The following is a 72,089-nucleotide window of genomic DNA, read 5'->3' on the forward strand; positions in this document are numbered from 1 at the left end:
TGAGGCATATGTCAGAGTAGCTATGAACCATGAGTATACATATAAATGAGCCAGAACAACAATAGTGTAGTGGTTACAGCATCCGCCCAACGTAAAGGCATTCCCAGTTCAAGTACGACTATAGCACATATTAATTCTGTAATGAATCCCTCTGTGCTGTAAAGCCAACATTTATACATGTAAAGGTGACCGCGTTCACATGGGTCCATTAACCGGATTCCATCAAAGTGGTACTTTCATAAGGAATAAGGCACATGTAATCCCAAAGAAGTGCCTGTAAACATATGTAACTCAGAATAAGGAGATACAAGTGCGCCTGCGTGGGTGTACGCAGCTATTAGCATAGCAAATGTATATTGTCTTGTACAGCTGTAACTTTTATATATATAGATAGATAGATGTGTGTATAGATAAATATCCACAGACATAACAGAAATATGCAATTATATATCTACATATATATCTATATGCACACACATATATATATATATATATATATATATATATATATATATATATATATATATAGATATATATATATACATATACACACAGATATATATATATATATATATATATATATACATATATATATATGTATATATATATATATATATACATATATATATATATATATATATATATATATATATATATATATATATATATATATACACATATACATATATACATATACATATATATATATATATATATATATATATATATATATATATATATATATGTAAGGAACGCCGAAATACGAAAGCAAACATAAGGGTTGTGAAGGGAATCCAGAGGAAGTAAGGAATTATAAAGTGCTCGCAGCGTATGTCACATAAAGCTGCACAAGTGTGAGTAGAGCACCGCTCTTTACACCAGAGGCAGGGTTATACCAGTGGCCATAGCATCGTTGAAGTTCCACATCAACATTGTAAACAGATGGAATGTAGTACATGTTGCGACCACCTACACTTGTAACCTGCAAATCGTTCATAATCCATAACACCAGGAAAGGCACGTATGTGCAAATATGAATGGATGGTGAGCCTGTGAATACACGAGGTGGTACAAAATGTGTGTAGGGTCCCAACGCTCATGAGAAGGCAATGTGTAAAGGTGTGTCATGGCTGTGATATCAGGTGTATAACAGCTGTTATGCTTGGAAACTCAACACGGGTGTGCAGGAGAAACTATGGATATGCAATTATGGACACAGGAGTGCTAGGGTATGTTGCGCTGGGTGCAATGGAGCGGCCCCTGGAGGTCAGCTAGTATGTAGGTGCGATTCCCAGATAGAGCGTCATTCATGTGGAGACATGCGTGAATGGGCGTATCATTGTCGGACGTTGTGTGTCAGGGCTGGCATCCCGGCACATAAAACCTATACGCCACCCATGAGTGGAACGGAGTTCTGCTGTGACAACCCCAAACTGGGAAAAGCAGAAAGACAAAACTACATGAAGACAACAATATGTTGTCGTACAGTCACAGTAACACAAACACTCATCCTATCAACAGTAATAATATGAACGTGCACAGAAACAAACACAGTAGCAGTAATAATAGGCTGCTCATATGGGTAATAGGACGAATGACACTGTATGACATCCCAGTTAGCAGCGGCACCTCAGACATCAAAAATGTGCGACATCTGTCTGCTGTATAACGTGCAATATACTGATCACAAGTTCACCAGAGTGAAGTGTCGGTATCATAATGACTCAGGCAATAGTATGCTGTTGAAGCAGAGATAAAACTCAATACGCATGTGTAAGTGTCCATGTCCGGGAAATGTATAGGTTAACGGACACACAGATGTATATATAGATAAAAATGTATATATACATATATCTATATTAATTTACATACACATATATATTCATACAGATATATAGATATATATATATATATAAATATATATATATATATATATATATATATATATACACACAAGGATATACTACGGACATATATAGATAGATAGATATACACAAACAGGTATTGATATATACACATACACACAAAACAAAATATATATGTCAATGTAGATATACACATGTACATAAATAGGTTACTTCACAGCAATTAGGGGTAACATATTTACAGCCCGGGCATATGTGACTAGGAGGCCCAATAAATAAACGCTGTTCCCCCCACATCACCCAGCGAAGGCTGGACAGACATACAGACAGGCAATACAGATCACTACACTGCCGCTGTCCAAAACATCGGTAGGAAAGTACCAGTGGGAGAGATCTGCAAGGTCTACACTTTAAACATGGATAACAGTGTCCTTTGTGGGACCCCAAAAATTCAGGGTATGTGTGAATCTGCTGACATTGATATGAGCAGGATGTAGGTGTACATGGAACAGTAGGTTGTGCAAGTGTGATAATACATGGGTTGACAAAACGTACGACATGTCTCCCGAGATGGGGAGAGTGAGCAATGTGTAGGGGTGTGCTCATACCCCAGCTGCATTCGCTGTAAGTATTTGTCACGACTGCTGTAGAGGGGTGCCAGGTAGGTTGACCATGGGTATGCAATAATGGGCTTAAGTGTGCAGGTGCTGGTTGGCAGAGATGTAGTAGGCCCGCCCAGTGGAAGTCATTAATATTCTTATGTGGGCATAGCATACACCTACACCTCCCAAACCTGAAGAGCACATCTACCGGATAGTCTGTAAACCATCGGGGGAATACATAGAGACCAAATCAGTGCCATGTACCCGATTTAGCATGGACGTCCATAGTTATGTATCGGAATGTAACAAAGTCCAACTAAACACTTCCAGAACTAGTGATATTAGGTGAACAGGTGGCAGAATATAGGTAATGACAGATGACAACATGTATGAGTCAGAAAACAGCATGTACCTCGACAAACGTGAATGAATACATATGCTCTGTGACTATAAATGTGTCTGGTTAATAGAACCAATCATCTAAGTGTGTCCCACAGGGTGTTATGCATTGTTCCTGATACAGTGTTCATTCACACCCATTGGTATGTGAGTTCTGCTACTGATGGAAAGTGCATAATTTGCTGATCACCTTAGGTAGATGATAGCATAATAGAAGTGGTTCAACACCCGTATGCCTGTGAGGGACACACCTGTCTGGGCAGTTGTGTCCTGCAAAATGACAGTTATGGCGCATGGCCTGTGAGTTCGGGAATGGAGGCTATATAGTGTGTGTAGTGGTGTCAGACATTCATTTGTTGTATCAGAAACAGCTACATGTAATAGGAAACAGTATTATCAATTATAATGCTACATGAATAACCTTAATGTATGCAAACCGTGGAAGTCGTCCGTTTACTACTGGCTGTGGGTATGTGTTGCCTTGACACATGTGATAGCTCTACATATAGGGTCTATAGGGCTGCCACCATTCTAAATGGCCAAACTGGAACCTGCTCTGTAGAAATGTCAGACGTACCAGGGCAGAACATACCTACGGCCATGCATAGTACAGAATACATATCGGCACAAATCAAAGCGTAGTCTAGCAGCAGTAAAGTTGCTTATGCTACTACATATGACATATCGACATGTCAGGTATACAAGACCTGTAACAAGCAACCAGTACAGACATGTACAACATGAGAATGTCCCCTAATCAGGGCAGTTGCAATGGCTAGAGTATTGTCCATACCTCTCAACTGTCCCTGCATTTCAGGTACGTCTCTGAGTTTGACTGAAAGTTTAACTCTGTCCCTCTTAATTCCTCCTAAAATTAGTGACTGTTGAAGGAAAGGTGGTGAATCACACTTACTGATTAATGACAATAAGTAAGAGTTATAAACTACTTTTACTTCAGAATATGTGTATTGAGTCATATGCTCTGATTCTGTCAATGTTTCAAGTTAATAGCACTACTTTTGTAAAAGTGTCCCTGATGTTTTCTTGACCTGTCCCTGATTCTGTAGAAATGTGTCCCCGATTTGTAGAGAGGTCTGGTATTGTCACATGAGATATGGCTAATAAGGGACTGTCCCATGCAAAGAGGGAAAGGTGTCACTCCTACAGTCTCCCGTCGTGCAATCTGAAAGGTGGACAACGTACAGCAGGTATGCGGTAGCATGACTCGGCGGACAGCTGAGTTAACAAATTCAAGTCACATATCAGCATTGCAGAGTATCGGTTCCCATGTATCAGGCAGATGGGAGCAGATCATATGAGGAACACGCATATAATATGATTACGTCACTGGACAGGCCGCCGAGTCCGTACAGTCAAACGCCTGCTGTTGCAAAATGGTTACACATACCCGATACTGTAGTCATGTAGTCCAATGTAATATGCATCACAAGGGATCGTACACACCCAGCGTGAGTGACAAATGTAAGCGGAAATGTCGGTGAGTGAGCAGCTGTAAGCGTGTTTGTCTACCAGTATGCCAGTAGTGCACTGTCAAAGAAATGTGGAGTCTAAACGTGTATAAAGTGCTGTGACCAGAGGTCAGCAGTGCTTAACACTGTGCAAACCCACGCACAACTGCTCCCACCTGCTGGAATGTGCCTTACCCAGTCCGTATCCAAAGGCGTTGGTCTGTCCGCAAACAAAGAACCGCCCTATTCACGTGTTGGTATCAGTACCCTGTGCACATAGCTTATGTGAATTAACAATAGACCATGGCATATGTACAGACAATAGACCACACACACACCATACAGCGCAGTCATCCAACAGTATAGCAATGTACTGGCAGATATGTCTGGACCACTGGTGTATGCATGCCTGGCCGTCCTGTGTTTCAGTGTGTGAGCATGCCCAGTATGACTGTTACGCATGTTGTCGACCGACATTACCGTCATACCGTCATGTGTGTGAGCATGCCAAGTATGGTCAACTGTATCGCATGTGTCACATGTCCAAATAATTAGTACTTTGTTGCTGACCCCTCCGTTCTACACAGACAGGTGTCATGCTGTGTCTGCAGGGTAGCTAATGGTCATGTGGCATTGACAGTTGCTACATGTCTGCATAGAGTGGGGGGACATCCAACCACAACCACAGTCCTACACAGCACCGTGGGTGGTGCACTTGACTCTCACATCTGTAGGTTTGATGGGGGGCACAGCCAACAGTTGTACACATCTGCTGCTACTGTACTGGTATGCCGGGTACTCCATGTCAGTGTGTGTACCTACCTAAATTGCCGGTTGGAGGGATACCAGTGTACGTCAGTTCCCAGCTTTAAATACCAGCACAGTGGTGTTGGACGTCCTAGCTTACACAACCTACATCAAACTGCCTGGCCTGCTGTAGTCTGTGGGTGTCTTAGGGGGTTGGGGTCATTCATTGGGCATATCCATATGCCATCGTATATCATTTGTCTGTATTGGTCCACATCTGTCCAGCTGCATGGAACGTGTGTGGGCTGTACGGACACACATGATGGTCAGCCCATAATCTGCAGTGGGTTAGGACACCCTGTGTACTACAGGCTACCATTGTGACCCCCGTATGTGCTACAGAGGTCATGGTGCCACTGTGGATGTGTACTGTCTGCTGCCCTAACATTTGGCCACCACAGTCACTTGTATGCTCACATACATACCATAGCAATGGGTAAATACACATTCTAATACAACTGCCACTTGTTAGGTCAATAGACATACCCTGGGTGTGTTCTGGACTTGAGGACGGTGCTGGAGGGCTGCCTATGCCGGATGCACACAGTGCACCTCCTATACATGGCCAAGCACAGGTAGTGTCATGTTTGGCATCCATTGTACTGTGTGTGGGTCAGAGAGGGTAAATCTGTTGGTACCTACTGTGTCAGTGCATATGCCTTGTGTTGCCTCTTTGCCAAGGGCAGGTCATACTGTGCAAGGGCTTTCGCCGACTGTACCCTGCTCAGGTAGTTCCTTCACCAAGTCACACTGTGCCTGTACAGGCCTTGGCAGCAATGTTGGGCTGTGTGGCCCTGCCCCATGCTGTTCCTGCTGCAACTGTTACTGCAGGATAAGATTGTGTAGCATAGCAAATACCATAACAACTTGTATGCATGTAGCTTATGAATACTGCAGAGCTCCAATGGATGTGTCCGGATACCAGAACTGAGCATCCCAAACACATGCACAAGTATATGACTTGCCTGTGCATCCGCCTCAGTATGGTGTGAGTGTTCATGTGTGTGTGTGCATTGCTGATGGGTGTCATCAGCCACGACACCAGTGTTTACCCAGCATCCCCCACTAGGACCCTGTAGGGGATGTCCATATTGGCATTGGTGTGCTACAGCTGTGTCAGAAGCCATATATCGGAATCATCATAGCTTCCAGGGCAGACAGCACACACATGCAATCTCATGTCCTGGCCATCGCATATGGCCTAGCTGTTGGAGGGTATGCCCCTGCAGTGACTGTAGGCCCTACCCCACTCACCGGGTGGTGCTACGATGTGTATGTGTGTGCAGGCTATAGCACCCAGTACCCCAGGGTAGTCATCCATGTGGTTGAACAGATGCATATTGCTGGTCTACTAATCACGTGTGTTGAGGACATGTACGTGCTCACGAGCATGTTTTGACATGGCGTCTGTGAACTGGTGCAGTACTCTGGATGCAGATGCCTGTGAGATAACCATGATATCCCCAGTTGTGCTGTGTGAGGTACATGTGGCTAGTACACCTAGGCCAACACATACCGTGGTATCCACTGTGATGTGTTTTCCTCGGCCTGTTTGATGTGTCAGGTGTGGCAGGCACAGGTCAACAAGCTGCTGTAGGAGGTCTCTGTCCACCCCGTAGTGCTCCACCATCCCCAGCCCATGTAGCCCCTGGTAAGTCACCCTGGGTCTATAAAGTCTTATGTCACCCCAGTAAGGGTTGTTCGGCAGCATACACATCCTCACTGCCCCAGCCTCCTGCACATGTTGGTATATGTTGCCTGCTGCAGCGCGTCTCATTTGGTTGGACTGCGTCGTGAAATGTCCCTGCAGGTATACACTGGTTTTGTAGAGAGCGGACAAAACCTGTGTGTGTGCTGCTTGCTCGCATTACTGTACTGTTCAGGTGCAGGCTGGCCATGTCATCTGCTGATTGTGCTGATCAACACCTGTTTGTGCAGCCTGTACACCCTGACTACCCCACCACTGCTGTCATCCCTCCCAATGTCACCAGGCAGGTATAGACACACCCCTAGCTTAGATGTTCTAAGGCAGGAGCACTCACGAGGCTTACAGTATGCCTGACCCTCCTCGCATGCTGTCAACTATATTCGAGACCTGCACCCGGCTGACTACACACATGCACTCCAGGGACCAGCATCACACCCTGGTGATAAATGGGATACACTATTGTCAACCTCATCTGCATAGTATAGTCTTCTAATGAACAGTTATATGACCCATACTGAACCACCAAATTAGTAACCACTGCTCAGTGTCGCTCAGATCCATACACAACTGGCAACAGGTGCCTTGCTATCACCATATTCGATGTCCCATGGTCTTCCCAGCAGTAAAATAACCGGTGTCTACACGACTACAACCCGTGACCCTGCACACTAAAGACGATGTGCATTACCACCACGCCATGGTAGATATACATAGATCCCAGGTTATCATGTACAGATCATCCGGCACAAACATTCAATAGTGCTGATGTCCCCAGACATATATGTCCACATCTATGTCCACCTCTATATCTACATATATCATATATATTATTTGAATACATATATACATGTATATATATATATATATATATATATATATATATATATATATATATATATATATATATATATATATGAACTTCCTCACCTCCTTCAGTGGTATCAACTCTCACTCGCCCACAAACTAGTAAATCATCCACTAAATGTCCCATCCCTCCAGAATCTACTCCAACCCTATCGCACCACCAGACCACTAAGATCCAGCAACAAAAATCACTTGCAGATCACTAAAGCCAATAACTCTGCTGGTGAAGCACTATTCTCTTGCGCCATAGCCAAATTATGGAACTCACTCCCACCCACAATTACCTCCGTACCATCATGCACCAACTTCAAAACTTTATTAAAAGCACCTAAAACATGCTGGCTATGCCCTTGCAACTCCCACTCTAATATCATCCACCCCATCCAACTACTACCTTTCTTTCACCTCCACTAACTACCTTGATGATAGCAAGCTCAGATGCTCATAAGCCTAGTACTTATTATACAGCAGGAACTTCTCATTGTTACATTTGTTAAAGCCTGTTATGTACTTCACAGATAAAGATTCTAGTTGTCTACTGATGTACTATGTTCTTCATCTGTAAATATGTTGTAAGTAATTTCTATGTTAAATTGTTAATTGCTATGTAATCCAATGTAACTACTGTCTGTTTATTTTACTATGGAGCTTTTCTCCCCGGGCCTCCGCTGAAAATGGACCCACGTCCAGTCGGACACTCCCGGTCAATAAATTTAAATAAATAAATAAATATATATACATACACACATATACATGTACACAGATATGTAGATATGGCATTTATATCACAACAGCGGACCACATGACAGCAATGCATTAGACAGGAATGAAAAGGAAACTACATGTGCCACCTGCATCATGTAGTGTTGTTACTATCAAGGCACGTGTGTTTTGTTGTGTCACACGGGTCAGACCGTATCATGGGTAAGAGTAGGGCTGCTGACAATTACTCACCAGACCTATTGGCGAATGTATGTGTTGACCCCCCAGTGAATTGGCAGAATATGCGGCTGTGGACACTATATAGGTTAGCAACAAAACACACTGAATACATCCCGCAGCTAGCCACCCACAGATACCAACACATACAGTATAACTGCCAAACACACACACCTACTATGATTTGGAATCGAGCATCTACTTGTCTAGTCTACCACACTACAGCATTATGCAGTAACAGAACGTGCTACTGAGTTCCAGCATCACTGCACTCCCACAGGCATACATCTAGGTGGATGACATCATCCGCAAAGGCAAAGACGCAGATAGGGAATGTATGAGGAGTGAGCCATCTAAAAGCATTACTCGGTCCCAGGCAGCTGGAAACACACACAGACTTGGCAGGGGTGAGGGTCAAACATACACCTAACTACCTTATCATACTACAGCATTACGCAGTTACAGAACATGCTACCGAGATTAGTGGAACACAGCACTCCCAGAGGCATACTTCTAGGTGGATGACATCATCCGCAAAGGCAAAGATGCCGATAGGGAATGTGTGGGGAGTGAGCCATCTAAAAGCATTACACTGTCCCCAGGCAGCTGGAAACAGACACACAGACTCGGCAGGGGTGAGAATTGAACATACACCTAGCTACCTTATCACACTACAACATTACACAGTTATAGGACACGCTACCGAGATTATTGGAACACAGCATTCCCAGAAGCATACTTCTAGGTGGATGACATCATCTGCAAAGGCAAAGACACCGATAGGGAATGTATGGGGAGTGAGCCGTCTAAAAGCATTACTCTGTCCCCAGACAGCTGGAAACACACACACACTAGGCAGGGCTGGGAGTTGAGCATACACCTAATTACCTTATCACACTACAGCATTACGTAGCTACAGAATGTGCTACTGAGATTACTGGAACACAGCACTCCCAGAAGCATACTTCTAGGTGGATGACATCATCCGCAAAGGCAAAGATGCCGATAGGGAATGTATAGAGAGTGAGCAGTCTAAAAGCATATTACTGTCCCAAGGTAGACATAGACAAACACACGGCAGTGGTGTGAGCGGGACAACTGCCTATCTACCGAGCACTATTACAACACTACATAGATACAAGATGTGCCACAGACAGTACACCCTTCAAGACAGTCAACCAGTGTGTTCAATGTAGGAATCCAACCTGACGTGGGGTATGGACATCTGTTGCCTGGATGACAACCATCGCTATACAGGATGTCAATGGCCATGCCCATACACAGAGGCACATCACCGACACAAGGTGTCACAGGGCATGCTCACACACTTAGTATCACACACCCATTTGGAATGTACTGTGTATCCTTCTATACAACGGCTTCCTGAGCATGCTCACACACTTAGTAGTAGTGAAGAGCTGTCTTGCATGCACACGGATTCTAAACATGGAAGGGCACAGTTTGGAATGCACTGTGTGTCCATCTACACAACGGCGTACTGGGCATGCTCACACACTTAGTAGTAGCAAATGGCTGTCTTGCATGCTCACGGATTCTAAACATGGAATGGCACATAAACATAGAAGGGGACAGTATGGTGTTACTGTCCCCACGTACATGAAGGCCACTCACATGTACAGTACTGACCAGTACACACTCAAGAGCCATCACAGATGTCTCAGGTGCAGATCACAGAGATAAATGCCGCATTCTACTATGTAGCCCTCAGACATCACCATGTCCTTGGACCAGCAACACACATCCATACATTATCACAACACCAACAGACTCATGACCAGTGGACTGTACATAGGTCTACAGCAACTGTGCAGACTACACATGTACTGACAGGGTTCCATCATGTGTTATGCAATGCAATGATACCACTGTTCATAACCAGGTCGGCTCTACACATAACAGAGGCCCTGGGTCTTACACAGCTGTAACAGATGACCGTCGCTGTACACCAAAGAACACACATGTTTGGATATGACATACATGTAATCGCAGTGGATATGTACATTGACCACACACACACTCAACACATATGTACATAGCATAGCTTTTGCTGTCCTCCGTGCAGACAAGTGGCTACAGCAATCACATGCATGCACATGGAAGGTAGGTCCATGGCTGTTGAATGCTAACAGTACATAAGGTAGCAATGTTGACCAAGGTAACATTCCCTCTGTACTAGCTACCCATGACAACCATCATATCATACAACAGTCCATGTGTTATGTATGTCATCACACATGTCCACCAATTGCAATGCATACAAACATGGCTACATGACAGGCATGTAGGACCAACACACATGTACATGTAGTGGTGTGCATGCAGCTACCATGCATGTGCAGTAGCTGGTGTATGTAATTCATCTGCACCTAACTACAACATGCAGTTGCAATGCAGCACCATCACTGACACCTGTATATGGTGACATACTGACATTACGGTAGGATGTACATCAGGTATGGATGGATGTGTGTACATAAAGTGGTGATCCAACTTTGCAGATGGATGTTTGCTGAAGACGGCTCACAGGTGTGTCACAAGCCATCCTACCATTACATGTGCAAACAGTACGCTATGTTACTGTTACTTGACGGTGAAGACATACAACCTACCCAGCAGCCAGGGTGTTACTGACTGTAAGTCACTTGACACCTGTAACACTTACATCCTCCCGTGTGCGTATAGCAGCACAATTGCCGAAGGTAGCGTTGGTACACATAATGCGGCCAATACTGCTGCGTGTCTGTCAGACGTATTATCATACAGCAGGTGTATCATTCACAGTACTGCCATGTGTGTTTGCTTGTGTGACCATTTATGCCACATATGGTGGGGAATATATCCCAATTGTTACACACCCCTGTACACTGTTGTTGAGATCTGTACATACCGCAGTGTGGAAAGCATGACGTAGGCAGGGTTGGTGTGTGTATCACACACATGTCAGCTATCTGTATGTGAATGACATTTGTGGAGTAGAGATCTGTACATACTGCAGTGTGGGAAGCATGACATAGGCAGGGGTGGTGTGTGTATCACACACATGTTAGCTATCTGTATGTGAATGACATTTGTGGACTCCACAGTGTGTGTGTGCATGTATGTATGGCTGTCTGGTGCATGGAGTGAGGGTGTATGCTACCATACAGAACAGACAGGATCCCTAACCCCTCATGGTGATGCAGTCTACTACCCTGTTGATGCCATCGGTCTCAGCCTTACTGGCTACCTGTACATGTTCATTCTCTGTGTCACGTCGTGTGGGTGCACAGTACTGTGAGGGTGATTACCACATAGGCAGGGGTCCTCACCTCAACACTATCGAGTGTGCGTTATAGTGTTGTTGACCCCGTGAGTGTGGGCATGTTACTGTGTGTTTCACTGTATGTCTGTGTGTGTTCTCATCCTGTAATGTGACAGGGTATTACTGCTACACAGTGAAGCCTCATGCTATCAAGTGGCCTCTAATGTTATCTTCGGCCAGACCACTGTGTAAACCCCCTGCACCATGTCAACATACCTGTGATGTGACCTGGTATGGATGTCACGTCTCTAGCCACTGTAGCCTATTAAACAGCCCACATGCTTCTGGATCAGTAGATGTGTGGACATCTGTGGAATGGTAGCCTAACAGTGAGGCTGAGGCTACGTATAGCATGCTGGTATTGCCATACATGCCTGTGAGTACTCCACATTTACACATGTGAAACTGCAAAAACTGCTACTTATTGGCACATGCAAGTAGATCTTAAGGGGGGAAGCAGGGCATCATTATCAACATGCTGTTACTGTTGTTACCAAGACACATACTGTGAACATACAACAATGCACTCCAACTGCAAACACTGTAACATAATGGCACATGCAATTGGACCTTAAGGAGGGAAGCAGGGCATAATTACCAACATGCTGTTACCATTGCTACCAAGACACATACTGTGAACATATAACAATGCATTATAAACCTTACTACATGGTATGTCTGGTGCATGTCAACAGTACACAACTAATGTCATATACACTTATCTCACTATTCTGTTCACCCTGTGCATCAGACCATATGAGCATGTCCCTGCACCAATGGTGTGGATGACAGGGATACGGCACAGGCATCATCATATGCACAGGGTGATAATGTTTGCCAGGGGCATAGGCTGCACCAGTGGATGACATCATGTGTGTGGGTAAGGTCCGGTGATCTCATTGGACATGTGTGGTCGATATGCATGTGGGTGTTGCGGTGCCCTACAGATGTTTCTGCTGTGTGCGTGTATGTGTGCACACAGTTCTGCCTTTGGTCAGTCCTACACAGGGGTATTATTGACAGCTCCAGATTGTACAGACCAGGATGTACAGCTCACTGTGTTTGGCCACGGCCACGTGACCTGTGCCTACCAGGGGTTGCACAGGCACTACCAGGCAGATGTACAGATTGGCTACTGTCCAATGACACTTGTCCACTAGAACTGTGTCCCCACTGGGAATGTCCAGTGCCACGTCCCCTTCGCCTGCTGTGTCCTGGTGTGGACAGCGCAGCACCAGCTGCACTGCTACTGCTACCGGCACTATGGGAGCGGGCATATGAGGTGGCTCCTTCATGTTGACCTGCACTAGGTGGTGTAGCTGGCCTATGTCCACATGGCCTACGCCTCACTCCTACCAGATGTTCCAGCACAGACAGCTCATGCTCATGGATTGCCATGCCACGGTCAAGGATTCCAACCATGTCACCCAATCGCCTGTCCAGAACATCAGCAATCTGTTGTTGAGCATTTGCCAATGCCTGGATGTTGTCGTTTAGAGTATGGATAGCAACCCTCTGAAGCCTCTGCCCTTCACTGTTCTGCCGTTCAGCACGTGCCTGTGCCGCCATTACAGTCTGCAACATGTGTCTGGTGACACCAGCTGCTGCACTCTGTCCTGCAGGTGCAAGTCTGCCAGAGGTCCTCCTACGAGCAGCACTGGCCACATGCCTGTGTGGCACATCTGCAGTCATTACACTGACACCATGGTGTGGAGACACACCTCCAGTAGCCACCACACGTTTCTGTTCCGAGCTAACACACGCTGACTGTCCTTCTACTATGGCCACTGGTGATGGGGTATGTGTTGGCATGAGAACTGTGTGCGGGGAAGAGGGGGACATAGCTGGGATGGCAACCACTGGCACAGATTTAGCCCCTGACAACCCTGCCTGTACCTCATGCATATGTTCATCACTGCTAGTATCTGTGGGGACGCTAACATCAGATGGACCGCAGGAGGGTAACGCACCTACATCACCTGTGAATGCAAAGAAAGACTCTACATTACAATAGACACACAGACACACAGACACATAGACACATCATGCATGTGATTTGACAGACGGCATGCAGCATGCATGTGATACTGCAGACGGTATGCAGCTCAGACATTAATAGTGGTAGTTAGCATACCTCCCTGGGTTGCACACAACAGCAAGCAGGTGTCATATCAGTAGCCATGCAGTTCACACAATCATGGTAGTAAGCATGCATCCCTGTGATACACCATGTGGACCGGCACAGGTTAACAGTACACACGGCTGAAGTGACCTTGACATGTAATTTGCTGATGTGTGCATTGACATACATACATGTCTGACACAATGGTGTCCTGACACATGTACAGCGTTATAATGGGTATCACATTGCAGTATTGTCTGTATGCCCTACAGATAGAATGCACTTTTAGCAAATGTGCATGAGCATTGAAGGGTAGAGTGAGGTGTCTACATTGCTATACAGTGTGAAGTACAGACACTGTGCCATTGCATGGCATCATGAGGCGTCTATAGTGCTATACAGTGTGTAATATGCACACAGTGCATAGCCATAACTGCGTGCATACACATTACATAACTGTGGATTGTTACCCACGTCGCTGAGGTGTATACACACCAAACCATGCTGTGTCATGTGACAAGTCACTGGAAGACCTACGGATGACACCCCTGCACAACTACTACAAAGTCGTAGCTGCCTGGCAACCATGTCCACACGTCAGACTTGTCAACAAACCATGTCCCACATGACGTTAATGTACCACACACGAGGTGCACGGCTGACAGTGATGTCCTATAGCAGCAAGGGAAATGTATGGTATCTGTGGCCTGATGTGGTGTTAATGTCTGTGAAAGCTGTACAGATGACTAATGTCATGCTATGACACAGTCGTGATGTTCAACACATCTTATATGGTCGAATTAAGTGACACCTCCACTAGCTGTACACAGGCGTTTAGGATGTCCAGTGTTCCACATCAACTATATAATCAGTAAACTAAGGCTATAGTTGGACCATGTGTGGACAATGTGCAGCAGGGTGCATACACATCACAACTACTGTGTGGCTACATGTCTCTGGCCATCCTTCATGGCCATGTGTGAACATGTGTTGGTCAAATATTTGTGATGGCCATCTATCTCACATGTCTATGTTGTCCCATATGACATACACCCATAGATGTCAGATATGTCACTGTCCACAGGGCTATGCAGACAACGGGTTGTATGTTTGGTATGTGGGGTATGTACTATGGGATAGTGAGACAATATTGCAGCCAGAACACTACATGTCTGGGACATGTCAGAAGGCACATCACAATGTGTGCACCCATTGCAGGGGCATATTACACAATGGTGACTCCTGTGGGCTTCCCATATCCCAGCTCACTGTGTGGTACTGTTTGCGTACCACACATGTGTTGCTCCAATGTATAGTACATATGCCTAAATTGAACACCTCCACCATTGTATGCACAGCTGTCCACACATCTAGCAATGACAGGTACTGTGGTTTCATGTCGGTGTTTCATTTAGTTTGTATATATTGCACATGGGTAGCCAGCATGAATGATGAAAGATGCGACCTGTATATCGTGACTGGACCATACATTATGTGTACATGTGTTAACTGGCCACATGGCGTATAGATATATGCATTAACATGCCTGATACTGATAACTGTCTCACCTGCAATGGACTGATGTCTGTGCGGCACGCCAGAGGTACCTGTATAGGGGTGACACAGCAGTTTGAACATTATCCATGACTGTATGACAGCCACAGGGTGCACTGTGCATGTTAACACATTTGCCTGTACAATAGCATACAGTATGCACATGTGTGCATGCACAGGGTAACATACTGTAGTATGTGGCATGTGTGCAAACATACCTTGCATATGATGTTACATTACATATTGTACAGTGACACATGCAACTAAATGGGATATAATAGTCATATGTGCAGTAGTAACTTACCAGGCAAATCCAGGCTCATTGGTTGGGAGACACCCACCTCCACGATGGCAACTAGTGTTTGTGGAAGCTGTTCTGAGGGTGTCCCCAGGCTGGCCAGTAGCTCCTCGGTGTGTGTGAGTGGGGGCTGGGTTGGTGGGGTACCACCTGTTCCACCTTGTTCCCTGGCGATTGCATTGGCACGCTGTTTCGCATGTTGTATCTGGTCCATGCAGTGTCTGAACACCTGCTGGTAGGTGCGGTTATGGCCACCCACATCATTAACTCTCCTGCGAAGGTCCTGCCACAGGTCGTCATGCTGCTGGGCAAGCTATGGCATATGGCTGAACAACACCTCGTAGTTCTCATGGAGGTACGGGATGAGGGCATCATCCTCCTGGTGGCTATATGCTGGCAGGCGTGAATGAGGCATTATCTGGAAGACATAATGATGGAGACAGGTCACAGTATCACAGAGATGTACAGAGATACAGCTGTACATACATTTGTATTAAATCTAGTACATCTGAACAGTTATCTTTGCAAATCGTCATGACACTGACACGACTGCCATGTTTGTGTCACACACATGTAACACCCGTTATGCATTGGATATCGTCACCATATATGTGTGTCACCTCATTACATTGCTCATACTCCATGTGAATGCTGTCTTGATGTGGGCATGTCTGTTTGCTTGTACTGATGTTCTTACCTATCAGCACATGCCTGGATGTGTCCACAGTAATGCTGTTGACCTTGATGCTGTGTATATGTCATATATCAACACATACACTACCTTAATGGACATGAGCAGTGACAATGCACACATACACATGGAAACCTTTACATGCATGTGTTTTGCCATATACATCTACACGGCACTGTACAGCAGTTCAACATCCTGCCACGTATCGCCTGTGTTGCACATGTGATAGACATGTGACAATGCCTAGCCGGACATCATTCGCAGGGATGGTTATCAACTATGGCATGTATGGGCAAGGTTTCCTAGCTGTATCTGACAGCCATTTTGCCACCGCAAGGTGCATCAGTGTCACATTACTGATCCAGACAGTTAATAATGCATCTACCATGCAGTCATCGCACCATGTATGACAGAGATGACATGTGCAGCTTTGATGGACAGGGTTGCATGGTATGGCAGGAGTATGTAACATGTATGGCACAGGGATCTGTCCAGCATGTGGCAATCCTTGTAGTAGGATGGTGGCTGCCCATGATATATGTCTTTCGGATCAGGATATGTATCTGTAGCATGTCCAACATCACAGTGTAGCACATGTCTTTATGCAAGGTAGCCAGCATGCTGCATAGTGGAGGTGAGAATTGTGAAGGCTGGTATCTCCCATCCACGCATGGTCAATACCCCTTAAAGGTGATATGTGATCCGATATTGGTCACCCGAATGCTGAGTATGCCTGTGCAATGATCTCCATGCTCATGGATGGCACCCTGCCATGACATGGGTGCCTCGTATGACTACCTAATAGGCCTGGAGACGTCACCAACTCAGGGTGGTGAACTGCACAGCACCATCCTGTACACAGTGTCCATAATGTTGACCGCTGCCTAGGTGGTAGTTAATGGGTACACGGTTATTCACCTAGCGGTGACAATGCTATTATCAACTGTCAGATTGTCCACATATGTCACACACCTCACCCACAAAGCCCATTCCGTATGTTGTCCACAACACTGAGACAGCTATTGCTCCTAGGTCATGGACATTCACATCCTTACATGCACAGATGCCTCCCATTTGTCTGTGTGGTATGGGCTACACTGGGGGGGGGGAGTACACAACATTAACCCTGTTTTACGGTAGCTGCCACTGGTGTGATATGCACATGTCACTCAGACACCTTTTGTAGTGTTGTTTCTGTCAACAGGCCACTGGTAGAACACTCCTGTGACAAACAAAGGTACATCTAGTATACTCAGTGTAGCTGGAACACGGTATGGGTGATGATGCCCTATGACCTGTCACAGGTATGCTATGCAGTGTGAAATCATCCGTACTGTCATCTACGTCTGTACTGCTAACATCTACGTTGATAAAGGTTCATAGACTTGCCGACCATACTCAGCAGGGTAATAGTGCAGTGTTTCCAATTATGACTGTCGTCTCCACTTGTGGGTTGCAGTGGGTTGATATTATCCAACACCCTATCTGTATTGCATATTCATGCTCAGCACTTGTTCAGAACATGTGAGCACTTCATGAGCTACTGATTACTATAGCACTCATTCCAACTCATGTCTTACAAGTACACTGTCTGTCCTTACATTTCCAGCTTGCTTACAGTACAACAGCTGTTGTACACACGTAACTCACATATCTTGTGCGACATGGTTGAATATACAGGCATGTCCTAGTGTCACGTACCAGTGCTATTGCCTGTCTATATGATGAATATGGCAAACATGTGGCAATAGAGCAATTGTCTCATGTACACAGTCAATGCTCACCTCCCAAGATATGACACTACAGCCTGTGGGAGATGCACATATGTGGCCATGCTGGGGGTAATGCTCTCACAACCCAGACTGGACCTGACATTCATGTGGGCACATTTAACATTTGCAACACACCCCACTCATCACATAGTCTCACTAGATCTCCACCACCACAGGCCACACATAGTATGAGTACGACATTTGCAGAACCTCCCCATACTCTGCGTAGGCACCAGAGGCAGCCCCCATTACCAAACACAACAACAATTACTTATAGCCCACAGACTCATGTGTGCCCATCAACTACAGCCAATAGGGTGTTATAACATACCCAACACACCAGTCATAGGTGACTCTGTAAGCGGTTACACTGATACACCAGGGATCACTGCAGTGACCGTACTGTACGAAGGTGCAGGTAACACATGGCTCTGCTGTTCACAGACAGGACACTACCCTAGAGAGGTGCCGCCAGTGTAAACACTGTAGTTGGGCTTACACATAGACTTGCCAGACAGCATAGTACCTCACTATGTACCTGTGAAGCTATTACATGTCCTTTGTGCATGGTTAATTGAGTTGCTGTTCCATTTCGATTAGCTATAATGCTGTTACAGTGTCCCGTGACTACAAGCCATATGTATCCTGTTATTTTGTACCGTACATGCCAATTGATGATACCTTTTGTTTGCATGATATAACAGTTGTGCTGTGTAGAATATCTGACATATCTACCTACAATACTGTACATTACACATATTTTACACATTATCTCATAATGCAAAGCATACTTGCACAGCAAGACCACCTTAAGCATGTTATTGTCGTTATATGCTCATACACATGCCTACTGTGATGGTATATCAACATATACTATCCCCTGCTATGGCACGTACTTGTTGGACATACCCTATCACTGATGGCGGGTGGTGTGGAATTGTTCTGTTTAAAGCCCTCATGTAACATCCCTTGTGGTGTATGTGATGTTTACCTTGTGGCCCACAGCAGGACACACAATTTCTACAAGCGTTGCTATGCTCAACAAGACATCACTACAGAATACCTTTTCCCACTTTATGCATTGCGTACACTTTTAATTAATACAAAACAGGCTCTACGTACACTAACATACTGAGTGTTCTACATACCTTGTTAGCATTCCGAATCTTCGTAAATATCTCTCTTACACCTTTACTGTTTAAACGGTTCTATGGTATGAGCATACGGTTTGAATGTATGGCAAGTCATCCTTATATATGTCGATACCTGTAACATGTGGTTTCCTGACGCCAATTGGTGTTCCTGAGTAAATTATTACATGCACATCAGCTGTGCAGCTACTCCATTCGCCAATTACGAGGCAACAGTGGGGTATAATTTAATTCTCCACTTGGGCGTTGCCCTTTTGCCCTACCTTCGGGGAGATGGCCTGTATGTGTTTTGTTGTGAGGAATTGCAACTGCTATTTGTAGAGACACGGATATTTTGAATTCATGTCCCCCGTGGATTGTGTGTGACGGCTAGAGTATGTGGTTCTACATGTGAGTGTACCTGTCATCTCAACCGTCTGATAAGGGACTATTGCAAACAAATTCTGTAACATCACCGTCTGTTCCATTATACAACAGCTACGATTTCACATGGCGCCTTTACAAATGTGTCTCTCACAAGGTATGTTAACAGTTCTGCAGATGTAATTGAGTGAGTAGATGTTTATGATGTTATTACAGTCTGTATTGCAATTGTTTCGGGTGTGGAGGAGATGTAGGTGGGTGGGTGTACATAGCATATACAGGTTTGTAGGGACTGCATTCCTACATATTCAATATATGTGTGTGGGCTCCTTCCCTAATTGAAGACCTATCACTTAGTAGACTGAACTATGGTTGTTACGGGCTTATACATTGAGCCATTGTTAATTGGTTTCTATATAGTATGCAGGTGAGGTTGATACTTCCATACCTCAGGAAATACAGCGATATGTAAAGGAATGTTACTAAATGACAGCTGTCTCGTGTATTTCTGTCACAGATATTTGCACTCATTGCAGTTGTGTTGGTGACTGTGCCTCTTTGGCATGGGTTGCCACCATTTCAAATGGCCATAGTGGGACATTTGCAGGACACACATCGGTGTTTACAGGCCGACACATACCCATGGTCAGTACACAGGATAGAACATACTTTTATCCTGAATACATACTTATTCTTGTAGCACTTTAGCTACTTATCATGTTTCATATAACGTTTACGTTTTGCAGATACAGGCATAACTATTTAATTCAACTGTTACATAATATATGGGACATAATTATGTCCTACAATCTTGGACATTTGCCCTTTTTAATATATTTTGGCAGGACACAACTGCCTAGGGAGGGGCTTTCCCTCTTAAAGTGGGACAGGTGGTACCGTATGCCTACAGCCAACTATGACCACACCTACCGTACTGCTCTACCTCCATGTTAGCACTAACAGACACACATTGCAAACACACACACACACATTACAGTCCCACGGAAACGCACACGGCACCCTCAACACACACATACACAGACTACAGCAATCACAAACACAGTTGAACACAGTACCTACGTGGACCGCAACACCGGCAGCGATAACTAAATGTCCCTTAATATCGCGATAATATTACACACGGTACCAGTGTTCTGGTACTGTGTTCTTTCAGTCTTTAAGCCTTGTGATTACGCGTGTCAGTATGTGACACATTCCATAGTTGGCAGTATCCTATTTATTTCTACCTCCATGGTTGTGTACATGTCGTTGACCTATCTATATATATTTGCAGATATAGGTGAATCCATATATATCAACATATATCTCTCTATCTCCCTTTCTATCTCTATTATTTATATATATATATATATATATATATATATATATATATATATATATATATATGAGGAAGTGAGAGGGAGAATACACCTTTCATTGTGTACATGTCGATGTATACTGTTTCCTGGACTCCACACATTTGTGTTTGAACCTGTCACATTACGCATCTGCCGTTGGTACATCTTTGGTAGCTTAGTGTTAGGTGCTTGTGTACATGATTGCGTGTTCTACTCCTGGCAGTGGTCATTTTACCCTTTGGAGCAGGCACTATTAGTACAGGGGTGAATAATGCTAGATTCACCTGTTCTGGACATCATTGACCGTGATCTGTGTGATATTCAGAGAAACTGAGCCCTGTTCCGTGCATATCCATATGGTCATGTTTAAATGACGCTTACCAGCACTGGGCAATGCATATTCCCGCTAACATGTGCTAAACCTGATCTGATGACCTGCATCCACCATCCATTATTCGTGCCTTTGGGATTACGTAACGTCCCTTGCAGGACGCGGTACCGGGAACATGCACGACAGTCAGTGCATTTACCACTTGGGCATCTGGGATTTGTACACTTGTTATGGCATTTTGTATGTGGACTGTACTATGGCTGTTACTCCATACTGCAATCAAATGGGTAACTCAGTTAGTTTACATATGGATGAGACCCATTAATGGTATGTCCAAGTGATGTTTAATGGATGTGCCCCAGCATTGGGAATGTATGTCACAGTGAGCCACACACTATAATGTGCTACATCTTCACACAACCATAGGTGGAGCAGGCTGGGGTGACAGATACCTGTCATGGGTACACCCCATGCTTTGCCACTACATCCATGATTACATTGTATGGAGCCCCTCATTTACACACCAGGGAATTCATGCAGAGTGTGTGGGGAACAGTGATTACACACATGGATCCCGCAATTGGCTCTGCTCCACTGAGGGTCAGTTGGTTACTCGATGTGGTGGTGACAGCAGACACTGTTTGCCTCGATTGATGAATGGCCTCTGAAAATCGGGCGTGTACCTACCGATATGCCTAGGAACCTATACATACAGTACCAACATATGCTGATAGGTGCGTGTACTGTTCAGATGTTGACATTTCTTGTTCCAATAGCTGTTGTGTATGCAATGGGTGAGGGCTGCCTATGTAGGATTCACACAGTAGGCCACCTATACATTACAATTTACAGGTGGTCATGTGTGTGCCATCCATTTTACTGTGTGTGCAGGTGGAGAGGTGTGTCAGTCCGTAGGGGCCTACACTGTCAGAGTATGTGCTATACATTCCCACTTCGCCAAGGCGTAGGCATATCGGATACACCTCCGTCTGCCTACTGGGGCTGGCACAGGGTGTTCGTGGTCTGAATCCCTCTGTGCCTGTGATGGCCTTGGCAATTGCTGTGGGCTGTGAGGGCCTTCACCATTATGTCCCTGCTGCAGCTGTTTCCACAGGATCATATTATGTAGCATGGCACATACTATGAAGATGTGGGCACATGTGCCTGGAGAGTACTGCAAGGCTCCACCAGATATGTCCAAGCAATGGAACGTGATTTCAGCATCCCGTACACACACTCTATGATGATTCTGGTTTGTGCATGTGCCTCATTATGGCATTCTTGCATGGGTGTGTGCGCATTTCTGATGGGAGTCATCATCCACGGCTCCAGTGCATAGCCAGCATCCCCCACAAGGTGGCCATGTGGGATGTCCCCCCTGACAAATACCTGATACAGCTCTGAGGCATGCCAGATGTGGGAGTCATGGTAGCTTCCAGGGCTGCCAGCACACACATCCATGATAATGCCCTGGGCATTGCACACAACCTGGCAGTTGATGGAGTGGTATCCCTTGCGGTTTATGTAGCACCTACCATGCTCACCGGGTGGTGACTTGATATGTATGTGCGTGTAGTCTATCGCACCCAGTACCACCGGGTAGTATGCCACATGGTGGAAGAGACGCATATTGCTGGCCAACTCCTCCTGAGTTCGGGGGAAGTATATATGCTCATTGGCATGTGGTAACATGGCATCCAGGAACTGGTGTAGTACCCTGGATGCTAATGCCTGTGAGATCCCCATTATATCTCCAGTTGGCCTTTGAAAGGTACCTGTGGCTAGTATTCACAAGCTTACACATACCTTCGTGTCCACTGGGATGGGTTCCCCTCTGTTGTTTCTGGATCTCAGGCGTGGCCGGCACAGCTCAACTATTTGCTGTAAGATGTCCCTGTCCACCCTGTAACGCTCTACTATCTCCATATCATGTAGCCCCTGGTAGGTTACCCTTGGTCTGAACACTCTTCTCCTCCTCCGGGGCCTGCGGTGGTTGTCAGCATCATCCTCCACAACACCTTCAGTCACTAACACATTGGTGATGAATCACAGCTATGGCAGCTCCCAACATGTACATTGTAAAAGCTTCCCGTATGTTTACACCTATGGTGCAGTGTTTGGGAATACACAGGTGTGTGTGAGGTGCTTTCACACTTTATACTATTGTGCTGTGAACACTGATGATGTCATAGGGTGTGTATGTACGATCGTAGCTACAGGGTATCTTCTGTGTTTTACGAGAGGAACTACTATTGTGGTGCCTTTTGGTGTTGAATTACATTTGGCTGCCATGGATTACCTCTTGCCCTTCCCTTTACATTTCTTCACGTTTCACCTCCCATTTTCTGGCATGCATCCAGCAGCCTGCTTTCATTTGTACTTTCCTAAACCTCGCTTATCTTGCATAATGTGTTCTATGGCCAGTCTACTGCTGGTTTGCTTTGCTCTGCTATGACAGTTCTCTTTTCTTTGCAATCCAACACCTCCCCTATCCTGTTTTGCAGGTTTCTGCGAGCAGACTTGTCAGCTGCCATTGATTGCCCACTGTGAGTTAATAGGTGTTAATTTCTCAGTTGTACTCCAATTACCCTACTGCGGCATTTCCTTATTTTCTTCCACTGACCTTCCTGTTTGAGCTATGGTGCACGGCGCGTGCGTCCGCTTACCGGGTTTCGGGCATGTTTTCATCCCCATACACATGCGCTTTCGGGCACCATATGTGCTCTCAGCTAAACGATGCTATACCTACCTACCCACCCCTGTCCTGTGGCTTTGCTTAGCAACGGCCAGGCCGGATTTGCATTGCTCCAATGTGCTTACAGCTACGGTGGCACACCCCACTGCTGATGTCATATATACCTCTAAACCACTCCTCAGTGTTGTAGCACTGCGCCGTATGGTACATCCTTAGTCCGGCGGGACATTTGCAATTCACTATTACCTGTCTCATTTGCATGGCATTGACTACTAATTCCTAGTGACCGTGCTGAACACTGTCCCAGACCCTTAGCAACTCTTGCAGCTTGGTTGTGGTGTAATGCATACCATTGAGTATTATGGTGAAATCATGATTTGTATTACATTGCGATTTTATGACATTTGTATATATTTTCTTTGTGTTCCCGTTTGCGCACACATGCCCTGCGGTTGTACTTTGCGTTACTGTGGACATGACATCAAATGTTGTTTTTTAAGTGTTGTGCATCTTTTCTTATGTCATTGGCTGTATATTTAGTCATTGGCATATGTTAACTTTGTAATACATGAGTCTGGTCTGCTTTCCTAGCTCCGATGTTCTGTTTAGAAAATTATAAACCGTGTTTTTTGGTTTACATTTCTGTGGGCTTACGCTACGCTTGCATCACTTCATGAATCGCTATGTACCTTCATTTGCATGGTGCGGCACTGCGCATGGGGTGATTAGCATACCTAAGTCGTGGGCTGCACAGATCTGGCGTATGCCGGTAGTGCACATGGAATTGGATCGTACCTGAATCGCTCGGCGGCCATATTTGGCTTTATACCGCCTACACTACACCTGCGCCTGGCGCAAGCTTCATGAATAGTTTATATACAGTTTATATAGTTTATATATATTTATATATATATACTATATATACCTATATATATAGTATATATATCACTATATATTGACTAAGTTCCTTGTCATACCTCTCAGCCTTATAGCCCAAGAAATCTGGACAAAACCAAAAATAATGGGGGGGCAAAGACCCAAAAATAGGGACAAATTTAAAAAAAATGTTTTATAAATTTAGAAAGTTGCTAGAATAAAAGGTGTTGTGTTGCCATGCATTTTCTGACGGATATGAAGTCTGTAATTCAAATATCTATCATTATTTAGGGAATTCAGTCCTTACTGATTTGTCACAAAACCACAAATTTTAGGAGGTACAGACCAAAAATATGAGGCAAAAATCTGGATATTCTGTAAAAATCTGGACAGTTGACAGGTATGTTCCTCATATATATTAATCCTACAACCACATTTCAAGATTTGTTTTCTGCCCAGAACACTCTTTTCATCTTGCCTGATGTATCATATTTCTTTCCATTTTTTTTTCTGTTCTATTTCTGACATATCTGTAGCTTGGAATCATATTTTTTTTCTGCACACACCAGTTCAATCATGTCAACAACTTGTGCTTTTTCCAACTAACCATAATATCATACTTCTATTCAATAAATTAATAGAGTGAGAAGTGTGGCTAATTTATTGCTTTCTGAGTTTTACAGATGTATCCCCACAGTTATGTGTGTCTACCCTTACAGATATCCAGGAGCATCTAATTCACTGTAATCTCCAGTCCATGAGGTGTTTCAAATGTGCATGCAGAATAAAGTGACATAATGCACACTGACTGTTCTCAGTCATGGAGAATACTAGCATAGCAACAGCTTGCATACATGCAATAATATTAGCAGTGGTATTACAACTACATGTAAGTTTTCTTGATTTCTTTATGTATACAGATATTGGAAAAAAAAAAGTGGCATCTTAAGTTATTTCAGAAATGTTTGTCCATATAGTTATTACTTTGAGACATTAAAGCTTTCAGTTCTGGATGGCATAGAAAGTTATCATTTGTGTCATTCTAAGGAAAAGCAAAATGATTCTTTGCATCCAAATAAATCTACTGTACTCAGTTAAGTACTGAAATCTCCAGCACTACATTACACAGCTGTAGAAAGGCAGGGTATGCTGTCAACAAAACTTATATTTCTAAAGACACTACCAGAAAATCAGGATGCTGTGTCAACATCATGGCAATGCAATAGGCTAGTGTTGCTGTCTATTCAACTGCATCACAAGCATCTTTACTTGAGGTGAAACATATTAAAGATGTTTATTGTGTTTCATATGCTGAAATAGAACATCGTTTAACAATCCTTGGCCACCATGGCAACGTAAGCCACTGTTTATTCAGAGGTTACACCAACCAGATAACAGACTGAAAATGTTTAGTAGGCAAATGAAAAAGGCATTATGTACAATGGGCTAAATATGATTACAAGAAATTTATTTACATTTTTTATTACAGGCAAGTTTCTTGTATTAAGACAATCCAGATGTTCAGTAATCAATGACATATTAGATTTTTGATGTAGGAGTGAATCAATTATTCAGCATTTATGATATATAATTTCAAGGTTTCAGGGTAGGATTTGGAAAGAGCTTACTGATTCAATTTAGGACTTGGTATGTTAGGTTTAGGACAACATAGTCTGGTACATACTGTATTACTTTGCTCCACAGTGTGTGAGTTAGATCAATATAACACTGATAAGAGGAATTCAGAGAGGATTTTATACACAAAGCTTTCTCTTCTACATAACAGCACAGCACTTCACAAACCATTCATGCCGATAGCTAAAAAATGTTCTGTTTTTCTCTGTAATTTTCTCCCAATGCCAACTAACTACCCACTGTGCTCCCAGTAGGTGACAGCCCATCATGGGAGGCTGTCATTCATGCAACTATCAGTGTTTTTCTAGATGAGTGACCTAACATCTAATATCTGACCTGTTATCTACTTATGATTTTTGCAGAAAATCCCTGATTTTGTCTTATAATATTCCTCTATCCTTCACAACACCTTCCTCGCTGCACAGAATTCATATCACTGGGAAGGTGAACCTTGTAGCAGGTTCCTTAAGATGTAACTCTACTCTAATGGAAATCATTGCTAGGGTTTGCTGTCTTCAGAGGATTTTCCAAGTGGGGTTTATCCCAGAGATCAATATTTTTGCCACAAACAAAACACAACCCACACCAAATCCTGCTCCTTCCACTAGGGTAGAGAATAGTAGATTATGGGTGCAATTTTCATTCTATAGAATGACAGAATTTTCCATTATGTCTTTCCACCATTCTCCTAGATTTTGTTCACACTCTCCATCTCTTGATCCTAATCAAATATCCCTCCTGTCAGCTCCACTTAATATTCAAGAGATTCAAACTGCCATCAACAAACTAAAAATAGGCAAATCTCCCGGTCCGGATGGCTTCACCTCTAATTTTTTCAAAACCTTTAGTCCAAAAATTGCCCCTATTCTTCTAAAAGTCTTTAACTTCATTATAAAAAATGGAATTACTGACATACATTGGAATAACTCAAAAACAATTTTATTACTAAAAAATAACAAAGAAAAAACGGACCCACACAATTACAGACCTATTTCGCTTATAAATGTTGATATCAAAATACTCTCAGCTATCTTAGCTAACAGACTCAAACAGGTATTACCATATATAGTATCACCGGATCAAGCTGGGTTTATGTCCAATAGACATACATGGGATAATACACTAACATTGGACGCTCTCATACAGTTCACCAAAAAAGAGAAAAATCCGTTATATGCCCTGACCTTGGATGCGTCGAAAGCTTTCGACAGAGTAAACTGGGACTTTCTGTTCTCTACATTATCACATTTTAATATACCTACGATCTTTTCAGATATGATCAGAATTCTTTATTCAAACTCATTCACTTACTTATATATAAATAAAAGAAGATCTAAACCAATCCGGATCACTAATGGTACAAGACAAGGCTGTCCACTTTCTCCCTTCCTCTTCAATCTATTTATTGAACCATTCTTCTTATACATTACTCAAAATACACACCACAATATACCTAAAATTCTCAACACACAAGTAGCACTATCAGCTTTTGCAGATGATTTAAATCTTTACTTTCAATTTCCGAATACGGATCTGCCAAAAATTTTAAAAGCAATTAGTGCTTTTTCTAAGGCTTCTGGTTATCAAGTTAACAATAAAAAATCCCACATTCTTCCAATAAATCCTGAGGCTCATAAACCTTTTTTTTCCCTGAATATACCTTTCATATTTCATATAGTCTTAAATATCTCGGCATTAATTTTGAACATAATCAAGCTTCTATGCTTCAAAATAATTTGTTAAGATCATGGTCTATCATATGTCAAGACTTACAAAGATGGAAGTTATTGAACTTATCATTTCTTTCAAAGGTAGCTGTTGTGAAAATGAATATTTTACCCAGACTCCTATATCAATTTAGTGCGACAAATGTAATTATATCAAACAATCTTTTTTCTCAGTTTGATAAAGCTTTAGTAAAATTCCTTTGGTTTCCTAAGAATGTTAGGATCTCCTTTTCTAAATTAAGTCTACCCAAGGAGAAAGGTCGGGTGGGCCTTCCAAATTTTCTTCTTTATTACATGATTATATGCTCTAATAAATTATGGTCCCTTGCTAGTATGAATAGTAAAGCTCAAGCCCACTATCCAGCATGGTTAAAGATGTGGCACAGACATATTCTCTCTAATAAATTTAATCCTAAGGCTATTCCTTTTCTTTCACACACCTCTCTGAACAGCTTAAAATTATTCCCCCTATTGAAATTCAAAATAAAACTCTTTCAAAAATTGATTAAGGACATTAATCTTCAACTTATTCTTCCTCTTCTCCAACCATTACACCTTAATCCAAATCTTAAAATCAACAACAAGATGATAGATCTTACTGAATTCCCTCTCATTAAAGACCTTGGAGTTTGGGATATTATCAAACATAAATCTCTGTCTCTTGCTGAGCTACGACTAATCCTTAAGGTCAACAGGTATACGGTTATTCTCCATCAACTCAGAGAACTTTTAACTTCGCAAACTAATAATTTTTTCCCTGAGCCGCAGGTAATTGATAAACTAAACTTAATCATTTCTACAGTTTCTAACAATAATAAAACAATCTCTTCGTCATACAAATTATTACTTCCTTTACTCTACAAAGGAAAATGTCTTTTCTCCAAATACTGGGATAACCAAAACTCTCTCATTACAGAGGATCAAAAACTACTATCCATAAAAACCAGTATAGAACTATATCCCTTTAAAAAACTCTTATACACTCAATTGATGTTAAATAACAACTCCTATTTTACCCCTGTAAAAATTAACAAATTTAATTCCAATAGCTCTCCTATTTGTACATGCTGTCCTGGTGTGAGAGCTGACTTACTACATATTATGTGGCACTGCAATAACTCCCATAAATTATGGTGCTCCCTCAAAGTGCGTCTCAAAAAAATGGGTTACTACAATTCTACCCTCTCATGGGAAACGGCTATTCTAAACATTCCCCCTCCTAGTCTGCCTAAATTACATCTTCATATTCTAATAATGCTGTGTTCTCTCATAAAACTTTACATCACCTATAATTGGTTAGATCGAACCAAATTATGTTGGCGGGGATTTAAAGATATGGCTATCAAATATATCTCTGCCCAGAAGTTCATCATAAATGGACCTAAGAAGAGAGCATACTTCAGTAAACTTTGGAAAAGCCTGTTTGAAGTAATTCTGTGTGATTAAATTATGGTGATTGTATAAAACTTACCTTACATCTTTTTTTTTGTCCTTTTTATCCTTGTCTGAGGGGTTTGTCTTTCATAATGCAAGTTTCAAGTGGGGCTGCTAATATCTAGTCCTATAACTAGTGACACTGTGTAAATGCTGTCATGGTAGCTTTGTAAATATTGGTCTTTTTTAGGTTGTTGTTGTTAGTTAGGGTACTATGCATACTTCAATATGTACTACTCTTTTCCTCCGTTCAACGTAATAGGCTTTCATGTTTATCTTTTCCTCCTAACAATGTTGCAAGCCATTATATATGTAATTTTTGTGTATTCTCATTGTTTGTACCATTACATGTATGCATTGTTTATATTATAAAATAAAAAAATATTTTGAGAAAAAAAAGATTTTGTTCACACTGAGCAGCTGCATACAAGAAAGTCCCAAGCTTCTTATCATGCCAAAGTGGCCAAAACATGGAGCTGTTTCCTGCACTCCAGTCCCTAACCATTCCAGCACAGTCTAAGTCAGGGATATTCCATTCATCTGGGGAATACAGCCAGCTGCTTTATGGTATGGTTGCCCTATAGACTAGTAGATTTTGCTGGATTTCCCATCTGTACTCCCTGAGGTTATTGAAGTCAAAAAGAAACAGTTAATGAAGAAGACATATTCTGCCAAAGTAGCATTTCTCTGTCTAGATAGTCATATGCCGTTTTCCACCATAATCAATGAACTTGCAGTTTGCTTAGCCTATTTCAGACTAATCTGATTTTGGTTAGGGTCAATGTGCATGTTTCCACTATTTTTGTACATAATTGTTACATGAATGCTAGATCTCTGACATAACATGGGCTGATAACTTACTTACTGAAGGGGGCATGCCATCTGCAGCCTCTACTGAAGCATTCCTCTTCTTCTAGGGACTGTTGCCTCTAAGAAGATCTTGTTTTTGGTATTCATAATCTCGTTCAAGTGGATTTTGGAGCTTCAGCCCTTCAATTGTGGAAAACCTTACTTGTTGCTTCACTTAGCCTGGGATTTTTTTTTTTTAGTGTAAACAAACATTTGCACCCGGAAGTGGTCTAATAACAGGGGTGGTTCATGCTATTGGACTGTAGGACTGTAGCCCCCCCAGCTGTAAATGAAAAGAAAAAAAGAAATAAAACTGATTAGCGAGTCCTGGAACTCTGTGCATGTGTGCTCGGTGAGTTCCCGAACTCTGTGCATGCGTACGGGAATCTGGACTGCTGTTTAATGAGTCCGGATTAGGAAGAGAAGTCATCAGACTACAGATGCCCAGAAGTTTATGCGGTTACAACTGCACAAGTGGGAAGGGGATCGGACTGCAACATCTGCAGGCTGGAGCCCCAGTTAAATATACCTGGTGACTACAGAGAAACTCAGGAAATATACCTGGTGGCTAGAGAGTAACTCAGGCTCATACCTTGGGTGCAGGTAGCAAGCACTTGAATTCCCTACCCACCAGCACTTGTGAAAACTATCCAGATTTTTGCCTCACATGTTTGTTCTGTTCTGTTCCTCATAAAATCTGTGGTTTTCTGGATTTTGAATTCACTAAATAATGACAGGCATTTGAATTTCAGACTTCCTATTCTTCAGAAAGTACATGGTAACACAAAAACTTTTATTCTAGCAATTTTCTAAGTTTATAAGATCAATATTTCAAATCTGTCCTTATTTTGGGGGCTGTATTCCCCCATAATTGGCTTTGTCTAGGCTTTTTGTGCTAAGAGGTTGAGAGCTGTGGTGAGAACTGAATTCACTGAATATGTTTGAGGCCTGTATTCCCCAATTATTGGCTTTGACCAGGTGTTTTGTGCTAAGAGGTTGAGAGGTATAGTGAGAAATGAATTCACTAAATGATAGCCATTTAAGTTTCAGTCTTGCTGTCTTTCAAGAAGCAGCTTATTTGGCATAGTGATATGTTGTTCTGATTGTAGTGCACAGGCTCCTGGGTTCAATACTTGGCAGTGCAATGCATGGTGGTAACACATTTTATTCTAGCAACTTTCCATGATTATACAAGCAATGTTTAAAATGTGCCCCTGGTTTTTGAGCGTTTGCCCCCTTCCTGAATATTGGCTTTTTCCAGATTTCTTATGCTGCAAACTTGCGAGATACAGTTGAGTGTAGAGTGGATTTTACAAGGAGCTGAGAGATTCAGAGGAAGAGAAGTTTAGTGCTGCTTATGCTAAGTCTGCTTGCATTGTTAATAGCATAACAGGTTGAATACTTGCTTTTGATGGAGAAGGCTGTGGGTTCTACTCTCACACTATGTAGATGCATTGCTGATACTGTACTGTGTTGTACTTTTAAAGGGGGTGGATTCTGCAGTCCTGAGAATGTCCTCTTTGGTGAAGATTCCCTATTGAAATATTATTAGCTTATCATTTGTTTAATATAACATAGGCAATTTATTCCTCAAGGGCAACAGACACTTTATTTGTAGATGAAACAATGAAATATAAAGTTGTTTGCTAGCAGCAACCTTTTCATTAGTTACAGATCTCTTTAATATGGAATTATTTAGATGACTTTTACTTCTGCAGAGATTGTGCATATTTACTGATACTGGTGGATTGTAGAAGTCTGAGTAGACTTTTATGATGGACATGTTCTTAATTGGGCAGTTTTGTCATTACTGGTGCATGCATTTTGCTTCATTGTTTACTGGAAAAAATGTTCAAAACAAATTTAAAACTCCCTCTAACAACTGTACTGTATTATACAAGGCATATAATTTAATACAATCAGGATATTTTGTGTGCAAAGGGCCTATAATTTGAAAACAGCCCAAAGTTCATCTTATTCTGCCACTGCCCAGATGGATTTTCTTTGAATGTGGGTTTCAATGCTGTTTCAATAAATGTGAGTTTCAAGGGCAGAGAAGTTTTAATGCTAAGTATATTTTCATTGTGAGACTGCATTGCTTTATTTAGCCGATGTCTATTACTGTTTGTGCTGTAGAATGTAAAATAAAACTTAAATGAAATTCAAATCATCGTAGAAGTAAAGAAGTATGCACATAAGTGTTTATGGTAAATGGGGTGAAATAGCTAAGTAATGGGACATTGGAATGGCTACAGGGGGAGGCCCCATTTGGCCATGGTTTTGTGAGGGGGAAGGGTGACAAACTCAGACAGCCCTGGCTAAACTATACCTCTCAACTGTCCAGATTTTCACAGAATGAATAGATTTTTGCTTCTTATTTTTAGTTTGTTCCTCATAAAATTTGTTGTTTTATGGCAAATTATTTAGGAATGAAGTTACTAAATAATGACAGGCATTGAGTTTCAGACTTCATACCCATCAGAAAAATGCATGCTAAAGCAAGACCTGTTATTCTATCAACTGTCTACGTTTATACAAGAGGAATTTTTAGTACTGTTTGTATGTTCCCCAATATATTTGGCCTTGTCCAGATTTCCTGCACTAAGAGGTTGAGAGGTACGTGCAAATACATTGTTTTATAGAATAAGGTATATGCAAACCTCTCAACTGTCCCCGATTTTGGCTCAAAATGTTCCTCTCCTCCTAATAATCTCTCTGCAAAATGGCAATTTCGGAAGAAAATGTGGAGGGTTTACAATTAATAAATAATTATAATGATCAGTTATAAATTACTTTTATTTCAGAAATTATTCTCTTATTTTGTCAGCTGCTCAACTTAACAGTATATTTAAAAAGTGTCCCTTCTTTGACAGGTTCACTGACGTATTGTGTGGCTATTTTATATTTTTGCATGACATTTTGGTCCATTTTTCATAAAATTGTGGTTTTCTGGCAAATTAGTGGCAAATCAATAAAGATTGGAGTTAGAAAATAATGACAGACATTTGAGTTTCAGATTTCATACCCTTCAGAAAATTCATAGTAATGCAAGACCTACTATTCTATTATCTTTCTAAGTTTATAAGAGCAATATTTAAATATTGTCCTTATTTCTGGGCCTTTGTATCACTTCTATTTATGGTTTTGTCCAGATTTCATGCTTTGAGGTTGAGAGGTATGACAAATCTAGTAGTCCCCTGCCATAAACAAACTCTACAACAGAAGGAGGAAACTGATGCGGAATAAGGTGAAGTCTCAAGACTGGAAAAACTCCCTTATCAGCCTCAACAAAAAGTTGAGGTCTCTCATCAAATCCTCTAAAGTTAGCTATGAAGACAGAATTGCAGCAGATAGTAAAGACAACCACAAGGCCTTCTATAGTTATGTAAAGAATCTCCAAGGCAATACTTAGATTTGCTCTGAGCTACTGCACAATGGTACCTCCTATACCGAGCCAACAGATATTACCAATATACTGGCCGACAAATTCAGTGCCAACTTTACCCCTCTCACTCCCCCAAGGGACCAGTCACAATACCAGTAGATTGCCAGGCACCCAATATTACTGCTGCACAGGTTAAAACAGCACTGCCCAAGGCCAAGAATACATCTTCTATGGGACCTGACAATATCCCTAGCTGTGTTCTACATGAACTACAGAGTGAACTGGCACCTCACCTGTGTGCCCTGTTCAATCACAGCCTCACCTCAGGCTTTGTCACTACAGAATGGCACATTGCTACAGTCATCCCTTTCCACAAAAGAGGAGCAACTACAGACCCTAGGAACTATTGCCCCATTAGCCTGATGACTCTGATATGCAAAGCTATGGAATGTAGCATCATGGACCTAATAAACAAGGATATAGGGAATCTCCAAACTCTGGATCCCACACAGTTTGGTTTTGTGAAAGGTAGCTCATGTCTGCTCAACTTGGTCAACTTCTGTGAGTCAGTCACCAGAGCTGGGGATGAAGGCAAGGTGGTTCATACAGCCTATCTTGATCTGGCCAAGGCCTTTGATACCATTCCCCACTCAGGAATCATAGAAAAGCTCACTAAACTAGGCATCAACCCCTATATCACTAGGTGGGTTGCAAACTGGCTCATAGGTAGAACCCACAATGTGAAAGTAGCTGACTCCAAGTCAGACTGCTGACCAGTCACGAGTGGAGTCCCACAGGGTTCGGTCCTGTGTCCTCTCCTGTTTGGTATCTACTTGTCTGAATTCCAGGCCCACACGAAGGGACCCTGACTGACAAAGTTCGCAGATGATTGCAAGTTGGGAGCTATTATTAACACCCCAAGTGATGTTGACATCCTGCAGAACGGCCTCACTGAGTCCAACGACTGGTGTCAGCACCATAGACTTAAACTCTATGCCAAAAAATGTGTCACCTCCTTTGGGAAAAACCCAGTTCCCATGAATTACCACATTGATGGAAGTCCGCTGAACACAGAAGGCATTATAAGAGATCTGGGAACTCAGGTTGACAGCAACCTCTCTTTTGACCACCACATTTCCAATGTGGTCAGAAAGTCCTTCTGTGTGGCATATCTCATTACTAAGGGTTTTGCATCCAGAAAGAAAGAGGTCATTGTCTCCCTCTACTCTTCCCTCATTAGGCCAATTATTGAGTACAATGCCCCATTTGGCATGTACCTCACTAAACACCTGCAACAACTGGAGAGGCTGCAAAAGTACCTCACAAAGAGGATCCTAGGCCTTAAACATTTGTCCTATATGGACAGACTAAAAAAACTCCAACCATTCTCTGTCTCATATTGCCTACTTAGAGGTGATCTCTGCTTGACTTTCAAAGCCATGTTTGACCCAGCACTGTTAGAAATGCTACATCTGAAGAAATCCCAATCCCTCCACACCACATGCTCCAGAGACCTCAACCTCATTACCACAATCAACAGAACATGCTGGAGGAACAGTTTTATAACCCAGAGACTGCCCATGCTATGGAATAGACTTCCCATACATGTCAAGCAGAGCACCTCACTGGCTTTCATGAGAAATCTTGATGAGTGGATGGTAAACAGAAAATTCACCCAGGGATCAATCCAGTGACTTTACTCAACAGAGACACTGGGAACTAAGGTCAGCTGGCACAATGTCAGGGTAATCCTATGGGCTAGGCTTGTAAAGGCTCCAGGGCCATTAGCCTAGTACACACCTATGAACCTAAATGTGTCAGGGCCATCACCATCAGCCAGAGACATTTCAAATTTGACATACTTGTTGCACCCCACTCCCCCATGTAGTGACTCTGGATGTGTCCACGCAAGGCAAGGAACAATTATCCAGTGTAAGTGTGCAGAATATCCCCCATCCAAGGTAGATGCAAGTATTACAGTGGCTTTTCATCTGTCCTTGATTTTGCAGAATGTCCAGGTTTTCTATCATATTTTTATACTGTTTATTTATGCTTCTTATTATTCAGGAAAATGCATGTTGTTGCAGTGACTGCTGTGATGCCCATGCCCTGGCCCAGCAATCAAGGAGCCTCAGTCCTCACCACTAACACCAGGGAGGGCATCTCATATGAGGAAAGGATAATAAATATACACAGTAAAGTGCAATTTCCCTTAAGGGCACACAGAGATCACAGTCAGTCTAGGGCTGGTCGCTCCCTTGCTCTCCAGGTCCTCAATAAGACTCCCCACTGGCACAGCTATGAGGTCCAGATCTCAGCCAGTTGGGCAAGCTAAAATCTCCAGCACCCTCTCTGTCCAACCAGTGCTTTGTGTCCCTGCCCAAGTAGCTGACACACACACACTTTGAGATAAGAGTTTATACAACCACACAGACACTTCTGGGGAAGTCTGGCACAGGTTCTGCAGCAGTTCCCCTTTTTCTCAGACTATACGGTAGTATCCTGCCACCAGCCAACTAATAATTATCAGCTACTCAAAGGCTCTTAAAAGGGTGTCCAATTATTATTGTGCAGTATTATTATCCAATTGGTAGTATGACTAAACAATAAAGGCTTTTTAGAGTGACTTGGTACTGGATCCTTATATACATGCAATGTACTCTTAGAGCTTAACTTACCTCTACACAAACCAGCCACAGTTAAAAGGTTTTAAAATATTTAATAATAAATAATAAAAACACAAGACAATACTTTCTACTACACAGTGCTAGTCAAGAGTTCAGAGATCACACAGCAATACTTAAAATAATTCAGTAGTACAGTTCTGACATCACAGAAAAACACAGTCTAATCTTTCTAGTTTCTAGCTATTTCTAAAAGAAAACACACTTCTAAAATAACTTACATAAAGAGCAAGACAGTGCTGATGAGTTGAATAGTCAAGATAAAAATGCTTAATAATCTCTGGTTCTCTCTGTTTAAATTGAAATTACAGTTCTGATAAACATTATATCATTCTTCACCCTTCCTGGGGTTCCCAGGCCAACAGAAACTGCATCTACATTCTTTTACATCTAGGCAGAAACCAGAGCAATAAAAATAGATTGGCATGTTTAAATCTAGCAATCTAACTCTTGGTTAAAACAACAGAAAGAATGTGCTAGCCCAGATGAAATGCCTCCGAATCTTTAACTTCAAAGGACAGACATGAAGTAATTCTAACTTCAAAGGACAGACATGAAATGCTTGTCTTGGCTTTCTGTACAGTAGAGGGCAATGTTGTTACATTTTTTTGAAGTTCAACATTTCACAGCATATTCTTTCATTTAAGAAATCAAGTCTGTATTTCAACATTTATAGTTACAAATGACAAAATTATGTATACAATTCTACCTGGCTAGGCTGGCAGCCTTCACATTTCTCCCTCTCGGAGAACTCAAGCTAGTTTTTCAAGTGACCCTTGAAAAATGCTACTTGAGAGGGTTAGGTTTATCTGAGTGTACCTTACCCCATTCCGTGGCTTGAGAGCCCATCTGCATTGGCATTGCTACTCCCAATGCAGTGCTGCACTCACATATCATATGCTTGCAACTGTAGGCTCCATCTTAGCAACTTGGTATTTTGCTGGCTGTCTCTGTTTAACTATGTTATTTGGTTGTGATCTGTCATAACAGTGAATTTCCTTCCATACAGATAAGGCTGATGTTTCTGCAGTGCCCACACTATGGCGAGATGAGCCTATGACTGAGATAAACCACTGGGTGCTCTTTTCCCTTTGAAGAAATCTGGCTAAGTACAGCTCCCATCTTATGATTCAAAGCATCTACCTGCGCAACGTTGCTGTAATCTGGACTGGCTAACACAGTAGGTCCTCCCAAAGCTTCTTTAAGCTTCTGGAATGCCTGCTCACATGCTGGGGTCCACATTACCTTATCTGGCCTGTTCTTCCTTGTCAGGTCTGTGATGGAAGCTGCTATGGTACTATAACCGGGGATGAACTTTCTGTAGTACCCTGCTGTCCCTAAAAATGCCTTCACCTGCTTTTTATTAACAGGTGCAGGCCATGCCTGAATGGCTTCCACTTTGGCAGGTTCTGGCCTTATCTTACCACTCCCCACTCTATGTCCTAGGTAGGAGACCTCCGCCATACCCACCTGACATTTGCTCAGTTTAATGGTTAACCCTACACTCTGTAGTCTGCCCTGCACACCCCTGACATGCTGAAGATGCTCTGGCCAGGAATGGCTGTAGATGGCAATATCATCCAGGTAAGCAAGGGAAAACCCTCCTGCTCCTGCTAGGATATGATCTACCAGCCTCTGGAAAGTTGCTGGGGCATTCTTCATCCCAAAGGGCATCTTTGTGAACTCATACAAGCCAAAAGGTGTCACAAAGGCTGATATCTCTCTAGCACTGGGAGTCAAGGGCACCTGCCAGTAACCCTTGGTAAGACCAATGGTTGTAAGATACTTAGCCCCACCCAGCTGCTCTAGGGCTTCATCTGTCCTAGGCATGGGGTAAGCATCTGACTCTGTGTGACTATTTAATTTGCTGTAGTACACACAGAACCTGGTGCTGCCATCTTTCTTTGGCACCAGCACCACTGGGGAGGCACAGTGACTGTTGGACTCCTGAATCACCCCTAGTTCCAACATCTCCTGTACCTCCTCCCACAAAGTCTGCTTGACTCTCTCAGGCACTTTATAAGGGGCATGCCTAATAGGCCTTTGAGGTCCTGTATCCACCTGGTGCTGCACTAGGTGGGTGCACCCTGGTTTCCCAGTGAACAAGCCCCCAAATTTCTGAAACACTGCTTGGATTTCTCGAACCTGGGTATGAGATAACTGCTGGGACATTGCTACCCCTCCCACTGAGGTGTCAGCCTGAGCCTCACTGAGGAGATCAGTCCCCAGATATCCCTCAGACTCCACCTGCAATCCACTGCAAATGCTCAGCACAAGGGCCTTCCTATCATGGTAAGGTTTCATCATGTTAACATGGTACAATTTGTACCACTGCCATCTGTCTATCAGTTCCACCATGTAGTTAACATCACTTAATTTTCTTACCACGTTGTAGGGTCCCTCCCAAGCTGCTTGGAGCTTGTTGTTTCTGACAGGAATGAGAATCATTACCTGCTGCCCCACAGCATACTCTCTAGCTCGAGCATTCCTGTCATACCACACCTTTTTCTGTTGTTGGGCTTCTGCCAGGTTCTCCTAGGCCAAGCCCATGAGTTCCCTGAGCCTTGTCCTGAGGTTTAGGATGTATGCCACAACAGACTCCTTGTCAGATTCACACTCACCTTCCCACTCATCTTGAATTAAATCTAGAGATCCCCTCACCCTATGCCCATACAGCAACTCAAAGGGTGAAAAACCTGTGGATTCCTGGGGAACTTCTCTGTAAACAAACAACAGATGGGACAAATATTTGTCCCACTCTCTCTTAAACTGATCTGCAAATACCCATGGCATGGACTTGATTGTAGAGTTTAACCTCTCAACAAGACCATTAGTCTGGGGATGGTAGGGGGTGGTCTTCATGTGCTTCACCCCACAGGACTTCCACAGACAAGCCAGCAGGTCTGACATGAAATTGGCACCTTTGTCAGTCAGTATTTCCTTTTGGAAACCTACCCTGCTGAAAATCCCTAACAAAGCATTTGCCACCTTCTCTGCCTCAATGAAGGACAAAGCCACTGCCTCAGGGTATCGTGTAGCATAATCCACTATCACTAGGATAAACTTTTTCCCTGTGGAACTTGGAGTACTCAGAGGACCCACAATATCCATAGCTACCCTCTGAAATGGCGCCTCAATCACAAGCAAAGGCATTAAAGGAGCTTAAATGGCACCTCAATCACAAGCAAAGGCATTAAAGGAGCTCTCACCTTGTCTCCTGCCTTGCCTACCTTTTGGCACTGCTCACAGGTCCTGCAGTACCCTGTTAAATCTCTGGAAATTCCAGGCCAATAGAAGTTCTGCATAATATCCCTCTTTGTACGTTTTATGCCCATATGACCTGCAAAGGAAATGCAAAGCCAATGAAGTGTTTCCGCCTGGGTACAACATACACAGGCTGGATCGTGCTTTGAGGAAGGGGAGTGGGGTAGCTGTACTCTATAAATCTGAGTTGAATGTCACCATAGATGTAATACAACCTCCTCAGATTAATAACTCAGAGATTCTTGCCACCAAATTGCAACTTAATAAAAATAAATGTATTAATATCATCTGTATGTACATTCCCCCAGGTAACAATATATCTACATTTGAAGATATCCTGCACTGGCTATCATGTCACTACCCCCAAGAAACCCTACTACTTGGAGACTTTAACATAGACTGGGGCACCTGTTCCTCAGAATCCCCAACCACCCATATTAACCTGCATGCATTTACACAAATCATATCCACCCCTACCAGGATAAGTAAACCCAACCAAAAAAAAAGTATACTTGACTGGGTACTCATAAACAGTCACCCCCAACTGTACACCTCTGGTACCCTCCTTAATGGCCTAAGCGATCACCTTCTCACATATGTAATTAAGCACAAAACCATTAATTCCCAACAACCCTTACTCAGAAAGGTTAGAAACAATAAAAACTTTGACCCTGCCAAATTCCAACAAGAATTAAACTCATGTAATTGGTCTATTCTAAAACACCTACCCTTAGAGGAAGAAGTAGCATACTTTAACAGCAAATTCCTTGATATCCTTGATTTGCATGCACCTGTTTGTTCAAAGAGAACCAAGGCAAAAACTGCACCATGGCTTTCTATAGAGTCTAAACTAAAAATTACCCTTAGAAACAAAGCATGGGCTTTATGGCATTCTCCTAAAGACCCTCAAGATCACATTAAATACAGGCAATCCAGGAACAAAACCAAAAAAAATCAATTTTACAAGACAAAAACAATACTACTGTAATTTACAGACAGTAAATCAAAATAACCCTGAGAAGTTTTGGGCAGGTTTAAATAATCTACTACATCCTGGACAAACTTCAACCCCAATCCCTGCTACTACTATTGATAAAACCCCGGAAGATGTTTCTGATAGTTTTAACCAATTCTTTACTGAGACAATTCAAGCCCTAGCTAGCCAACTACCTCCTAGCTCCCCTGGTCCTGAAAGTAGCACCCCTAGAAACCTACTCGCGTTCAGCTTCCAACCAGTCACCACTTCACTTATCCGTACCTTGATCAAAAAAATTAAAACCCACTACACTTTCTGCTGATCAACTCCCTGCTGAGTACCTACAAAAATCAGCTGATGCTATTGCTTACCCCGTCTCAATACGAATCAATCGAACCATAGTAGAAGCTAAAATTCCCACCATCTGGAAAATTTCCTATGCAATCCCACTTCACAAAGGAGGCAGCTGTACTGAATTCTCCAATTATAGGCCAATAGCTATACTCTCTCCACTTGCAAAGATTATGGAAAAATGTATTCATGGACAACTCATGCACCACCTAATCCAAAATCACCTTATGGCAGACACTCAGCATGGCTTCCGTCCTCATCACAGCACTACTTCAGCCCTCCTAGCCTTTATAAACACCATAAACCATAATTGCAACAATAATTATATATTCTCAGCCCTCTTTTTGGATCTTTCCAAGGCATTCGATATGGTTGATCACCAACTTTTAATCCACACCCTGCAAACATTCTGTCTAGATACTGGAGCCCTCCAATGGTTTCAATCCTACCTGAATGGTTGACAGCAGGCTGTCCTCTGGCAGAACAAACTCTCTAACCTTCTACCTAACACCCTTGGAGTACCACAAGGCTTTATACTAGGGCCCTTGCTGTTGTCCATCTTCATTAACGACCTTTATACTGTCATCCCAAAAGTCAGCTGTATCCAATATGCTGATAACTCTACTCTGATTTGCTCAGCCACATCTCCAGTAGAGTTATGGTCAGCTACCCAGACCACCTTTAATACAATAGAAAACTGGCTTTCTGAACATCATCTGATCCTAAATCCCAAAAAAACTAAAATGCTGTTATTTTCACCAACATGTAAGTCTACCACTTTCACCTTTACCATAAAATCAAATGATGGCACAATAAGCTCCCCAGACCCATCTACAAAACTATTAGGTGTCATCATAGACAATAATCTAAATTTTGACCTACATGTTAACCAAACTATCAAAACCATCAATAAAAAGCTAGGGTCACTTTACAGAATAAAAGCCTTCCTAACCCCTCCAGCTAAAATTGCCATAGCTCGCTCTCACCTTCTTTCAACCCTTCTGTTTGCATTCCCTCTACTCTCGAATTTATACAAGAGTGTCCTTAACAAACTCTCAATTTGCTACAACCACATTGCCAGGTTTGCCACTGGGCTGCCTTTTAGGACACATCATTGCATCAATCTAAATCAGCTTGGGTGGCTTGAACTACCCAGCCTAATCCAGTATAACCAACTGATTATGGCCTATAAAATCCTCTATAATCCGGACAATACTCCTGCACTTAAAAATATTATCACCCCCTATAAGAATCCTAGACCGCTTCGATCCTCTAACAAGCTACTAATTCAGACTAGCAAAATTAATAACACAGCCAGTGATTCTCTCTTTGCAAACTCTGTAAGTAGATCCTGGAACTCTCTTCCAGCTGATATTACCTTACTTTCCACCTTAGGTCAATTTAAAACTAGACTCAAACAACATTTGTCACTTAACTGGCTATGTCAATGTATCAAGCCTGGCTAACTCTCTCTAGAATGTGTAAAAATCTGTTAACCAGTTTACTGTGTAATTTAATTTAATCCTGACTTGTGCTCAGGATTAACTGTAACTTGTGGAACTTGTTTAACTTGCTTACTTATGTAATCTCTGTAAATAGTCTGTTTGTAATATGTAATGCTGGTATTATGTAATGCTGTATCTGCTTACCCTTGGAGCTTTTCTCCCCGGGCCTATGCTGAAAATGGACATGCATCCAGTCGGACTATCCCGGTCAACAAATGTAAAATAAAATAAAATAAATAAAGTGAATATCATGGGCTATGGCTAGAAGCACCAGATTATAGGCTCTATGCACTACCAACTGCTGTACTCTCCCACCTTCTAGCCCTCCCTCAGGGGTCCACTCTCTGTATAGTAACCCTTTGTCCCAGTATACAGATATCCTCTATCCTTGAGAATCAGGTGCCTCCCTAGCTACCTGCCTCAGGCCTTGCAATGTAGGGTCTGAGGCCTGAGCCTGTCTCAACTTTCTCCTTGTAACCCTTCCCAGATCCCCTTCCACAGGAAGTCTGGCATCGTCTGAGAGTGGTGCCTCACTGTCAGCCTGGGTACTACTACTCTCATCTACCTTTGCAGTCACTCTGTCCAAGGGACCATCAGTACCCACAAGCAGCTGTGGCTCACATTCAGTCTCACTGCTACAGTGTAGCTCCCTCCCAGAAGTAAGCACCTCAGCACTTCTGGCTACAAGTATGCAATCTATCTGGGTCTCCTCCAGGCTACCAGACTCACATGCTTGTCTCCTAGCCTGACCGCGTATAACTGCATAAGCACATGGCACTGCCTCATCCAAATCCTTCCCTCCCAGGACATCAGGATGGTAGTTTAGTACCCCTGTTGTCTCAAGACAACATACTATTGTCATTTTGTCTTTCCCACTTACTGGCTCCCTCACTCCCTCACCTTTGGTTCCCCACCTTGCCTCCATGGACACCTGTATGCCTTATGGCCCTACGGTTGCATTCAAAACATTTAACCCTAGCTCCTGGATGTGTACCTGGACTAGTGGCTTTCCTTGCTACTGGCAGATTCTATTGTGGCAGTCAGTGCTGCCCACCATGGGTTCCTTTAGAACTATGAGCAGTACTGCGGGTCCCCTTCCTGTGCAGGGTTGCCCTGCTTACCAGGTATAGGTATCCCTTCTTCCCCAACTCATCTGAAGTAGCACATTGTCTATCAGCTAACCAGATCCTCATGTCCTCAGGCAAAGTGCTAAGGGCTTGTTCCCTTACCAAAAGATCTGCCAGCCCTTCAAAAGTGGTGACCTGATATCCACTCACCCACCTATGGAAATAAATGCTCAATTCAACAACATATTCATACACACTTTTATCTGCCTTGTGTCTATGCTCACAAAACCTTTTCCTATATGTTTCAGGTGTTAGCTTAAACAATTCTAACAGACAATTTTTACAGCAGTATAATCAAAACATGCAACATCAGACATTTTAGATAATACACTTACAGCTTTACCATGGGATAAGGGGGTCAGGAACCGTACCCAGAGCCCTTGGTCAACTTCATACTGTTTACATACCCTCTCAAACATATGAATGAAACTATCAGAATTATCCCCCTCTTTAAACTGCAGAAGAAATTTACTGACTTTTTGTGCTTCTGGGATCCAATTACTCCCTTCCCCATTACCTCCATGATGCTGGCAAACAGTCAGCATCTCCTTCTCATGCTGCCTGTGCCTCTGTTTTTCCTCAACTTCTAGGCATAGCAGTTTCTCATTCTCCTCACTCTCTAGATGCCTCAGTCTCTCAGCTGCTTCTAATTCCATATGCCTGGCCTACAACTCAAGTCTCTTTAGCTCCAGCTGTATTTTTAAGTCTACTGCAGAAAGGTTGAGCTGTCCATTCTCCGAGGGTATTATATCTCCACTGCCAGTCTGATTGTCCTCCTGGTTGCTGTTTTCTGATGCAGCTGTAACCAGGGCTTCAATCAGGTCTGCCTTAGTCAGGTTTCCATGCACCAGTCCCCTAGCCTGGCACATCTCCATCAGTTGGCTCCTTGTCAGCTTTCCATACTTCTCTGCTGGCATGCTGCCTGCTCACCCTGACTAACTAAGCTAACAAAAGAAATAAAACAATTGTGATCTGAACTCTGAGTATTCACTGTGTGACTGTTTTAGAGTACAAAAACACCTTCAAAGCTCACTGTACACAAGCTACAGGATTCACTCTACCCACGCCACTACAAGCCAATTAGTATTTTCCAACTAATTAATATGTGATGTGGATATCCCACCGCTGCCAAACACAAATGTGACACCCGAGCCCTGGTCCAGCAATCAAGGAGCCTCAGTTCCCACCACTAACACCAGAGAGGGTGTCTCATATGAGGTAAGGATAATAAATACACACAGTAAAGTGCAATTTCCCTTAAGAGCATACAGAGATCACAGTTAGTCTGGGGCTGGTCGTTCTCTTGCTCTCCAGGTCCCCAATAAGACTCCCCACTGGCACAGCTATAGGGTCCAGATCTCAGCCAGCTGGGCAAGCTAAAATCTCCAGCACCCTCTCTGTCCAACCAGTACTTCATGTCCCTGCCCAAGTAGCTGACACACACACACACACACACACACACACACACACACACACACACACACACACACACACACACACACACTTTGAGATGAGAGTTTATACAACCACACAGAAACTTCTGGGGAAGTCTGGCACAGGTTCTCCAGCTGTGCTCTTTTTTCCCAGACTATACAGTAGTACCCTGCCACCACCCAACTAATAATTATCAGCTACTCAAAGGCCCTTGAAAGGGTGTCTAATTATTACTGTGCAATATTTTTATCCAATTGGTAGTAAGACTAAACAGTCAAGGCTTATTAGAGTGACTTGGTACGGGATCCTTATATACATGCAATGTACTCTTAGAGCTTAACTTATCTCTACACAAACCAGCCACAGTTAAAAGGTTTTAAAATATTTAATAATAAATAATAAAAACACAAGACAGTACTTTCTACTACACAGTGCTAGTCAAGAGTTCAGAGATCACACAGAAATACTTACAATAATTCAGTAGTACAGTTCTGACATCACAGAAAAACACAGTCTAATCTTTCTAGTTTCTTGCTATTTCTAAAAAAAACCACACTTCTAAAATAACTTAAATAAAGAGCAAGACAGTGCTGATGAGTTGGATAGTCAAGATAAAAATTCTTAATAATCTCTGGTTCTCTCTGTTTAAATTGAAATTGCAGTTCTGATAAACATTACATCATTCTTCACCCTTCCTAGGGTTCCCAGGCCAACAGAAATTGCATCTACATTCTTTTACACCTAGGCAGAAACCAGAGCAATAAAAATACATTTGCATGTTTAAATCTAGCACTCTAACTCTTGGTTAAAATAATAAAAAGAATGTGGTAGACCAGACGGAATGACTCCGAATCTTTAATTTCAAAGGACAGACATGAAATAATTCTAACTTCAAAGGATAGACATGAAATGCTTGTCTTAGCTTTCTTTACAGCAGAGGGCAATGTTGTTACATTTTTTTGAAGTTCAACATTTCACAGCATATTCTTTCATTTAAGAAAACAAGTCTGTATTTCAACATTTATAGTTACAAATGACAGAATTATGTATACAATTCTATCTGGCTAGGCTGGCAGCCTTCACACATGTTGTTCTGTATTTAAGTAGCAATGCTTTAATGATCATCAGGTAAGCTTGTCTGAGATTGTAAGGTATAAGTAAGCTTTAATAAGCATACTGTTAAAGAATTATCAACATTGAAAGCCTTTTTGTTGTTGCCATGCAGACAATATTTACATAACTAGATAAAGTATAAGCCTCAGGCATTGAAATGCATATGACATTACTTGTAATAAAGGACAGGATTACAGTATTTTCACAAACTCATTACATTTCTTGGAGACTTGCAGTAATCTTTGCAGGTTTTACCCATAAACTAAACAGAATGCCAATCTATCATGTGTGGTCCATAACCTTTGCAGTAATACTTTAAGCAATTTATCTTGAGCTTGTTTCTTGTTTGCTGTTCATTTTTTTATTTTGATCATGTCTTCCCATGAAACAAGTAGATAGTTGTTGTCAGGCAGCAGGTCTTTTTCAGATAAGAAACATTTTTACAAGTGTGGGTATCAGAGAAATTGCTACTTTCAGCATGTTACTTGGTACTTTTATAAAGCTGAGTATAAATTATAATTAGAACTACAGTGCAAGGAGAAGTGGTTTGAGTTGAGTGCTGCTTGTTTTTTATACTTGATTTTGACTGGCATTCCAGTAATGTATTTAAAAAGTTTTTTTTTTCATGACTCACAACCTTTATGTTTCCATCTAGATATTAAGTAAGCTGTCATGCAGCCAATGCACTGAAATATTTTTTTCTTCTCCACTTCATTTTGTCTTGATTGGACTCTCATATTGATGGTTTGGCACTCAGGGCAGTGTATTTAATTAAAGTCCCAGTTTTTGTGGTTTTGAGCATAGCTCCACCCTTTTCTATTTGGTCACACCCCTTCCCATTGGCCCTACCCATTCAGTTGTCTCCTGCAGCCCCCCTATGATTTGAAGTCACCAGCTGCCACTGCCTAATAATATTCACTCTTTCAAGCCATGCATATTTCTGTGTTCTTTGTCGGAACAAAATCCAGGCTAGAAAGCACCCTGCTTTCTTTGGATGTGTACTGGAAGATTAGATTCTATCTGAATGAGGTATAAATGAAGTTAGTAAGACAGGTGGAGAATATGGCAGTGACCAGGTAGATGCCATCCAAGTGGATAGCTAGTGTCACTGTTTTCTGCCACCAGGTTACCAACCATCTAGATTCCTCATGATAATGTGGTAGTTTAATTCTGCCTAGCTACTGTTTGTGTCTTTATTTCCTGAGATAGTTTACTTCCTGATTTTACTTTTGGCATATGCAGTGAGCTGCTGCTTTGTTGAAACTACACTTTAATAATGTCAGAAGTCTACGAGCCTTGGAAAATTCCATTCTGATTATTTTTATAGTGCTGACAATAGAGCTCCTCCTGTGGGTTTCTAAATTCTTACAACAGTTTTGGTTACTTAATAAGAATTCTGCACAATTCACAATATTCATCCCTACAGAGCTGGAAGACTGATAGAATTACTGAGTGAGCTTTGGAATACCCTCTTACCCCAGCACTAGACTTGGTACCTGGAAATTACTTGTTCCTTGTATCAGTGATCTACCAGACTCAGAAGACTAAGAAAATAATTTTACTCTATAAGTGTTCCAACTTTGTTTAATCTGTACTTTTCTTGAGTGGCCATTTAGTATAGTGGATTTACTGGATTAAGGCTATGTGTAACCAGCAAGCTTTGCTCTTTAGTCCAAAGTATGACCGAACAAATCTCAGGACTCAGTACCCTTTGCTACTTTGGTAGACTACAGTCTCTGTCTCTACACAGTGTTACAAATACTCCTGAGGAGTGATCTCTGCATTACTTTAAGAGCTATGAATGACCCAGTGCTCTTTGTACTCCTTTTCTAAAGACCTAAATCTACAATATCACATCAACAACACCAGTGATTTGCTGCCTTTATCTGTCAAGCAGATTACTTCCCTATCAACCTTTAAAACAAGTTCAAGTAACTGGAAGGATGTTTGCAATTTTTCACCAGGAATACGTTGAAAAAATTTACTTAGTGATGAACGCTGTTATAATGATTATTTATTTATTTATTTATTTATTTTACAATTGTTGACCGGGATAGTCCAACTGGATATATGTCCATTTTCAGCAGAGGCCCGGGAAGAAAAGCTCCACATACCAAAAAAGAGACAGTACATACATCACTGAGTGATAAACACAGGCAGACATGTTTAGAAAAATATAGACAAAGAATACAGGCAGATATCAATATACACAATATGCAGACTTACATCTGATTGGCAAAGATGTATCAGAAAATGTGAACACAGAATACAATCAGATCTCATAATTCACAATGCATAGACATTCAAATGCTATGAGGCATAGATACTTGGCTAAACAGCAGGTTGGGTAGCAAGACATGCATTAGTAAAGTTGTTAGGTTTAGAACAAGAGCACAGCCAATGGGATGTGAGGTATTTTTTTAGTTCTCTTTTAAATAGGGGTAGTGAGGTTTCCTTGGTAATGGTAGTAGGGAGTAGATTCCAGATTTTACTGTTTGAGTTGACAAATGTAGCATCGCCTGCAGAGTTGTTGGATTTTTGGGTCAGTATCATTAGTTTATCAGCTGAGCATAATGGCCTGGGGGCACTATGAGGGGTGAGAATATTTTTGAGGCAGGGGTGTTATCAGGTTGATGGAGTATTTTATGAGCTACTATAAGCTGGTTGAACTGTAGATGGGTAGGATACTCAAGCCATTCCAGTGCTTTGAGGTTCTGGCAATGGTGGGTCCTAAAAGCCATGCCTGTAGTGAATCTGGCTATATGATTGTAACATCCTGATTAGGTTCATAGGTTCATAGGTTCATACTAGGCTATCTGCCCGAGGGCATTTATAAGCCTAGCCCATAGTTTTGTGGCTTACGCCACCCCTTTAGTATGGGGAACTATACCCATTATTTTGCTGTGCCTCTGTCTAGCAGTGACACTGAGGTAATCCCTGGGGTATATCTGCGATCTCCCATGCATTGGTCAAGATTTCTCTTGAACAAGGCCAGCGAGGTGCTCTGCCTCACATATACCAGGATTTTGTTCCACAGCATAGGGAGTCTTTGGGTGATGAATCTATCCCTCCAGCACGTCCTATTAATAGCCGTGTTGAGGTTTAAGTCTCCCGCCCTTGTGGCTCTGACGGATCTAGATTTTTTGAGGTGAAGCATATTCATCAAATCTGGGTTTGACATGGCCTTGTATGTCAGGCAAAGGTCATCTCTGAGCAAGCGGTAAGCGACTGAATAGAGCTGGAGTTCTTTCAGTCGGGCAGCATAGGACAGATTTTTGAGACCCTTTATCCTTTTGGTGAGGAACTTTTGTGGCCTCTCCAGCTGCTGCAAGTGTCGGGTCAGATACATTCCGAATGGGGCATTGTACTCAATCATTGGTCTGATGAGTGAAGAGTATAGGGAGACTATGACCTCCCTTGATCTAGATGTGAATCCCTTCATGATAAGGTGGGCAATGTAGAAGGTCTTCCTAACTACTTTAGCTACATGGGTGTCGAATGACAGGCTACTGTCAACCTGGGTCCCCAGGTCCCTGATAACTTCTTCTGTGCTCAGAGGATTACCACCTATATTGTAGCTAGGGGTAACCTTGTTTTTCCCGAAGGGTATGACTATGCATTTTTTGGCATTTAACTTTAGGCCATGGCTCTGGTACCAGTCATCTGTTTCTGTGAGACCCTTCTGAAGGATATCTGTGTCAGATGTGTTTTCGACTACGGCGCCCAGTTTGCAGTCATCTGCAAACTTTGTCAGCCATAACCCTCCTGTGCTTGCTTGTACTTCGGAAAAGTAGATGCCAAATAAGAGTGGGCCCAGGACTGAGCCCTGTGGGACACCACTTGTGACAGGCTTTGAGTCTGACATGGCGCCAGCAACTCTGACCCTGTGGGTTCTGTCACTCAGCCAGTTTGCAACCCATCTTGTGATGTATGGGTTAACATTTAAGCTGATGAGTTTTTCAATGATACCCGAGTGGGGTATTGTATCAAGGCCTTCGCCAGATCGAGGTAGGCTGTATGGACTGCCTTTCCTCATCAATGGCTTTGGTGACTGTTTCGAAAAAGTCAACCAAGTTTAAAAGGCATGATCTGCCTTTGACAAAGCCAAACTGGGTTGGATCCAAAGTCTGCAAATTCCCTATGTCTTTATTTATGAGGTCCATTATGATCCTCTCCATGGCTTTGCAGATAAGGCTTGTCAAGCTAATGGGCCGGTAATTTCCAGGGTCTGTGGAGGCACCGCCTTTGTGAAGTGGGACCACAGTTGCAGTGCGCCACTCCCTGGGTACGTATCCAGAGGTGAGACTATGATTAAGCAGCTGTCCTAGCTGTGGGTTTAATTCCTCGTTGAGTTCGTGGAGCACACAGCCTGGGACACCATCAGGTCCCATGGATGCTGTGTTTTTTGCTTTGGAGAGAGCAGTTCTCACTTGGGCTTTTGAGATGTTTGGGGGACTGCAACCATTTGGTATAGTGGTTGCAGTCCCCCAAACATCTCAAACGCTCAAGTGAGATGTTTGCTGAGATTGGTTTTAGATAGGTCGATGAGTACAGGGGAGTCATACATAAGGGTAGAGAGGAGGTGTGGTCTTGCAATAGCTACCCTAGCTAGGGGGATGAGGAAAGGTTTGGCTCTGTACAGGGAGCCAAGTTTTTTGTTGATGGACTTGACAGTGTGATTGACATTTTTATCAAATTTAAGGTTGTTGTCTATTATTACACCTGGAAGCTTTGTATGGTTATCACGGGAGATAATGGTGTCATTGCTAGATTTGATGTTGAAGGAAGGAGGAGGAATTCTACGGTTAGGGATGAAAAGTAGTCGCTTGGTTTTGTTAGGATTTAGAAGCAGGTGCTGATTAGTTAGCCATATTTCTACCGTGCTGAAAGTGGTCTGGTTGAAGGTTAGAAGTTGTGTAGGAGAGAAGGCAGAGCATATTAGCATTGAGGCATCTGCATATTGGATGCAGGTAGCTCCTGGAATGGTGGTGTGCAGATCATTGATAGAGATAGAGAAAAGGAGGGGATCTAGTATGGACCCTTGTGGGACACCTAGGGTTAGGGGAAGTTGGGATGACAGCTTGTTCTGCCATAAGACAGCCTGCTGTCTACTGTTTAGGTAGGAGTGAAACCACTGTATTGCATATTGGTCTAAACCGATGGTTTGTAGGGTATTAAGCAGTAGCTGATGGTTGACCATATCAAAAGCTTTTGAGAGATCTAGGAAGAGTGCTAAAGATAGTTTGTTGTTGTTATGATGAAGACTGATGACATTACAGAAAGACAGAAGAGCCATGGTGGTACTGTGGAATGGCCTAAAGATGTGCTGAGAGTCGGCAAGCTTTCCGTTTTGAATAAGAAAGTGCATGCTTTGTTTGTGTATGCATCTTTCCATGATTTTAGCTAATGGTGAAAGAATTGCTATAGGTCTAAAGTTAGATAATTCTGTGGAACTTCCTCCTTTATGGAGAGGTATAACATGTGATATTTTCCATATTGCTGGGATGGGATCCTTCTGACATGGATCTGTTGATCAGAATAGAAATGGGAAGTGCTATGGCATCAGCTGCTTTTTGAAGATATTTAGCTGGGAGGTGGTTGGCAGCTAGTGTAGTAGGTTTTAGCTTTTTGAGTAAGGTCCGGATCAGGTTGGTAGGTACAGTTTGAAAGATAAAGGTGGGTTGGGTGCTGGGTGGGTCAGGGCTAGATGTGCTAGAGCTGGTGCAGCTAGAGACTGGATAGTTTCAGTAAAGAAGGAGTTGAAGCTGTTTGCAATTTCATCAAGGGATTTATCAAGGGCAGCTCTGTGTAGGAGTGGCAGAACGGCCTGGGTGGAGAAGATTGTTAATACCAGCCAAGAACTTTTGAGGTTTTAGCTGATATTTTTGTTGTAGGAGGGTGTAGTGATTTTTTTTTGTCTAGAATGACAGATTTTTTGGTCTAGTTCCTTAGCTGCCAGTATCTTACTTGGTCCATAGGGGCTTTGGTAACATGCCATCTGGCCCAGGCATTGTTTCTTAGTTTAATTTTGTTTTTTGTTTCTTTAGATAGCCACAGTGCAACCATGGCTTTTACACAGATGGTAAGGGTAGGAGCATGGTGGTTAAAGATAGCCAGAAATTTGGTATTGAAGTACTCAACTGCTTCTTGTAATGGGAGTCATTTCAAGACATTCCAATTACATGCTTTGAGTTCTTTTTGGAAGTTGTCAAGGTTAAAGTCCCTGATGTTTCTTATAGTTTTGTAGGTGGGCTGGTTGGGAATGTCGGCTTTGAGCCTAATAATATAGGTAAGGCAGCGATCACTTAGATCATCGGGTAATGTACCTGACTTGTACTTTTGGGGGTGGCTCTTAATAAGTATCCAATCGAGGATACTATCTTTGACTCTATTTTTGCTAAATCTGGTGGGGGGTGGCAATGATCTGAGTAAACCCGTGGAGGTTTAAATGGGTGGAGGGAGTTTCAGAGGAACAGGTGTTCCAATCAATGTTAAAGTCCCCCAAGACAATGGTTTCCTGGTGATAGTTAGAAGTTAGCCAATGTAAGATATTTTCTAGAGTATTATCATTCTTGCCGGGTGGAATATAAATGCAGACAATGTACCTGCATTTATTTTTGTTTATTATTAGTTTGGTGATGATAATTTCTGCATTGCCAAACTGGGGTGGCTGTTGGGTGTCAATTGTTATTGTTAGGGTAGACTTGTATAGTAAAGCTACCCCACCACTTTTCCTGGAGATCTGGTCCAGTCTAAGGATGTTGTAATGATGCTTCCTGTAATGCAAGGCTTGATTCCAGAAACCTCTGTGTGCTACTCTGTAACTCTGAGCATGTTGTTTAACCAGGCAGTGCTCATTGACTCAGTCTGAAAATGTCTTTGAAGATCAGTTTTCTATGTCAGTCAACAAATGAATAAATTATGATAAGCAAATAATTACTTTACACTTTCTTCTGTCAGTATAATTATTTATTTAAAAATTAAAGAAAAAGTCTTGCACTTTGGAGCTGCTTTATGTAAAAGGGGAGCTTGTCTGAGATGTGCATTATTTATTGCTCATAACTTCTGTTCTTACTTCATGTGCCAAGCTTTCATTTTTGTGGAGACAAAAGTTGATAATAACTTTGGATAAACAGTAAGCTCTTGCATCTCACTGGATTAAGTGATTTATGCTGAATGTAACTGCAAAGTTTTAGTGCAATATCAGTACTTTATAAAAAGCTGCTGGTTTAATTTGCCATTGAGTGCTACACACACAGAATAAACTGGAATCAGCTTTGGTGTTTCCATATGCACTTTCTTTGCAGAAAGCTTACTCATGGGAAATAAGTAGAAGGACCATTTAGCTTAAGAAGAATATTGACCTTGTTGAACTACAGAAGACATTCTGGCTGATGGTACGTGTCACACGCCTCTTGTATTCAAATGAGACATCAAGTCACTGTGATGGGTTCAAGTTATTTATTGTACACAAACACATCAGGAGCTGTAACTGTAACGTATTTAAGCTAACTGGCTGACTCATTACTTCAAACACACTAGCATGTGCATCTCCATTAATGCCTGCATTTACTCTGACTGACTATACAAAATGTCACTGAACTTGCATGTGCGCAGTAACTTATATACACACGCTATCTACCTACAGTGGCTGACTAGGTACAATACACACAATGATCTAAAGTAAGTAACACCTCAAAACATAGAAAACAATGAAACTTTTCTGAAACAGGTACAGTATTTAAACATTGTCTAACATCTGCGCAGGTGAATGAGGAGCTGTATATGGTGGCGGGCACACACATGCACACACAAAAACAAACACAGATTGCACTTATTGTTCTTGAAAATTATATAAGCCATGGAAATGTCAAACTAAATCAGTTAAAGGCAAGACATGTACAACGAGAGGAGAAAACTCCCCCTACTCATTACTTCAGGGGATGATGATTAGAGAGCTGGAAAACATGATCCACAGAATCTAAGCATGTAAGCTATTAAGTAGATTTGATTTTATGTGATTAATGAGAAGATCAATACTTTTTTTCTTTTTTTACATTGTGTTTGATTACACATATTGTTTGGAAAGTTAGAAAAATATGTGCCACTTAAAATAGTTCTGTCAATTTGATTTGCAAAGCAGTCAATACACATATTATAGTCTGATGTAATGAAGTGTATGCGGGACCATGTATCCTTACATTTTCCAAGCTACTTTTTCAGGCATGGGTCATGGATGTAGCAAGCTGAGAAGTGCAGGGCAGACTTCCCTCTCCCCGGCAATGGTATCCAGCTTGCCCTAAGTTATATCAAGGCATTTACTAGTTCACATATACAATCTCTCCAGCATATCCTGAATTTACTATGAAGTCCCTTCCTAGTGGACTATGCCTGGCAAAATTCCAAAGGGAATGGTTAGGGAGTATCTTCACTAGTTGCCAAAACCATATCAGCCAGCTTGTCTCAGTCTTTCATAGCAATGGACCTATTTCAAGATCCTCCCAGTATGCTGAACTCCTCATTTTATTATGTATAGAGCATAAGACCATTGCCCCTGTAAAAGAACCATATTTCATCTACTTTTATGTATGATATCATCCTTTTAATCACAACTCAAAGCTCATGACTGTAGTGAGAATGAGAACACACATTAACCAGTAAATTAAAAGCTTCACGTTATGATTTGTTACTCACTTCTCCGTCACTGTGCCAATCCAATAATCAGGTTCATTTATTTCTTCCTTCACACTTAAACAAGATCTTAAAATACATAAAATCCTGTTTTAGGGGGTAGATGCCCCCAGTGTATCCTGCAAAAAACAATTGATTCTTTTCCAAGAGAAGACCATGACCTTTGATTTGAAGGAGTTGATTTTCATCCTAGCTGCTTCACACACAGCAGTGAACTATTCTGATGCATATAAGAGATCGCAGTTTCTTGAGGCAAAAAAAAAATGACATTCTCTGCAGACAGCAAGAATGCAGCTCTTATAGCCTCAGTCTGGACAGACTCCAAACCTTAGCTGCACTTTGATATCCAGTCCATGGAAATTATGAACCAGCCTGGAAAGACAACACGGTGCTGTTATAGAACAATATCTCTTGGATGCGCAGTAGCAAGTCCTGCATAAACTCCTCCCACCAGTCAAAACCCAGTGATGTGTGCAAACCTTCAATGAATATTCATGGTGATGTCCTCACTGGCCTGATGAATATTCATTAGGTATTTGACACATTAGCTCAAGGGGGAACTAATAAGAAACAGCAAAATAAAATGTATGCTATTTATTTAAGTAGTAAACTGACATCCAAAAACTCTTCATGATTCTCTGCAAGCCATAAACTTGTTCTTTATACAAGAAACAGACATTTGTACTGTAACAGAGACCTGGTTCAAGGCAGTAGAAAGCACCCCTGCACTACAAGGCTATAACTCATTCCACACCTTTCGACCCCAGAACTTGGACCAAAGCTCCAAAGACGGTGGTGTTTCCATATTCATAAACGATGCACACACCTCCAGACTGGCAGCCCAACATAACACATCAGAGATATTTCATATGCAGCTAACATTGGGTAAGACAGCGATTCAGGTCGTAGCCTGCTGTAGGTCCCCAACCTTGTCCCAAGACTCACACTCCATGTTCCTAAGCACCCTGGAGAATATTAGGGTCCAACCTAACACTCTCATACAAGACAACTTCAACTACCCCTCCATTAACTGCGAAAACTACTCATGTACCAATACACTTGCACATTTCCTGGAATTCATTAATTCCAATGCCCTGGACCAGCTCATTCTTACCCCAACTAGAGGTAGCAACATCCTTGACCTGGGCATTACTATCATGGGTGACCATTGCTCTACACCAGTAGTCAATGCCTCCCTGGTTAGATCTGACCACAAACTAATCACCTTGGAAATCCACATCCCTCCCACCCTCCTGCAAAGGTAACCACCATGAAAAACTTCTCCAAAGCTAACTTTGGGCTCCTAAAAACAGAGGTGGCTAACTTCACGGCACCCATGCAAATGGAGAATAGTTACATGACCGTCGAATCATGCACCAGTGCACTATATGAACATGTACAGAAATGCATAGATCTCACCATACCCAATAGAACCAAGACGCTCTCCTCCAAAAAAAAGGAAGCCAATCTGCTGGTCCCCTGCCATAAACAAACTCTACAACAGAAGGAGAAAACTGACGTGGAATAAGGTGTAGTATCAAGACTGGAAAAACTCCCTTATCAGCCTCAACAAAAATTTGAAATCCCTCATCAAATCCTCTAAAGCCAGCTATGAAAACAGATTTGCAGCAGATAGTAAAGACAACCACAAGGCCTCTATAGTTATGTAAAGACTCTCCATGGCAATACCCACATTTGCTCTGAGCTACTGCACAATGGTACCTCCTATACTGAGCCAACAGATATTGCCAATATCCTGGCCAACAAATTCAGTGCCAACTTTGCCCCTCCCCCCCAAAGACCCAATCACAATACCAGTAGATTACCAGGCACCTAGTATTATTGCTGCACAGGTTAAAACAGAACTGTCCAAGGCCAATAATACTGCCTCTATGGGACCTGATAATATTCCTGGCTGTGTTCTACATGAACTACAGAGTGAACTGGCACCTCACCTGTGTATCCTGTTCAATCACAGCCTCACCTCAGGCTTTATCCCTGCTGAATGCCACACTGCTACAGTCATCCCTCTCCACAAAGGAGGAGCAACTACAGACCCTGGGAACTATCACCTCATTAGCCTGACGAGTCTGATATGCAAAGCTATGGAACACATCATCATAGATCTAATAAACAAGGATATAGGGAATCTACAAACTCTGGATCTCACACAGTTTGGTTTTTTGAAGGATAGATCATGCTGCTCAACTTGGTGGACTTCTTTGAGTCAGCAGAGCCTTGGATGAAGGCAAGGTGGTTCATACAGCCTACCTTGATCTGGCCAAGGCCTTTGATACCATTCACCACTCAGGAATCATAGAAAAACTCACTAAACTAGGCATCAACCCCTATATAACTAGGCGGGTTGCAAACTAGTTCTTAGATAGAACCCACAGTGTGAAAGTAGATGACTTCAAGTCAGACTGATGACTAGTCATGAGTGGAGTCCCACAGGGTTCAGTCCTGGGTCCTCTCCTGTTTGGTATCTACTTTTCTGAAGTCCAGGCCAACACGAAGGGACTCTGGCTGACAAAGTTTACAGACGATTGTAAGTTGGGAGCTACTATTAACTCCCCAAGTGATGTTGAAATCCTACAGAATGGCCTCACTGAGACCAACAACTGGTGTCAGAACCATGGCCTTAAGCTCAATGCCAAGAAAGGTGTCGTCATCCCCTTTGGGAAAAACCCGGTTCACATGAATTACCACATCGGTGGTAGTCCACTGAACACAGAAGGTCTTATAAGACATCTGGGAACACAGGTTGACAGCAACCTCTCTTTTGATCACCACATTGCCACTAGGTCTATATTATAACATTGAAGTCTTACAACTTCGAATGTTATAATATTGAACCCAGTAGGGCAAAACACCAGGAAACCGAACAGTCAGAATAGCAAATTTTTTTCCCCAGGGAAAAAATTTGCTGTTCCGACAAACATACATGCAAAACAAGCACACCAAAATAAATAATCCACACACACACACACACACACACACACACACACACACACACTTCACAAAACCCTACACTAAACCATACATACACCACTAGCTATCCACTTACCTTAACCCAACCCTAACCCTAAGTTCCGTCACTATTGCACACTCACCTTACCCACTCCCTACCCCTAACTCACCTACCCCACCCTAACCCTCACATCCACACATTCGCACACTTACCTGACCTGCACCCTAACCCTAACTCACCTAACCCATGCCCAGTCGCACACTCACATTCGTTCGCACACTTACCTTACCCCGGTCCATAACCTTTGCTCCACAGTCGAGGAAATAGCGAAGCTGCAGAAACCACCCACCGAATACTAAGTATTCGATGTTCTGCAGCTTCGCTATTTCCAGCGTTCACTCTATTGGGTTCGATATTATAACATTCGAAGTTGCAAGACTTCGATGTTATAATATAGAGCCATTGCCACTATAATCAGAAAGTCCTTCTATGTGGCACATCTCATTACTAAGGGTTTTGCATCTAGGAAGAAAGAGGTCATTGTCTCCCTTTACTCTTCCTCATTAGGCCAATCACTGAGTACAGTGCCCCATTTGGCATGTACCTCACTAGACACCTGCAACAACTGGAGAGGCTGCAAAAGTACCTCACAAAGAGGATCCAAGGCCTTAAACATGTCCTGTATGGACAGACTCAAAAAACTCCTGCTATTCTCTGTCTCATATCGTCTACTAAGAGGTGATCACTGCTTGACTTACAAAGCCATGTCTGATCCAGCTCTGTTAGAAATGCTACATCTAAAGAAATCCCAATCCCTCCGCACCACATGCTCCAGAGACCTCAACCTCATTACCACAATCAACAGAATGTACTGGAGGGACAGGTTCATAACCCAGAGACTGCTCATGCAATAGAATAGACTTCCCATACATGTCAAGCAGAGCACCTCGGCGACCCTCTTTAAGAGAAGTCTTGATGAATGGATGGGAAATAGAAAATTCACAATGGGGATAACTCCATTGGCTCTACTCGACAGAGGCACTGGAACTAAGGTCGGGTGGCACGATGTCAGGGTAATCCTGTGGCTAGGCTTGTAAAGGCCCCTGGGCCATTAGCCTAGTACACAAGTACACACCTATGAACATATGAACCTATAAAGGAAAATGTATGCTATTTATTTAAGTAGTAAACTGACATCAGAAAACTCTTCAGTATGCTCTGCAAGCCACAGACTTGTACTTTATGCAATCATTCTCAAGCTTCATGGTTCATACTTCCATACCACTTACTATGTTTGCTGAACAGTAGCATCCTAGTCTCTGATTTATACTGACATTGTTTAGTGAGTTACTGTTTACTAAAGAAAATAATGTATAACAACAATAGAAATGTAAACTGACCTTATTAACTTACCTCAAAACACATGTAAACTCCATACCAAAATACAAGCAGAAATGAAGCACTGGACAAGCATTCTTATAATGAACTTTGTTCAATAAAATACCTATACATTCACAAATTACATGCACAGGGGTGATTTCCATATGTATCAATCATCAAGCAATGTATGCTTGATGCCACTGTCAAATCTGCATGGCAGTCAGTCATGCATCATTTGCATACGATATCACGTCCATTTGGTATGTCAGTCACACAAGTCACACCCACGTCTGTGCAGTCTGACCCAGGGAACTGTTCTACAACAATGCTGAAAATACACTATTTATGAGTCTTATACCCACTTTAAATTTTTCAGCTTAATGCTGAGAATATGTATGCAACTTTTGCTCCACTAACGCAAGGAATAAATGACATGCAGCAGTGGACTTGGGACCATGTGCTGTTGTAACACCTCATGCAAAGCTTACTGTACTATATGTTTGTATGCTTATCCTGAAGTCTCAAAACACACATAAGATATACTGGTGAACTTATATGATCTCCTCAATAATGCTGCAAGAGCACAGAGTTGATTGTTCAGTGACCACAAAAGAATGCACTTTGTTGGTCCTAACTCAGATGCCAAACTATTTAGAGGCCATAGAAGATGCACACCCTCCTGTTTCCCTTTTAAACTGGGGGCAATCCAAATTTGCCAAAGCACAGATGCTGTCCCCAACTTCCACATAACATAGAAAAAGTATGTCAATATTGTCGACTTAACAATATCCACTATCTTCAGCATTTCTGGCTGGATCTCACCCACTCATGCAGACTTTCTGCTTTATAACTACTTAATTGTGATCGTGACTACCTCTACACAAATGAGCCTAATCCTATCATTTTACTTTTGACATTGCCTCCTTCATTTTGAGATGTCCCTCAAAATATTTCCATGACCTTAGCATTTCTACATCCTTGTTGAGAACAGCTTAAGCAGTATTCCCTCTCAGAGCCAATGGATAGACCATATGAAAGTTATCCTCCATCAGTTCACCAAGCTCCTGCCATACCCAGCCCTTTGCTCTAGTGGGTATAGCAGCTCATGTCTTCCTGGCCTATTGGCATCAATCAGTAATGTTTGGAGGCCCGCTTCCCCCCAAACACATTAACATTGCACAGAAGACCTCTTTCTTTATTCTTAAGACTTTCCTCATGGCTTATACCCCCACTGTTGTCTGTTGATACCATTGGTATATTTCATTGTTATTAATGTATAATGAAGTCGCAGTGACTCAACATAAGTTAAATAACTTTTCACAATAACATGAAAATCATTAACATTTCTATTATAGCCTGCCATTTTAGCTTTACATTAATTTTCAGCCACTTACATTATATACTCTTCAGGCTTTATGTCAATCTTTATGATCACTGACCAGATGCTTCCAATACAAAAATACCTTTGTATAACTTTTTTTTTTTTCATGCCCAAAGCCTATCTGTGTAAATCCTTCTATAAACTATGTACTGGCCTATTGTAGTTTGCAAAAAAAAAATCACCTTGCATTGCCTCTAGATAATTTGTTTAAATACCCAGACTCCTTCATTCAAGAATTCACTGATTAATCCCACAGGTTATGTAAAGGTTATGTTCTACTGCTTTTAAATAAATCATATCCAAATGCACTATAAATTATACCTCATTGTTATGCATATATCATTATATATTGACTTAGGTCCTCCCATACATTAGTCCTACAGCCACATTTCAAGATCTGTTTTCTTACCAGGCACACTATTTTCATCTCGCCTGCTGTACTATATTTCTTTCCATTTTTCTTTTCTATTTCTGACAAATCTGTAGCCTGGAATCCTGCTTTTTTTCTGCACACACTGGTTTGACCATGTCACCAATTTGTTGTGCTTTTTGCAACTTAAAATATTATCATACTTCTATTCACCAAATGAATAGCATGAAAGGTGTAGTTGATTTATTGCTTTATGAGTTTTACAGATGTTCCCCCATCTGCTATGTGTGCACACCCTTAGAGATATCCAGGAGCATCTAAATCACTATATTCCCCAGTAAATGAGATGTTTGAAATCTGTAATGTAGAACAAGCTGACATAATGCACACTGACCAGCTCTCAGTTATGGACAACATCAGCATAACAGTAGCTTGCTTAGATGCAATAATAATAATGGTGCCATGACTACATATAAATTTTCTTGTTTTCCATATGTATACAGGTATTGAAAAAAGTGGCACTTTAAGTTATTTCAGAAATATTTGTCCATATATCTGTTACTTTGGGACATTAAAGCCTTCTCTTGTGGATGGCACACAGAGATAACATTTATGTCACTATAAGGAAAAGCAAAATGATTATTTATACCTGGATAAATCTATTGTACTCACTCTAGTACTGAGATCTCCAACACTGTCTCAAACATCTCTTGAAAGGTAGGGTATGCTGTTTACAAAACACTTACTTCTCAAGGCACTACCTGAAAATCAGGATACCATGTGATACTGCAACAATCTTCCAGTTTGTTCAGCATCTGATTAGTATTGTGGCGATGCAACAGCTCAGTGATGCTATCCATTAGAGTGCAACATGAGCACCTGAGCTTAAGGTGAAACACGTTGCAGGTGTATGTTTACCTTCATGTTCTTTTATTTTAGTGCTGAAATAGGTCATCTTTTAACAATCCTTGGAATTTGGCTATATAAGCTACTGTTTATTTAAAGGTTATATCATCCAGCAGTCTAACAGACTGAAAATGTTTAGTAAAAAGTAAACATAGGCAGTATATACAATGGGTCAAGTATGATTATAATAAAACTATTTACTTTTTCTTTATTACAGGCAATTTTCATTTTATAGACTATCCAGGGGTTCAATAGTTAACTGCATATCAGTTTTTAAGGGAGGAGAGATTCCATTATTCAACGTTAATAATATATAATGTCAAGATCTCAGGGTAGGATTTGGAAAGAGCTTACCGTGTCAATTCAGGACACTGTATTATGCTTAGTACAAGCTAGGCCGGTACACGTTGTATTACTTTGACCTACAGTGCACCAGTTAGATTAATATAACACCGATAAGAGGAATTCAGAGACAGGATTCTAACACAAAGCTTTCTGTTTTACATAACAGAATAACACTTCATAAACCATTCATGCTGAGTAGTCAAAAAAATGTTTATTTTATTTATTTTTTATTTTTTTATTTTATTTTACATTTGTTTACCAAGATAGTCCACTGGGCTGAAAAAAGTCTCTTTTCAGTGGAGGCCCAGGGAGAAAATATCCACATTAAGAAGAACAAACAATAAAGTTGCAATAAAAAAACAGCCTAAGAACACGTCTATAAGCATAAAACTTCTATTAAGAGAGTCAAGTATATTTACAACTTATGGAGGCATGCTCCATATACCCATAAACTTTAAATCAGGAATGTGACAAGTAGGTACTGCATTGGTAGTATGTCAATAACAAACATTTCAATGTACAATTTGTGAAAGAGTTTACATCTTAAATAAGTATATTTAGAATCCTGATGAATAGGTAATAAAGATTTGACTAGACAGGGAGTGAAACATTTTCCTTCCATTTGAGTCTAGCAGATAGGTGGCAAGGTAAAATCTAGTAAACAGTATTAGCAATAAAGAAAGTAGAGGAGGCATATAATATAAACTGATAGGGAGGGAAAAAATGGTAGGGTGAGTCTAAGTGTAAGGCATTATGAGCTTAGAGTTCTACAGCACTGGAGTCTAATTAATAAACTAGAAATAGAACTGTAAAGCAGGTATTGAAACTACCCAGGCATTACTGGCAAATAGAGATCTCAGATTAATACAGCAGTGCAGTCTAGTGATAGACAAAAAAAGTACTGTAGAACAAATGTAGCAAAACTGTGGAAGCTTGTTGGAAAATGGAGAGGGTGAGAGGGGAGGGGGTATAGTAATGGAAGAGAGGGTGGGATAGCGAGAGGACAGGGAGGGTGAAAAGCTATTAGAAAAATTAATAAGGGAATGTGTGTGACAAAGAGGGTGAAAAAAGGAGCTAAGATATTCCTTTTTCTCAATAATTTTCTCCCAGTGCATAATAACCACCTTCTGTGTTCTCAGTATGTGACAGCCCATCATGGGAAGCTGTCATGCAACTATCAGTGTTTTTCTAGATGGATGGCCTAACATCTGTTATCGTACTTCTCAACTATTACTTATTCTGCAGAAAGTCCCTGATTTTGCCTCATATTTTTGCCCTGCCCCCCTAAAATGTTTGATTTTCTAGTCAAACACTGGGGATAACAGACAGTCAGTAATGCCAAAAAGACATTCATACTGCTTATTGTTTAGAGATGCATGCCTCTCAAGCTCTTACAGAAAGATATCTGGACAATGCCTAAACCAGTCATGTGTGGGGGGGGCAAAAGCTCAGAAACAGGGATAGATTTTAAATATTGCTCTTATAAACTTGAAACGTTGTTAGAATCACATTCACAGAATTTGGGTTAGCATGCATTTTCTGAAGGATACTGAGTGTGTAACTCAAATGTATGCCATTATTTAGAGACTTCAATCTTCAGTGATTTGCCAGAAAATCACAATTTTTATGAGAAACAGACCAAATATATGAGGCAAATATCTGGACATTCTGCTAAGATCTGTACAGTGGAGAGAATGCATATTGATGCAAAATGTGGGTTTCTATTAACTTTTAAGTGATTTGGAGTAATAGTGAAACAATGGCCCTGATTTTGGGCCTTTAGCCCCCAAACATTATTTTGACTTCACCCAATATTTTTGAGTAAAGAAATTACCATAATGTCTGTTATCCACTTAGCAACTCAGACAGACAGACTGCCAACAATTCCAGGCCACCAAGCATATATCATCACATACATGATCAACTCTTAAGCAAATGTAGATTAACAAGCATCTTTGACCTTTGACCCTTGTTCCACTGCTACAACACCCAGCATCATTTGGGTGACAGTATCACTATGTACTGAGCTATCTCCCAACTCCAGAATGGGTTGATTAGTTTTGACTGCTTGCTCCTGTCCTCTCTGGAGGATTCCTCCACTTCCAGAGTTACTAACTGATCCCAGGTAATCCACGTCATAGGGCTTCATCCTTGTTTGCCGTGAAGCTAGCATGAGTCTGAATAACATAGATGGAGGCAAACTGCAATATGAAAGCAGTTAAATGATTTAAAGATACAAAAATACTGCAAGGTGTACTTTTGACTGAACTGATATATTCCTGTGGTGGTTGTGACATCCAGATAATATCACACTGAACTGCCACCAAATAATGTGATGTCCCTTACTATCCTGGGTGAGTAACTAAGGAGCTTCAATCCTCACTACTGACTCCAATGTGAAACTATCACTTAAACAGGAATAATATTTCACAATTTCCCCAAAGAGTACAACAGGAACATGCTCTATAGCCTGAGACTGGTCTGTATATTTTTGCCCACCTCTAATGTAACTTCTTATTACACACTTCAGAGCAATATGTCCCAGTTTAAGACCTCTGATACACTCACACTTAAATAAATTAAATCTCATGCATCCAAGCACTTCTGGGAAAGCCTGACACACATTTTCAGCTGTGTCCCTTCCCCAAAATAATATGGTAATGCTGCCACCAATCAGAATGTCTTCATGCCCTTCTAAAGGGGTGTCCAGTTATGAAAACTAAATATGAAACTAAATAGTAGCAAATTACCTAAGCAGCCAGGCTTTCAGAGTTGCCCTGGGAGTTACCAAAGCAAGTATAAACACTCTCAAATCACTAAAAAAAACACTGATTGACCAGCCATAATGTAAGTTAATAAAAATATTTAATATTGAGCAAAATGATTAAAACAGTAATTTCCAATAAACAAATAGAGCTTAATCACCAGGGAAATTAAATTAATAATGTAGGATAGAAATCCAACATTTAGAAAACTCTAGTTGATTTAACTGATTAGTTATAATTTTCCTGTCTGACTAAAGAAAACTGTTCCTGATCTAAACTAAATTACTACAACAGAGCAAAGGCATGCTTACAGTTCTTGGTGGGTCCTTTTGAGCATCCACTGCACAGTACATCTGTCACTGGCTGGTAGTTGACACCTGACAACTGACTTCTGTAACTGACTTCAACTGGTTCCTTTATAGACTAGCTTAACTGCCAACTGTTCCAGTTCTCATTTTCATTTTCTATTTTGAAAATCAACCAACAGCTGTTTTCTAAAGTTCCTTCCTGTCTTTTAGCTTCTGACAGTAACACATAGCAATTGTCAGCATTCTGATGAGATCATCTGCTGATCAGTTGAATCTGAGACAGTTTGCCTTTAGAATCTCTCTTCATAAACATGCTCAGTTAGAAATGCAAAAGAACACTGTTCAAGTCTTTAAAAAATTCTGTACAAACAGACTGCAAATCAGCATGTAAGAAGGTATATGCAATATCATATCTAGTCATGCTGGCATATAATGCACATGTTAATCTAAAATTATGTACAAAAACTCAAGACAGTCATGCTAGCATAAATAGTGTCTAATTTCTACACATTTCTCCCCTCTATGACTCAAGCATGGTTTTCAAGTGACCCTTGAAAAATGACACTTGAGAAAAATGGGTCTGTATGGGAATATCAACTCACACCTCACTTGGGCAGTCCATTTGCATTGGCATTATTAACTCCAATGCAGCATTTTTCTCCTTCTGAGGAAACTTGGCTGAGCACAGCTCCCACTGCACAATCCAAAGCATCCACTTGCACATCCAACTCTTCTCTATAATCTTGGCTGGCCAACACAGGTGGTCCTCAAGTTTTTGGAATGTCTGTATACAATCTGTGATCCACACTACCTTATCCAGTTTATTTTTCCTAGTTGGGTCAGTAAGGGGTGCAGCCATTGCACCACAATTGGACACAAATTTTTCACAATACCCCACTGTTCCTAGAAATGCTCTCACTTGCTTTTTATTAACAGAAACTGGCCACACTTGAATAGCTTCCACTTTGATAGGTTCTGGATTAATCTTACCACTCCCTATTCTGTGTCCTAAGTAAGTAACCTCTACCATACTCACCTGACACTTTCTGGGTTTAATGGTTAGTCCTGCCCTTTTAAACTGGTCTGCAAATACCTGTACCATAGTCTTTAATGCTGAGTTTAGCCTCTCCACAAGACCATTAGTCTGGGGATAGTAGGGGGTGGTATCTAAATATGTCACCCCACAATGTTTCCACAAACAAGTCAGCAGGTCTAATATGAAGTTGGCACCTTGGTCAGTCAGTATCTCCCTTGGAAAACCTACCCTGCTGAAAATTTCCAGTAAAGCATTTGCCACCTTTTCTACATTAATATCACATGCAAAAAGAATATTGGGGACAATAGCTAGAAGTTGAAAATGGTAGGTTCTAGGCTCTACCAACTGCCACACTACCTCACCTTCCAGCCCTCCCTTAGAAGTCCATTTTCTATAGAACAATCTTTCCTTCTCTGCTCCAATATCACTTGTACAAGGAACATTAAGGACTATAGCTAAAAGTGGCAGATGGTAGTCTCTAGGGTCTACCAACTGCCATACTACTTCACCTTCTGACCCACCTTGTGGAGTACATCTTTATGCAACAAACCTAAGTTCCTATATACAGACTCCCCTTTTCCTTGAGCCTCAGGTGTTTCCTTAGCCATCTCCTCAAGCTTTGTAATGTAGGGTCCATAAGTTGAGCCTGTCTCAACTCTACATTTGTGACCCTCCCAAGGTCCCCTTCTGCAGGAAGCCTAGTAACTTCCAAAAACTGTACCTCACTGTCAGTCTGGGTACTATCACTCACCTCCATCCTTGCAGTCACTGTATCCAAGGGAACATCAGCACCTCCCAGCAGCTGTGGCTCACTTTCAGACATACTGCTACAGGATAGCTCCTCCTCTGAAATGGCCACCACACTAGTCCCAGCTTCAGGTATGAGATCTGTCTGTGTCTCCCCCCAGACTACCAACCTACATGTCTGTCTCCCAGTCTGACTACATGTCACTGCATGCACACAAGGCACTGCATCATCATAGTCATTCCCTATCAGAAAATCTGCAGTAATATTCTCAGACACAAGCTCCCCTTCCACAGGAAGCCTAGTAACTTCCGACAGTTGTGCCTCACTGTCAATCTGGTTACTATGACTCACCTCCATCATTGCAGTCACTGTGTCCAAGGGGACATCAGTGCCTCCCAGCAGTTGTGGCTCACTTTCAGACATACTGCTACAGGATATCTCCTTCTTTGAAACAGCCACCACACCAGTCCCAGCTTCAAGGATGAGATCTATGTGGGTCTCCCCCAGGCTACCAAAATGCCTGTCTCCAAGCTCGACTGTGTGTCACTGCATGTACACAAGGTACTGCTTCAAGAAAGTCATTTCCTATCAAGACATCTGCAGGAATATCCTCAAACAGACCTACCTGCTTGCTTCTTCTTCCACCCTCACAGTCAAAATGATCTTTAGCCAAAGGTATTTGGAATGGAGTCCCTCCCAAAGCTCTGATTGGAGTGGACTGTCCGAGCAAGTGCTGCTCTTCTCTAACCACTGCAGACCTCACAATGGTTATATCAGAAGCTGTGTCTCTCTCTCTTAGAAGTAACCTCCCACTTCACATTAAGCACAGCTTCTCAATGACTCTATTTAAGTGCAACCTGGATAACTGGATGGAAGATCGTAAATTCACCCTTGGGGTGGCCCCCATGTCCCTCATGGACAGGGACAGCTGACGGTGATCATAGACTCACTTTGCAAACAATCAAACCATCAAACAATAGTCAAATAGAGAACCATCTAACGGTGGTCAAATAGGGAACACAAGTATTACATAGCTAGGCTTGTAAAGACCCTAGGGCCATTAGCCTAGTAACCTCCTATGAACCTATGAACCTATAAGAAACACACAAGCAGATTAGCTCCATCCCATACCCATATTTTAAATTGAGGCGAGAACCTTCTGTGCAGTAAACCCAAAGAAAAAAATAAGAAGAAATGCTGTAGGCCCATTAGTTTCAAAACGTTTTAGAACACTTATAATATAATGGGCACATAGCTGTATTTTGGGAAGATACTTAGGTATTCATATAGCTGTATTTTGGGAGGACACTTAGGTATTCATATAGCTGTATTTTGGGAGGAAACTTAGGTACTGACAAAAACAAAGCTAGAATTTTTGCTAGGTCACATTGGCCTGGTGTAATTAAGAACATTGATAACTTCTTTGCAGCTTATAAATAATGAGAAAAGACAGCACCTTTTCCTTGATTCAGACGTTCACTGACAAATTTGCCTTTTATTTAAATCCTGTTTGAGCAAAGAGTCATAGAACTTGTAGGCCCACTGGTGAAATCTGAAGCAGTACCTCTGTTAAGTCAACAGCCAAAGCACTAGTGTAACTTATGTCCAAGGTAGGAATTACCAAAAGAAAAACTCACAGATCTAGGAACCCCATTTATATAAGGGCAATGCACAAGCTTTGCTGTTGTTTTAAACTAAAACAGTTAAGAATTTTGGGTGCCATTCTCAAATAGATGCGTTAGTGAAGCACTTTAATAAAACTCTGAAGTTTGTGCTAAAGAATAGGATGGTAAGAAATGGCATTGATTACTTCCTTAATTCTTTTTTTGCTGTAAGAGACGTGTTCCAATCTTCAACAGGCTGTACCCCATCAGTGTTGTTGTATAGTATAAAAAACCTAAAAGCATTGCACTAAGAAAGTACATGCTGCAATCAGAACTTGAGCTCATGCCTTGTGAATCATCTTTCTGGCTGCTTTAACTATTAAGACACTGAAGTAGCTGAGAATGGGTTAAGGTTTTCAAGCTTTATGTCTCCCTCATACACATAATTTTTCATACACACACACCAACCATTGAGAGCAGAGTAAGTGAAGCTACACATTTATATTTCATTATTTATATGTTAGCTACTTATTTTTGATAAGTAAGTAGATAGTTCCCAACCATTTCCACCCATGACCAAACCTCTCTGTGTTTTTCATATAGCTAATTCCTGCTTTACTATCTTATTGGTTAAAATAGCCAAAATGATGATTCTGAAAGTCTAAGTTTTACTAACTGAAACATATACTTTCTTAGTACTGCTTTTCGTGGGCTTTGGCCAGAGGCTGTGTTTTCAAAACTTACTAATTAATATAGCAGTTTACTTGAGTTTATTGATGTACTTTCTTCTTTCCCCCTTTTTATAAGGTTACTTATATATTGTATTGAGGGAAGAAGGTGTACCTGCACTTATTTCTGTTTGAGTTCCTTAGTTAACTCTGGTTGTGGGTGAAAAAAGAGTTTGGGGACCTGCTCACTTACTTGTAAAATATATATAGTTAAAATATAAATAAATATAACTGTGTTGTTGCACTTCATCTGTTCTTATTGATCTGTTAGCATGTGAATCACATATGTAGAATGGAGAAATGCAGCTTCAAAACACTGGTCAATCCTCTGCTGCTTCAATACCTCAGTGAGCTGGAACAGTGCTCTGGAGGGGCTACATTTGAGTCCTAATTGATGCATGTACTTTCTCAATGCTGTGTTCTTAGGCTGCAGTCAGTGCTTGAACTTTCAAACGTTCTAGCTGATAGAGTAATTCTTCTGAATGCTCTTTGAAGAATGTAAAAGAAAACACAAAGATCAATGCACGTTAGGTTCAAGCAAGGCACACTTTATTACTTGCAGCAAGGAGACAAAGCATGTAGGTACAAGGTTTGTCTGATTTTCCATAGTTCAGCCTACAGTTTTTATACAGTTTTCTGCAAGTTCACAGAAATATGCTATTATTAGATTTGCTGCTGACATGGTCAGAAAATTGCTGTCTTGCAAAAACATATTTGAGAAAAACAACTTGGCCTTGGGCTTGTTTCAGCTTTCCTTGGTTTCTCACAATTCTTTCTCTAGTTCTGATATGATACATTCAAGATACAGTCCTGGCCTCAATATATTTTCTGCTGACCATGGTGGATTTACAGACATCCATTGTTCTTTTTTCAGAGCTTCTAGCAGCTGCATATTTTCACACAGAATAAGCAGAATAAATGTATTAACTCCTTTTAACCCTTAATGCACTAAACCTGCATATTGCAGTTATATATTTCAATACACTAAGCCTATATATTGCATTGCAGTTTTACATTTTCCTAACATTTCCCCCTGTTTAATACTTTATTCTACTTTCAAAACAAGCATAAACAGTTTTTCTTCCCTTAATCATTTCCCACTCAGGATTTGCAGTTAGAGAGTCATTCAGTTTAAGCTTGTGAAAGTATTTCTTCAGCTTTTAATCAGTACCTCTAACTCAACATTCTGATATAAAGTCTTTGAAATTGAAGCATCTATGAAATTTTCAACTAGTCCTTTTATACAGGGGATGCAGCAGCATCCACACACCATCAGAATGTTCATCAAGATGCTGCCCCAATCCCCGAACCATTTTGGAAAAAGTCTGTCAATGGATTCGGTCCTGGTTTGGTCATAGCCGACACGCTGAATTATTTTGAGATGGCTGTCTATTTCATGTTTGTTGTCAGGAATAAACAAACAGCACTCCTCCTGGATTAAAGCGCACAAACCTCCTTTCGCCGCTAGGGTGAAGACGAGAGCCATGTGATTTTGAAGCACCACTGTCCTCATGGCTGTGAGTTCATCAGTCACCAATTCTAGGGTGGAAAAAGTCGCATTACTCATTGTTTCAAGAAGTTTGGATAGTTTTCTCAGCTCCTAGATCGATTTCACTGCTCCATATGCTGGTATTATGCCCGCCCAAGATATGACGTCATCACCCAGATCCATGAGCGACAGTCCTTTGTCATTCACATGGGCTAAATCATGGTGATATATCCAAGATGCATTAACTTGCCCCACTGGATTAGCGGGTTTCTTGATTTCCTGAACATTTCGAATTTTCCCCTGAGGTAGTGTCGATACATGTTGTATTGCTGGAAACAGATATGCCAGAAAACAGCTTCCAGACCAATTACCTGGTAGCCATTTATATGCTCTGTCACCACACATGAAGTAGCAGTCAGGAAGTGCGATTGAGATGTTGCTGAGTTTATAGTTGCCGGGCTTTTGTTGGGTCATAGCCCAGAACATTTTACTATACACAATTTGATTTTCATCAACCATTTTCTTTCTTTCAGTGGAGTCATTGCTATTGCCAACTTGCAAATGTTGGCCCTCGTTTGTCATGGTGCAGGAATTTCCAGTACAGTAATGTATTACTGTCATGTTACAGGTGCTATTTCCAACCTTTGTTTTTCCGTAGTTTTGAAAGCACACTGTTCCTCTTTTTGCCTTGGGTAAG

This window comes from Protopterus annectens, chromosome 7.part1, assembly GCF_019279795.1.
Source record: "Protopterus annectens isolate FY-2018-M chromosome 7.part1, PAN1.0, whole genome shotgun sequence".
In the NCBI taxonomy this organism is placed as follows: domain Eukaryota; kingdom Metazoa; phylum Chordata; order Ceratodontiformes; family Protopteridae; genus Protopterus; species Protopterus annectens.